This window comes from Populus trichocarpa, chromosome 7, assembly GCF_000002775.5.
Source record: "Populus trichocarpa isolate Nisqually-1 chromosome 7, P.trichocarpa_v4.1, whole genome shotgun sequence".
In the NCBI taxonomy this organism is placed as follows: domain Eukaryota; kingdom Viridiplantae; phylum Streptophyta; class Magnoliopsida; order Malpighiales; family Salicaceae; genus Populus; species Populus trichocarpa.
Window position 1 is genome coordinate 8646829 of NC_037291.2, and position 51534 is coordinate 8698362.

Here is a 51534-nt window from a genome sequence, read left to right on the forward strand (position 1 = left end):
TTCTTGAAAAAGATATGTCATTGGTTAAAGAAGAAGAAAATAGATTGGATTGGTGAATCATGTATTTTGATGGGGCAATAAATGTACGTGGGAATGGAGTTGATGCAGTAATAATCTCTTATAATAAGAAGCAGCACTCGATTTTGGTTAAGCTGCAATCTAAGTACACCAATAATATAACTAAGTATAAGGCTTGCATCCTCGGTTTGGAAGCTACATTAGAGCTAAATATGAGAAAGATAGATGCATGTAGGGACTCAATGTTGATTATCTGCTAGGTGAAAGGAGATTAGCGAACCACTGAAGAAAAACTAAGACCCTATCAAGAATACCTGTCTAAACTGGCTGAAGAGATAAAGTTTACCCATCTAGAAAGAGAAGGGAACTAGTTTTCTAACATTTTTCCACACTAGCTACCATGGCTAGAATTGACTTCGAGCATAGGGTACAATCAGTACACATTGAAATTATAAATTTCTCATCTCACTATTGCTTAGTTAAAGGAGAGGAAGATAAAAACCATTGGTATAACGATATCTATTTTGTGCAGAACTAGGAATATCTTGTAGGAGCATCCAAAATGGATAGGAAAACCTTGAGAAAGTTGATTATGGATTTCTACTTAGACGGGGAGGTCTTATATAAAAGATAATTCGACGAAACCTTACTGAGGTGTTTAAATGAGGTTAAGGCTAGAAATGCATTATAAGAAGTTATTGAAGATGGGACCTTATTGAGCATATGATGGTGAGAAAGATACAAAGAGCTGGTTATTTCTAGATGACATTAGAAAGAGACTGCATCAACTATGTCAGGAAATGTCATAATTGTTAGGTGTATAGTGATAAGATTAATGTACCTCTAGCTTTATTGTTTAATCTAACATCTTCATAGTCATTCGCGATGTGAGAAATTGATGTGATTGGACATTTCAATCCAAAAACCGATAATGGGTATAGGTTTATCCTTGTGGCTATCAACTACTTTACAAAATAGGTAGAAGATAATTCATATCTAATGTAACATAGAAAGTGGTGAAGAGGTTTATATAAAGGGACTTGATCTGCCAATCTGGTTTGTCAAGAAAGATAGGGACTGATAATGTTCAAAACTTCAAAGGCAAGATGATAAAAGAGCTTTGTGCCAAATAAAAAATCAAACATTTCAATTCCTCACCATAAAAACAAAAAATGAATGGTGTTGTAGAAGCTTCCAACAAGAATGTCAAGAAGATGATAGTCACCTATAAAGTTTATCATGAGATATTATTGTTTGCCCTTCACCAATATCGCACTACAGTCAAAACTTTAATAGGAGCTACCCCATTTTCTTTGGTATATAGGATAGAGGCGGTGATGCCTTTAGAAGTGGAAGTCCCATCGTTTGAGGGTATTGATAGATTCTGAGATAGAAGAGGCCGAGTGGGCCAAAATGAGATATGAAGAGCTAAACTTGATCAGTAAGAAGAGGATACTACGATTTATTATCACCAACTCTACCAGAAAAGAATGGTTAAGGTATTTAACAAGAAAGTTTGACCTCGAGTGTTCCAGGAAAGAGATCTGGTACTGAAGAAAATAGTGCCCTTACTAGGAGAAGACTAGATTAAATAAGCACCAAACTATAAGGGTCCTTACATAATGAAGAAAGGTTTCTTAGAAGGGGCTCTAATGTTGTTTAAAATGGATGGAGAAGATCTAGTTAGACCTATGAATTCTGATCATGTAAAGAAATATTATGTATGATGTGCTCAATTTCTTCCAAATTAATAAATTAAAGTTTGGCCATAAATTCTTGGTGTAAATAACCTTTCTTTAAAAATGGCATGATCTTAAAGCATTTGAAATACTTTTTTTGAAAATCTAGAATGAACTAGCTTTATGCATGATTATGATGAATGAAAGCTTTGTGTATGATTATGATGAATGAATCATATTATGCTTGAAATAAGATTTAAGCAATTCTTAATTGGGAGGTGACCAAACTAAATAATCCAATACTAACTATGAGATAAAACCCATCTTTAAATGGCATTTTAAATTATATGGATAAATGGTTAGTAGTGACTCTATAATCACTAGCAAATTCTTTTGAAAAAAGAAAAAATGTATCAATCTTAATAATGCATGTTTAAAATGAGGAAATGTCATCTTTGTTATCCCTTCACATTCTAAAAATATATCACTTATGGTTTTCATTTGAGCCTGAATAAATTTTCTTTGTAAAAACCATAACTATTATCACACCCTACACTAGGGGCAAATAAAAACCCCAAAGATCAAGAGTCGATTCTGACTAGAATCACACCCTATATTGGGGAAAGAAAGGAATGTGTAAGTAAAAAAAAGTAAACTGCCAAAATACTTCCATGGATCTATAAAAGTTAAAACCCAATAGTAAGTGGCATCATCATAAAAATAAATAAATAAATAAATAAAGTAAGAAGAGAAAGCAAAAATAAAGAAGAGAAATAAGTGAAATAAAAGAAAAGAAAAGAAAAGAAAAGAAAAAGAAATGATGATTTTATGATGCTCCCCAACTAAATAGCATAAAAAAAGTAAAGATCCTAAAGCAAGACTCTTCGTCGAGAAAGAGAGTCTTTTTAAATGAAGTTTGTGAGACTACTTCATAAAAGAAAAGAGGCTGGAGAAAAAGTGACCCTAAATCTTTAAACCCTTAAACACCTTTTGAGCTTTAAAATGTCCATCTATTTCATAGCCCATAGTTAAAGCCTGTATTATGTGTCTTTAAAAGTCCTTTCTAATCAAGCACACACAACTTGGATTGATAAACGACGATCTTACCTTTCACGCAAAGTGATAAAATGAGTAGCAACCCGTTATTATTCATGAAAGGAAAATGAAAATTCTAACACAAGGTAAGCTATGATTCTATATAGATTTTCAAGTAAATTCTTGAAACCTCTTTGAAAACTGGAACAGAAGGTCACCTATAGTAAAAGTCTAACCTAAGATAACAAAAACAGAAGGTCACCTATAGTAAAAGTCTAACCTAAGATAACAAACACTTTAAAATTGATAAAACCTTTAAAAGAATTGCTTGAAACATAGTTTTGATGCATACAATGAAAGTTTCATTTTTCATGAACAAAACCAAGTCTTTTAAAGATTTATTCTTTGAAAAAGGATTTTTTTGCTGGGAAAATACTAAAAAGCCCTTAAAATGAAAAGGCAATTAAAGGGTTGACAAAAGTATAATAGAAAGCAATGCTAAATCACATATTCAGTTGAGCAAGCAAAGGCCCCATAAGAAACAAAGTTGGAGACTGCTTCCCAGGAATGAAGTGGGTAAGAGATGCAGTATAGGAAACAGATTCTAGCTCAAGGATATAAATTCGAGCAAATAAACAAGCTTACACTAGAAAGAGGAGTTAATAGGACAAAAAGGGACCTATGTTTCCAAACTAGGTAATGATGTATGCATTTAACCTTAAAGCATTGCACAATGTTTTATTTTACAGAAAAATCCTCAGAATCAGACTCAAATGAATCAAATATTGATAAATAAATAAAAGAATCATTGAGCTGAGAAATCAAGAGAAGGGGAAGTAACCCTACAATCATAAAAGAAACTAGCCTTACAATCAAAGTTTTTCAGACTAAATCAAAACAGTTAAGGTGCCTTTGTATAGTTTTAATTAAAAGGAATTGCTGAGAAGTAGGATTTTAGGTTAACTGAGCTAAAAACAAGAGTTGTTGAGATGACAAGACTCCACCAGAAAAATAGTTGCACATGAGAATAGCTATGAGAATACAGTTCTCCTAATAGATGTAAAACCAAGGTTCTAGTTGAATGAAATCGTTGAGATGCAGGATATCAGGTCAACTAAGTTAAAAAAAAAAAGGTCATTGAAATGACAGGACTCTAAAAAAATATTGTTGCACAAGAGAATAGTTGTGAGAATATGATTCTCCTAATAGTTGTAGAACCAAATTTCTAGTTGAAGGGAATTACAGAGATACAAGATGTCTCAAGTCAACTAAACTAAAAAAACAAGGGTCATTGAGATGACAGGCTTTCTCTACTCTTCCTCATTGTCAATCCTTTTTCTTTCTGATCCTTCTTTATTTTTTTTATGGCTGCTCTATTTTTGGATTTATAGGAGTCATAGATTCAATCATTCTAAAAAGCCCGTTATTTCTCCAGATGATGTAATTTTGGTTGAATGATGATTCAAACTTGCTTTCTTTATCCTTCTTTACCATAAAAAGTCTTCATCAATTTCTTTACCATAAAAAGTCTTCATCAATTTTGACTAATAAATTTGATCTTTTCCAATGACGACTGATTCCTGAATGGTCCAACGAAATTGGTAAACCCAAGGTTCTTAGTACATATTGTATCCCATCAAGTCGTCTTGTTACTAATTCAAGAGCATAACCAATGTAACATGTGATTTCAGTCAAAGGGACCCATATTTTACAACCACAAGTCATTATGCAAGATGAATTGTTCATCCAAGGTGTTTTCCACTTAAAGTTTCTTTGTGGTAATGCTGCATATTTCTCCATCCATGCTTTCTCATCCAGATTATTCCAAGTTTCATCCATAACAATTTTTAGAAGTTGGAGATCAAACCACCAGAAGTTGTTGAAAATGTCCCTCAGTTTTTCGATATGATTGATAATTTATAGATACAACAATGGAACACAACATCTCATGACGACTTGTGCATGCTTTCTACAATGATCAAATGATAACTAGGTTTTAGCTAAAATTACAGTGGAATAATTAATTTTAATGTGCTCATACTCCACAAATGCATATGTAACTTTCAGACTAATGACTCCAACTTTGGATAGAAACAAACTGATCCCAAATATAGAAATGCCATTATCTTGTATCTTTAATTTCCTTTTTTTTCTCTTCCATGTTTTTCTTCATTCTAGTTTCAATTATTTTTCATCTGAATCCCTCATCAGCTACCCCACACTAGCTGACTTTTACCAAGCATAAAAGTCTGGTTATCTCTGAAGCACTATCCTCAAACTTCTGCCTGAAGTAGATCTTATAGTTGTCATTTAGAAAATATAAGATCCTATTATACTCTTCCAATATGGGTGTCATAGTTTCTGATGGTAAAAAAACCTATAATTAAGATCCTAAAAATTCAGTAATGCTCTTATAGTTGATGTTTGTACTAAGAGCTTCATCAACTGTGCAAGCCTCTCGTATTCTCTTTAAAAAAGGGCCTCATCTACATATTCCATAATGGGTAATAACTTCTCCATGCTATTCACATTATGATTTATCTTTGTAATGTGTGGCAATCCATTAGTGTTGATTATTGGATAATTTCCCTCAGTTAAATGTGCCAGCTCAGATTCTTGCCCAAATTCTTGAAAAGATGAGTATTTAATGGAAGTCATGATTCTCAGTTCAAAGTCCTACAATACAAGGAATATATGGTCATACTTGATGCAAATATTTATAAATGGCATATACAATCGAAGGATAGGTTCTATTCGTTAAGTGAGCATGGGTAGGTTTTCTACCTGGTCTCAAAGTGTCTCAGATCTGCCTAGTAATGGCCCTTGTAAGAATAGTATGGGAGCGTTGCAAGGAATGATTAAGTCGTGTATGCCTATCATTACCAAGCAAGCACTCAGATTTGAGTTGGAAGTTTCACGAGTCTTGAACCCTGACTGATAGTCACAGGGCAAACCATTAATTCTCCACCTATCCTAGAAGCTTGTGTGTACTCTAAAAAATTTAAAGCATGTGATGCATGAAAGCATTAATCCATATTCGAAATAAAAATGCATGAGCAAAATGTGCAAAAATTAAAACATATAAGTAAAATTTAAAGAAAATACATGTTAAAAATAAATACACAAACCAAATAATTAAAACACAACAAACAGACAAACAACAAAGCTTAGTTCACGTGTGTGGTGTCACGACGATCATTCTCTTGGAACGGCATCTTCTGGTATGGGTGGACAGAACAAGAAATTCTTTTCCTTTATCAGCTAAAAAGGTTTGAAGTCGCCGCTTAGTATTCTAGTTACTTGGAACCCTAACTAATCTTTATAATCTAGTTAAGGTGACTGATTGCGTATAAGAAGATAATATCACCCCTAATACACCCTACCTAAAGTAAGTTGCATTGTTTATTTGTTTGATTACTAAAGCAGTATCGTATTTTTCTAACCATTGATTTGTTTATTAGTAAAACAAAGATCCATCCTAGTAGGGTGGACCATGGCTTCATAAGTCAAGCCTGACTATTCTAAAGCCTAAACATATTTTTTTAATACCGAGAATACGCACATATAAGTTCATAATCCTTGGTATTGAAAATAAACATATTGCTTTTTTAAAAAAAAAATGTAGGTCAAGTTCTCATAGATTTAATAAATTTTTTATTAAATCAAAAAATACATACAAAGATAAAATCGACTTATGAAGCCATGGTCCACCCTGTATTTTATATATATATGCAAATAAAAATATTTAATGTATTTTTTAGAAGACATATTTTTGTTGTTTTTTAATAATAAAATAAGAATAATAGAAAATCAAGTTTATTTAACACCGGAAAAAGACCTCACATGTAGGTCATAATCTCAGAGATTAAATATAAGAGGTGAAAATGTGAGGGACCAAAAACAAAAGCAAAATGGTCCTTTGAAAAAATCAAAAATTAAATTAAAAAATATACGGCTTTGTTTGGCAAAACAAGAAAAATTCAGTAAAAAAAATTGTCAAAAACTCGTTAGGGTATGTTTACCAAACACACCCTAGGAAACAAAAAATGTATTTTTCCCTTTGTAAAAAAAAATGACAAGCCAAACATTGCCCTAAGCTTGAAATGGGCTCATCCCAACCACATGGGTTGGACCTCCTAGCTCGGCCTAGGCCCAAGAACAAGGTCCAAGAAAAGAAACTCAGAAACAAATATCAAATGAGAAATTTCATTTGAAATAGCCAAGAACACAAAGAACACCTCTGATGAACCTAGAAACATGGAAAAAAAATAATATACTAGATTTCGATAAACAAAAGCATAAAAAGATGCAACATCAAGATCTAGTGTATAATCCATCCATCAAATAGCAATGATAAGCTCTGATCTTCACCAAAATGACCTGACAGTGAAGAACCCTAACCTAGACATTCAAGGGTTCTAAAGATTGACTGATCCAAGACAAGTTAAAAAAAAAAGAAAGAAAGAAAAGATGGCACATAATGATCAATCATGAGTTATAGCTTTGATTGAAGCTTATCAGAAAGGCTAAAATGTCAAAACATAAGAAAGCTTAAATTTAGGTTTCAGAACACCAAGATCGTGAACCCAGAAATTCAAAGAAAACCTAGAAAACCCCTAGCAAAGGCATAAACCCAAAAACTAACTAAAACCTATCAAACCTATTTCAAATATGCTTATACTAACTTGCTAGAACTTCAAAACTAAAAGAAAACATGTAAAAGAAACAAAACAAGAATTCATCTACATCTTCAACAAAAACCAGTAATGCATTTTTGAAATTCTTGAACACTGTTACATTAGTTTTGGCTTTTTTTTTCATCATCTTTATCATATACAACAACCTAGCTAAACTCAGCATTATGTCAAAAAAAAATTAAGAGCAAAGTCTAGGCAAATCAAACATCAATGCATTCAATAAAAAAAACAAATGATCAATATAAACTTCAAAACATAAAAAATGACATTCAAACATACTAGTTACATGTTCTTAACAATAAAAGAACATCAAATTATATATTCAAAAACATTTTGAACTTAATTTTATGAACAAATGCATATCAAATCTTTAAAAAAAAAAATGCTAAACATAGGTTCTAAACTAAAATGAAATCAATAGAATCAATAACAAACAAATAAAGATCTTGACATGGAAGACATTAAAGGAGAGGTGAGCCCATTGGGCTACACCATCTCACCAAAGTTTAGGTATATTTTTTGAAGTAATATAGCTCCTTTTTTTTTTGGGTTTTGTTGTTTCTTTCCCCTTATTCTTGGCTTTTAATCTTTAGCTTGCATAAACTTCTTCTTTTCTCATTTCTTCCTTCAAATTTCCACACAATTTGCTTCATATTTAATATCTATTTACTCACTAATTCCTTTCTATTTTATCTCTACTTTCCTTTCTATTTTCTCTCTTTCATTTTCTTCTCTCTTTTCTTCTCAAGAGCATTTACCTTTTTATAAGCAAACCAAAATTAGAAGTTGTAAAACCATGGTGATTTCACACGAGATGGGTGGTTTATAGAAGATTCTTCCTCATCCTTTCCTCTAAACTCCCTAGAAAAGTGCATTATGGTTCTTTTGTCTTTTTATGATCTCAAATATATCAAGAGAAGGCAACCACAAAGTCTACTCAAATATGAATTTTCTTCTTCAATCATTGCTGACTGAGTGAGCTACTTTAGCTACTTTAGCGAGATCATCGTGACAAATAGGATATATTTGTGCCATAAGTAAACATGAATCATGTAAAGGGGATGCATATTTACCTTTAGGAACAAACCTCATCTGATTTTCAGTTCTAGAACTCCTCATTCATTTATTGAAAGATTGGTCCTTAATTAGCATGCATCTAACAACGCGGGGGAGGCTGACTAGGAATAAGATGTTGTCAATAACATTGAAGCAAATGAGATGTAAAAGTTTGATGGGAGTAATTACTCCTTATAAAAAAGATGTTTCTTAGTCGAGTGGTGGAAATTGGAGTCCCTAAAGTGGTCTGAGATGCCACATTCATTCGCATATAAATAGCATCTCAATCAGCTTTTGTCTATTAAAAAAGATGATAAACAGGGATATAACCATATGTCATTTAGTCTCTTCATTAAAAAAAGCAACACACTGTTTGTTTAAACCTTAGAAATTAAGGTTTTTAATTAAGGTTTTGAAAAACTTCAATTTGGTCCTTGTCTTTCTAATTTCAGCATATGTATCCTCAATTGACCTTGAAACTCTTTAATTATTACAATTGCACCCCGGTAAACCTTGATTTAAATCCTTTAACTTGAGTGTCTTTTAAAATTTAGTCCTTGGTTTCAAGATTGTGTAACTTGACCCCTATCAACCAACAAACTTTCAATTTATTTTAAATTGATCCCTAATTTGATTAGTTTCAGTCCCCGAATTCACACGCCTCTTGCACTTTGGTCCTTGATCTTGACATTATTCTATTTAACCCTCAATCAGCCTTTGATCTTCAACGTTTTTTCAATTGAACCCCTGATTACACCAATTTAGTCTTTCAAAGTTTTAATTGTGTCCCTAATCTTCCAGTCTTTGTGAAAATAATCGGAATTACGCCTCTAAACTTTATTTTTCTTCAATTAAGTCCTTGATTGAATTCACAAAACCGATTAGAAATTTAATTAAGTCCTTAAACTTAATTACTTCTTCCAATTTTTTGCCTGTTTGACTTTTAAACTTAATTTTCCTTCAATTAAGTTATTAAATAAGTCAATTAAACCTATTGAAATTTAATTAGATCTTTAAACTTAATTAATTCTTTCAATTTTAGATTTTAACCTCCACTTTTTTTTTTAAGTCTTTCTTCAACCTATCTTGTTAAAATATCCCAATCTAATTGTTCTTTTGGTATTTTGGTATGTTCCAACTTAAAACTGATCTTCTAATGTCTCGAAAGTATTTTTGGATTTTAAATTTCTGATTTTTTCGGATTTCTTTGAGTAAAAAATATGTATTTTTATAAAACAATATTGGGGGATCCAAAATTGGGTTGTAATAGGTATCATGGTCAGCTTGGTGGCATTTCATAAATAATAATGTGTACTATTTTTTGTTAAATGAAGGATACATGAAATCGGATGTGAATACAAATATGTACACAAACTAAGATTTTAATAAAAAAAAAACGATGACATGGAAAATGTATGCTAGCTTTTTTAGGTTTACTCAAATACATATATTTTATAGCATTATTACTATATTTCTAGGCCTTGCTCTACTGTGGGCCAGGTAAAAAATTCTCAACATAAAAAAAAATGTTAAGGAAAAAAAACCCAAGTTACTAGTTTAATTGATAATTTAAAAAATATTATTAAAAAATGCTGCAATAATAAATAAACAGACAACAAAAAATGACAATAGAAAAAAGGTTATAAGAACCTGATTTTGGGCCAACTCGGATTATGAAACAACTCAATGATGAAAGGCAAGATTAAAAATAAATTAAAAAAGATGAAAAAAATCCAATTAACTCGGGATAACTCAAAAACTTTGTGACCATAGATATATGATTGGAATAATTTTAAAGAAAAATGAACATGAAAAAAATGAAGCTCAATCTCTAGAAAATAAAATTTTGAAGAATGAAAACTAAGGAAAAAATACTTTAAAAAGGTAAAAGGTAAAAAACAATCAATCTGAGCCCATGCAGGTCAAAATGCAAAATCTCTGACCTAGTTATAATACTAGTATGAACGAGTTCAAAAGAAAATTGAATAATATCATGAAACACAATCATCGAATAATTTAATGTTGAAGGATAGAAAAAGATTTAATTTAGAAAAGCAATGGGGAAAAATATGAGTCAACTCGGGTTAACCCGCAAGTCCCACGACCAAGAAAATCATGAAATCCTTGAACCTGGTATAATCAATAAGCTTAATTCCCAACTAATTTAATTTTTAAAGATGAAATTGTGAAAAAATATCACCTTAAAAAACTCGCCAAATAAAAAAAGATATCAATAAAAAAAAATTGAGATTCAATTTGATAGGAAAAAAAACCTATGGAGAATGAAATTGTAAAAAAATAATAACTTGGATACCCTAATAGAAAATAAATAAAAAAAGTATGAGAATCAATTTACAATAAATCAAATGTTAAATGATAAAATGAAAATAATTTAATTTTAAAAAATTACCAAAAAAATTAATTCATATAAATCTTTAAAATCAATGAATCTGATTCTAAAACTAAGATTAACTATATAACAACGAAAAAAAGAGTCTTAGTTAAGGCCCGTTTGTTTGCTGGAAAGTAGTTTCTTTTTGGAATGTGAATTTCGAAAAAGTAAATTCTAGGAAAATAAATTATTTTTCGATGTTTGGTAGTGTAATGGAAAATAAGTTGGAAAACACTTTTCAGTGTTTGGTTATGTCATGGAAAATGAGCTGGAAAATAACTTATTAATGTTTTTTTTTTTCAAGTTTATTAAAATAATAAGGAACAAATCTTACAAATTAAAAAGTTGAATGAGAATGAAATTGAAAAAAGAATAATTTCATAAATTATCTCAAATAAAATAAATAATAATCAAAATAATAGAGATCAAATCTAAAAAATAAAAAAATTGAAAGATGAAGAAATTAAAATAATAATAATTAACATTTCATAAATTATTTCAAATAAAATAAGTAACAATCAAAAGAATGATGACCAAATTTGATAGATAAAAAATTTCAATTAAAAAATGATAAGGGAAAAGCAAATAACAATTATAAAAATGAGGACCAAAATTAATATAAAAATGAAATTCTAATGGATGAAATTGAAAAATAAATATTCAAAACAAAATATATATAGCAATCAAAAGTTTGAGGATCAAATTTGATATAATCAGCAATTAGTATGACATTTCTAAATTTTTCAAAAACTTTCGAAAAGTGTTTTTCGCCCAAAATAAAAGGAAAACACTTTTCTGAAAACCAAACTAAATTTTTTTTTTACTGGAAAGTATTTTCTGTTGACCAACTTTTCTAATGGCAAACAAACATTTAAAAATTTAAAAAATAATTTTTTAAAAACAACTTGTGAGAAAACAAATTCGTTTTTAATTAACAGATATAATTTAAAACCCCATAGTTCTAATTCTTTGTTCGTGTACGGACTAGCATCACTGAAATGTGTAGCCTACCTCAAAACCAGTAACCAACCAACCATAACCATAATAATAATAATAAACTCTGCCCCACCAAGAGAATATCACAAGACAAGGCATGATGATGATCCGTACCTTTTCTACACAAAAGCGAACAAAATCACTACCTCATACCAATAGGCTTGCATTGATTTCTACCAGGTCTAGTGTACATTTATAATAACTTGCGCGAAGGATTTCTAATCTGCAATGTGCCTATAAGTTTCTAATCCTTTCGATTCTTATCACTCTTGTTTTCCCCTTCTGACGCCGAGCTTATGTAGAAGTTCATGTATATCCTTTGTCAGCTATAAATGGGCATTCTGCTGAAGTGTGAGTGCACAGGCAGATCCAATGCATTGCTGTGGCAGGTGAGTGGATATAGCATCGCTGATCACAGAAAGAAGAGACTGCTATTTGGAGAAATAAGAAGAAATAAGCACATGAGAGGGAGGGTAGGTGGGCAAGCTTCAAGGCCGTGATGATAGAATTAATTCCTCATTTATTGCCAGTTAGGTGTATTAATGAATTGGTCTAATAAATGCCATAATTAGCCTCAGGCAGTACCATAAATCTCATCATTTGACAAAGTGTGTGGGTGCATACTGTCATTTTTCCCTTTTCACATCCCTATCCCTTTTTATTATCCACCGAGAGTCGGTACCGGAATTTGAGTTCGTGCCCTAACCATATAATTAATTAGATGGCTAAATTCTGGACCACACGAAATTAATTATGCGTGGTGGATACAAGTCACAATCTTAGATTAATGATCAGATTGCTCTTAATTGTAACTAAACCCTAGTGATTTTCACCTCTTAATTGTTTTTTTTGTTTTTTTGTTTTTTTTTGATAATCTGAGGTGTCCGAGCCAGTTTACACGCACCATGATTAATTCTCGAGCCCACTAAACACTCTGCAAGCCCAGTTGGAAGGTAAGACACCACGGGAATGACAGGCATGCACAAAAAACATTGAACCCGGATACAAAAAAAAGAAACAAGATCCTTTCCCCACTAAGCCACGACCTGAAATGGCACCTCTTAATTATTCTTAGTTGGATAGATTGCTCTATTTAAGAGTCTTCATTTTTTTTTTTAATTTTTTTTTCTACAAAGATAAATTATCAATCCTCGATAATCACGTGTAAATTTCATAATCTGAAGGCAACATTTGCCTATAGAAATTAAATTCCTTTTCCATACCTGGATTGATATGCTTAGGTAAAATATATTTCTTTTTTTTTTAGGTAAAATATATTTCTTAATTAATTAGCTGCTGTTTTTATTTTATTTTTTTATCTATGAAACAAGTTGCAAGAAACACAACATAAACAGTAGACATTATTATTATATGAAATTCTACGCCCTTAGCCCCTTGCTGGGGTCAGAGTTCCTTAATTGCAAGGGAGTGACTGGTGATGTTCAGCGTCTATTTATGGACATACAATTCTAGGTGTGTGCATTATTTATCTGACATAAATCCGATAAATCATTTCCATAACAAAAACAAAAATATCAAGAGTTAAAATTCTATCAGTAAATTGCATTGAATTTAACGATGAATTTATAGGTGCGTGCATTATTTAACTGATATAAATCCAATAAATTATTACCATAAAACTAACAAATACAAATGAAAACATCACGGCCAAAATTCTATCAGACATTGCAGTGAATTTATCAATGAACTAGTTCTTCTTTATATCTCTTGGTATACACCGACGACAACTTTCATCAATGTATACCGAAGAAATTACAATAGAAGAATAAAAAATTAAAAAAAAAGATACAATAATGTGTTATTTTTATAGACAGTATTACTGATAAAAATAAACTTTTTGGTAATATTTATTTGTAAATTTGTCGTTAATATTAAATAATGACCTGGCGAGCGACCCCACCTCCTCCTCCTTCATTTCTTCTTCTTCCTTTATTTTTCTCTGCAAAAAACAGCAGACAACCCCCTTCATTTTATAACAAATCCAACTCTCATCCCCACAAAATATGGTCACCCTAACATTCACTTTGTCAGCATCTTTCTAGTTCTATTTTTTTTTATTCCTCACATCAAGTAAGCAAAATTATCCATTTTTTGTTTGAACTCATTTTTAAAATGTTAATTTTTATTGCATATTTTTATAGTATATGTAGTTTGTCTATGTATTTACTTGTTTTATAGTTTTTTCCCATAAAATTTTGTTTTATGAATGTATGATTTGTACATGTTAAGGTTTGTTTGAGATAAAAAAAATTGTATATTTTGTAATTTGATGAAATTGATTTTGATTTTGTGACTTAGGTGTTTTGTAATGAAATAAATAATTGTTTATTTAATGGATATGTTTTATATTTTGTCAATTTTATTATTGAGTTGGAAATTTTAGTAAATATTGAGGAATTTGAATTTGTTTAGATATTTGATACTAATTTAAGAGTAGTATTAAAATAGATTTAATAAGTTTGAGTTAAACCAATGTTAACTAATTTATTTAGTTCACATAATTGATTAATACATGTTGTCATCAATATTCTATATAGGTTTGATATATATAAGTAATGGATGATCGTTCTTGGATGTATCGAGTTTCACCTGAAGGATTGTATATGATGGATTATTATAATGGGATCGAGGGTTTTATTAGTTGCACACTATCTAGTATGAGAAATATTAGTGGGGGTGACATTAGATGTCCATGTAAGAGATGTAAAAATAAAAAAGTTTCTCGATCCAGATGTTGTAACAATGCATTTTTTACAAAAAGATTTCATGGAGAAATACTTGTGTTGGTTTTCTTATGAGACCATGGTATTGGGTCAACTTCTAGTTTTAGCAATGTGCATGGAGTTGTAAATGACAATAGTAATCCTTATAGGAATATAGTTATAGATGCGATGAGAATAAATCAGGGTTATGCAGGTGAATGTTCAATCATAGATTAAGAATCAGATGCAGACGTAACCAAGTTTTTTAATCTTTTGAAAGACTATAACGAACTATTATGGGATGTGTGCACAAATCATAGTAAATTATTGGTTGTTGCACAAGTGTTCACCTCAAGTCAGATTATAAGTTGAGTGATGTTGGTTACGATAGAATCATCGAATGAGTGAGAAGTATTTTACCTGAAGGTAATAGGCTGAAAAGGAGCTTTTATATTGCTAAGTTTATGATGAAACCCTTTGGCCTAGAATACTAGAAAATTGACATGTGTCCAGACTTTTGCATGTTGTACTACCTTAAAAATAAAGATTTGACCGAGTACAGAACCTGTGGGTATGCTCGTTATATACCCAAAACTGGCAGGGGAAGGGTTGTTGTCACACATAGAAAACTTAGATACTTTTTAATCACTCTTAGAATGTAAAGGTTATTCATGTCTTCAAAGACTGTTGAGCACATGATATGGCATCATTCACATGATGTGGTGCATGGAGTCATGGTTCACCCTTCTAATGGTGAAGTCTGTAAATTTTTTAATAGAGTGAATCATTAGTTTTCAATGGAACTAAGAAACTTATATCTTGAGTTATGTACAAATAGATTCAATCCATTCAGATCATTTGTTGCTCTTTATTTTTGTTGGTCGGTGATACTCATGGCTTACAACTTGTCATTGGGGATGTGTATGAGGCTGGAGTTCTTCTTCCTTTTCTTAAAACAATTGTCATTGTGTTTTTATCTTTGATGTTTTTATTGTGTTTTTATTAAATATATTGAGGAGTGTATGTGCTTGTTGATAGCAATGAACGGGGAGGAAAAAAAAAGATAGAAAAAAGTGGAAGAATACTAAAATTAATATGGAAATAAATTGAGCAATGTTGTTTAAAAGCTTGAGCAAAACTATATATGTAAGGCAATAAGCCAGGCATTATAAATCTGTGAAGAGATTCTGAATCATAGTACTAGAAGAATCTTTAAAAGCAAATAGGTATAGAAATTACAGGTTTGAGAAAAATTTCATTTGTAAGGCACTAAGAAAAGCTTAAGTAAAATGAATAGAAAGGTAGTAGGTGTACGTGATGGGATAGCTTATGCCAGCTAGATATTTCAAGTTTAAGTGCAGAAGTTAAGAACGCAATATGTATTATAACAAAAAAAAAACGCAATATATATCAAATGCTATTTTGCATAGATTCCAACAATTTTAGGTTTAATGAATCACAATGACTCGTGTGCAGTTATCACGGACGTGTTTAAGTTTGAAGTGAAATGAGGGTGGGAAATGTTTTCTCTCAATATAGTGGAAGAATACAAAATATTGATTTGTTATTTGAGAAGTTAATAAAGCATTATAGTAAGAATTATATGTCCGGGTAGTTAAGAAGATGGAAGTTTGATTGCATAGGTTGTAATTTATTTTTGGTTAAAATGGTGATTTATATTGTTGTGAAATTAATTATACAAATAATTTGTAGGTAGAAAACACATGTTAATTTTGGTCAAATCACTAGTTTATATAATTTTTAAAAGTTTTACAAATTAACCAAATTGTTAGCAAAAATAAAACCTTAGTTGATTCCTCATATTTTTATGAGGTTTCTTTTTTTATTTTTAAATCGACAGCAACAAGGAATTGTCATAAATAAAATTAACTGATTTGTGACTATATATCATTGATGCGTATTTACAGGTCGTTCAATTGTGGGTGGTTTCTTCTATAGAAGAGGTGCTGCTGATTTTTTTTTTTAAAGGAATGTTATTACCTTTTTCAATCCTTTAATTTGTGTATATGCTAAGAGGAAAGTCAGTAGTGCATCGTACAGACAAGATTGTTGCTGGTTCTTCAGCAGCACTTCTGACAGCCATGAGTCATTAGGTGACAACCATGAACAGGCAGATGAGGCACAAGTAGCCTCTCTCTTTTTATAGAAACTCACATGCGAAATGATGACCGTCAGAAAGGGATGCAACAACTCATGGATAATCGAGCTCAGAAGTTCATAGTATGTTAGATTTCAACAGTTTCTTTTTTTATGTTATTATTTTTTTGAATTAGCTGACTTTTTTTTCTTCCAGGAAACATATAACACTTGGTTACAGGAGAGATACAAAGGCAATCATTCGACTCATCCATAACTTGATCTAGATTTGTGGTTGGAGGTAGGATTGTCTGGTGAACCCAATAAAAATAAAGTTTACGGTATCTCAAACACTACAGTCGAGGAGTTACAGACGACCCAAAGTGTTTCAGCCGTTGGATGCTCGCAATCAACTCCAAGCACTCAATTTCCAGAGTTCCACGTGATTTTAAACAACAAGTTGTATCTCAGAGACCTATCATGTTGCTCAGACAGAACGACTTAGTGTTGAGACTATCGAGCTCCAGAGATTATACATGGAGTTGAAATCACACTTAGGTGATATATGTGGTCCACCTTATCACCCCCAGTCCTGGCAAAGATCCGCCTCCTCCTCCTCCCCCTCCCCTCTCTTTTGTATTTAAACTGATGAATTTTTAAATTTGTAATATGTATTTGATTTTTTATTTTAATTTAATTTTTTTAATTTAAATCTATATAAATATTTGATTTTTTATTTTCTTTTAAATTTTTTCTACTATGTTTATTAGATTTTAAAAAAAGATTTATATTTTAACAACTTACTAATGGACTTATCAATGGAAAAAGTATGTCAAAAAATTCTAGAGAGTTGGAAAATAATTATAGGAAATGTCACTGACACTATTTAATCACCGACAAGTTAATTCCATTGGTAATATGAAAATAAATCACCGATGGAATTATAAACGGTTTTTTTTATCGGTGATATGCCATCTTTACCGATGGAAATGCCAACGAAATAACGCCGGTAAATATTTTTTGTTTAGTGTGTTTTTTTCGCCCATAAATTCATCGGTGATTATAATACAGACAGAATGGACGGCGAAAGAGAAATCATTTACGATAAGTTTTCTAACGGACAGTAATCGTTCATGATTTCATTGGTATAATTAGAAATCAATATTTAAATATTGAGAGAATATTTCAGCATAATTTTGGTAGTTAATTAATTGCTTTAAACATGAAACACGCATAAGTTTTAATGTTCAAGGAATTTGTGTGAAAGGCCATCGGAGATGAAACAGTTGAAATGTCTACAAATATTAAAAGACAAATAAAAGAAACAACACGTGGTTACACATGAGCCATTTAGTTCCTAAAAAAATAAAATAAGCCGCCTTCACTCTTGGCATATATATGGAAGGGTTGAAGATGAAATATTTTTTCTACCATTTGATATGCCTAATAAAACCATAAAATCTTCTTTACATAACATTAATTCCTATTCTTTTCAGGCCCCCTTCAAATTCCATCTATCATTCACAAAAATCATAAATTAACATCCAGTTAATCGATCTCAGGCCTTTTATCACTAATTTTGACAACAATAATCTCAAATTGATATGTTGAGATCGATCCTAGGCTTCTTCACCATTGGCATGGGAACAGCTGAATTGCATCTAGGACATTTTGGATTGTTTTTCATTATCAACACGTACGATAAGCAACCGGGACATCCTGCCGCAGCTGGGGATGGTGCTCCTAGCTTCTCATCATTTCCCCCCTCTTGAATTTCTCTTATACAGGATGATGATGATGAATACGGAGGTGACATTGATGATTTCCATAGCGATGCGGATCGCTTCCTTCCTAGTTCTCTCTCAGCTCTTTCGAGTGCCGATTTTACACTATCTAGAGTGCAAACACTACGGTAACTGCTTGACGATGGTGATGCGACTAACTTCAGTTCCAAGTTACCTTCATCAAAAAGGTTTAATGTCGTCTTGGAGGGCGAAGGCGGGAAATTTAAATCTTGAAGCTTCGCCACTGTTTGATTGGTTTGGTGCCTGTAATCTGAGGATGATGAGGGTGAATTTGAGGGGTTGCATCTTTGCAAGTAAACCTTTCCTGACTGCAACCAATAAAATAAAAGATTAATAAGAAAGAAAATTGATTTTTTTACTGGCCATGACATTAATGATGGATTTAATTCTGAAGTTGAAGTATATCAGAAATTAAATAGATGATCGGAATTTATTGAAGAGAAGGTGGAGGAAATAACTTACAAGTTGCTAAGCATTGAAGAGCATTTAATGGCACTATAGCATTTGATTATTACTTATGTTGAAAGGATGCGTAGAACTTTAAACCCTTTATCAAAAAAAAAGAGAAAGAAAGAAAAGAAAAGGGAGCAATCTAATGTTTGATTACTCCTAGAAATAAATAAAACTGTTTGATTGCTGGAAAAGTTGGGGAATTAAATTGCTCAGAAAAACTTAAAGAAAGCCTCTGTCTGCATATATAGTTCCCATGAAAGCCAAAAGCTGGCACTAAAAGAAAATCAATTGATTGGACTCTCATTTCCCATTCCTCCAGTTTCTCGGAAATCAATCAGAGGATATCAAACAAAGCAGAGAAATTCAAATTAGATAAATCACTAAACATTTAAGTGCAGCCATGTAATAAAAAGATGTATTTGCATAAATGGAAGGAAATTGTTGAACCCTTAGGATTTCTACCTTCAAAGAAAACAGGGAAAAGAAATAAGAATCATAACAAGTAAATGTCATGAAACACATATATAAAATCTCTTTTTGTACATTAAAAAAACTCTGTTTTTCCTAGGAATATATAACCAGATACTCTCAAGAAGTTAAACAAACCCAAAAAAGTATATCTCATGAACCTTGAAAAGATTATGATGATCATCATAGGATCTTGAAACCCTTTGATGTTCTTTTCCTTGCTATTTTCTCAAGAAACAAACAGAACCCAGATAAGAACACCAATTTACCTTCAAGTCCAACCGTTTTTCCCAGCCACTTGGCACTTGCAAATCAAGGTCCAATTCTAGAGATTCAGTCTCTAAAGTAGCACCACCAAGCAAGTCCCTGGTGATCAAAGCTGTTGATTTTGCTCCACCGGGTTCACTCCCGGCATTCCTGTCATCCTTGTATCCACTAAAAAGCCTTACCAGAGAACTCACCTCAGCTGCCATATTCACCAGAAAAAAAAGGCTCTTCTTCTTCAACAACAATTAGAGAGAGGGGGGGAGAGTGGGGTTGCTTTGTATTAAATAGAGATTCATTTATCAATAATATATACGTATATATATATGAGAGGGGAGGGGGAATATGTTATAAAAATTTAGAAAAGTTGGTATTAACTAGTAGTGTTTTTTTTTTTTTTCTTTTCTTACCACTTCTATGTTGAAAGAATTTTGAATATTATAATTCTACTTCATTAATTAATTGTTTTTTCTATTGTGTTGCTTAATGATTTAATTATGGCATGCGGATGAAGTTGGGGAGAAGTAATAAAAAAAGGAAGGCGTCTATGTAAATGGAAGCATTTAATGCTTTGATATCCAGTCGACATTTTTGGCTCATAATTTTGGATATTTAGATGCATCCCCTTCAATTCTAAGAATTATCTATTTAACCTTTTTTTTCTTATATTTTTGTTGATCATCCCAAGCCCCTCCTTCAGTCGTGTAGACAGCTTGAACCCCAGTTTTACCTTTTTTTCTATAATGAAAATAGGTTTCATTAAGCTTCAGAATACAGGTTTAGAAATAAACTATTTATAATTCAAGATAAAATAAAAGAGTAATATATATTTCATATCTTACTCATTAAATAAATAACTATATATATAAAAAAAACAACTTGTTTAGATCGGTTCATGTTAATGATTACCATATTCAAGTTAAATTATCATCCTTAATAATACTTAAAATAAAAATAAAAAAGAAAATTGACTATTGTTGTGTAAAGAAAATTAAGCAATAGTAACTAAGTAAACTAGTCCTCCAGCAGGCTGCTGGTTTTTCTAATAATATCATGTTATCAAATTATAAGATGCCACGTCAAGTTGTTTTTTTTTATGCCAGGATGTGTAGATAGAATAATCACACGACCACAAGAAATATTACAATTTCACCCTGATACATTAATTGAAGAAATCTACATTACAACATACTCTAAATTAACAGTGAATCACTATTCCCCACACATAAATTAAAATACTGTGGATTACAACAGTAATTCACAGTATTCCCCCCTCCCTTTTTTTTTCAAAATTATTTTTTTTAAAATTATTTTTTTTCAACTTTCCTACTTTTTCTTTTTTTTTCATTTTTTTTTTTTCCAAACTCATTTTTGTTGATTTTACTTTTTAAATATTGATCTGATTAAAATTTTTGCTTTGTAATTTTTTTCTTTAAAATACCGTGGATTGTTGCGATGTTTTTCCACATAATTTTTCTATTTTATTTCTTTATTTTTCAAAATTATATTTGTCGATTTTTTTTTAGTATGGAGCTGATTGAGAATTTAGTTTTGTAATTTTTTTTTCTTTTAAACATTGTTGATTGCTACAGTGTTTCTCCGCATGGTTTTTTTATGATTTTTTCCGAAATTATCTTTTTTTATTTTATTTTTTAATATTGAGCTAGTTAAAAATTACGGTTACAATATGTGAGGAAAGCACTGTAACTTTCCTCGAAAATTACTGTTGCTTGCTACAATGTTTTTTCCCACATGGTTTTTTTCTGTTTTTGTTATGTTTTTTCCTAAAATTATCTTTGTCAATTTTATTGTTTAAATATTAAGCTGGTTAAGAATTGCAATTACAAGTAAATACAAGTTTTTCCTCACAAAACACTATAGATTGATACAGTTTTTCCTCACACGGTTTTTTTCCAGTTTCTTTTGTGTTTTCTTTTTTTGTGATATTTTTTTCCAAAATTATCTTCATCGATTTTTTTTTTTTAATATTGAGTTGGTTAGAATTTAACTTTGTAATAAAGCTTAATCATGTGGGGAAAGCATTGTAGCTTTGCTCATAAAACATTGTGGATTACTACAGTATCTCTCTGCATGGTTTTTTTTGTTATAATTTTTTTCAAATTATCTTTTTCAATTTTATTTTTTTAATATTGAGTTGTTTGTGAATTACAATTACAAGTCATTACAAATAAGGCTAAATCATGTGAGGAAGCATTGTAGCTTTCATCACGAAACACTGTGAATTGCTACAGTGTTTCCAACATGATTGTTTTTCCTTTGTTTGCTGTTTGTTTTGTTTTTTTTTTTCTAAAATTGTCTCTGTCGATTTTTTTTTTAATATTGAGCTGATTAAGAATTTATCTTTGTAATTTTTTTTCTTTAAAACACTGTGAATTGTTGTAGTGTTTTCCCATGTGATTTTTTTATGATTTTTTTCAATATTATCTTTGTCGATTTTTTTTTTAATATGGAGTTGGTTAAGAATTACAATTACAATAAAGCTAAATAATATAAGGAAAGCGTTGTAGTTTTTCTCACAAAACACTGTGGATTGCTACAATATTTCTCTAAATGGTTTTTTATTTTATTTTATTGGGAAAAGCGCTATAGTTTTCCTCACAAAACATTGTCAATTGCTACAACGTTTTTTCTCATGGGTTTTTTTCCTACCAAAATTATCTTTGTTGGTTTTTTTTTTAATATTAAGTTGGTAGAGAATTTAGCTTTGTAATTTTTTTTTCTTTTTATTAACTGAAAAGTTAAATCATGTGGCGAAAGCACTGTATCTTTTCTCACAAAACACTATAGATTGCTACAAATCATTTTGATCACTCTCTAAGTTTTTGATCACCAACACAACTTTTTTTTCCATCATGAAATATTTGCTCCATCATTCCTTTAATTTCTATTACTTATCTAGCATTGATTCACAATTATAACATTATCAAGTGCATTTGTTTTATAAGCCCGCGACAGCGCGCGAACATGTCATCTCATCAAACCTATATCATGATCAAAACTTGTATAATTGTGAAAATGATGGTAATTAAACACATATATGCCACTTGATAAAAATATTAGTTGCCAAACTTGAACCTCAAATCCACAGATTGAATATGCCATTTCTTTTCTATATTAATTTAGTCTGATAATAAATTCATAGCTTTGGTTCTAGACTCTATTTTACGTGCTTGAGTTTAGAATTTGATGGTGTTACAACCGCAAGAATCAGAATCTACTTAGACTCTATTTTACCTTAGTGTTTGAAAGTGTGGTAGCGATTGTTTTTCAAAGTGTTTTTCACTTAAAAATAAATCAAAATAATGTTTTTTTTTTCATTTTAAAAAAAAATTATTTTTGACATTATCATATCAAAATGATCCAAAATCATTAAAAAAATTAAGTAAACAAAATAAATTTTAAAATTTTGTGTAACGTCGTTTGGAACATAGTTTCAAATGGCCTCTAAGTGTGTGTTTGAAATTGTGGTGTAAAGTGTTTTTTACAATAGTTTTTTCGCTTGAAAATACATTAAAATGAATTTTTTTAAGATTTATTTTTTATTTTTAACATCAGCACATCAAAATCATTAGAAAATATTTAAAAAAGCATTAATTTGATGTTTTTTCAAGCCAAAGGCACTAAAAAACAAAAGCAGAAACTCTCACAAACACACCCTAAAATTAAGCTAGATGATCGAGAAAGAAAGGCTCCATGTTCGAACATTGATTGATCTTAGCGTATTACCTACCAATTCATTTCTTATATGATAACGTATAGTGATTCAAGCATATTTGTTTTAAAAAAAATATTGAAATAAAAACATATTAGATTGATATGAGTTTAACTTTTCGAATCTACAATCTTGATCATTAGACCATGGTAAACCCATAAAAAACAAAATTGAAGCAAATTATGAAACCTAATTCTCAATCAATCAAATATTGTTAGGATGAACTTAAACAAATAAAAAAAATCTAAAACATAGCCTGATTTATCCTGTCAAACCTGCGACTCGGGTCATAAGATTAGGATAATCTCATTGAAAGTAAATAAAAAGAAATTATGAAACTCTATTCTTAACTCAATGTTGAGGGTAAAATTGAAAAAGAAAATAAATTAAAAAAAACACAAAAATAAACAACCCAAGTTAATTTGTCAAACTCATTGTCTAGTTCATAAGACTAGGATAATGTCATAGAAATCAAACAAAAAAAAAACAACACAAGTCAACCTTTTAACCTACCAAACCTGCGACTTAAGTCGTGAGATTAGGATAATGCCATAGAAAAAAAAACTAAAAACAAATTATGAAGCAAAATTCTTAATCAACCAAATGTTCAAAGATGAAATTGAAAAAAAAAAATCAATTTAAAAAAAGGCTACAAAATTGACTTGAGATAGCCTACCAAACTCGTGACTTGAGTAATGAGATCAAGATAACCTTATAGAAAATAAACTAAAATAAATTAGAAAGCTCGATTCCTAATCAATAAAATGATATAAGATGAAATTGAAAAAAAAACTCAATTAAAAAATGAAAAAAGAAAAAACTAAGTTAACTTGATTAACTTGCCAAACCCGTTGAATTAGATCATGAGACTCAGATAACCTTATAGAAAGCAAATTAAAAAAAATCAAGAAGTTCAATCTCCAACAAATCAAATGTTAAAAGAAGAAATTGAAATTGAAAAAAAAAAGATTAACCCGTCAAATGATTAGTACATAAAAGTGCATTCTCATTAAGGTTTTATATCATCATATTGCACTTAAAATATCATTAAATTCTCTGACTTGAGCATGTTTTATAATAACAAGTCTGATAATATAAGATAACTTTAATATATGGTGAATGCTCATTTTAAATGAAGACATATCTCACAATTCAAATGATTGATTGATGTGATTAACTATTGAAAGTGAAAGGACAAAGAAATGGCTAAACTTAGAGAAGAGATGATGGTTCAATTCAAACACGAACACCATTCGGTTATTGGGTAATAACTGGAGCTGTAAACCTTGGATTTATGTCTGGTTTATCTTGATGAAAAAGCTATGACACAGGCCTAAAACATTCATGAAAGGTCCAAGACTTAATTCCGTCGTTTTAGAGTTCAAATCTTAACATCAAAAGAGAAGTCGGAATCTGTCCTGCAGCCCAAATACTATTCAATGTTCACTCCATAGCTAGAGTTCTAGAAGTCTAAATGAGCTCATTCATTTCTTGGTGGAAAGCTTAGACAGATTCCTACAACTTTCATGAAGACCACTTTGCCAACTTCTTATTGTAGCAATGTCATTTCATCCAGACAACAAATCCATACCAAAACCACTAAGTCAATAGTTAATTACCAAATGAATAATACTTTTTAGCCTATAAAAAAAGGCATTTGCCATACATTTAGGCATCTTGGTTTTAGAATCAAGATTTTGCTCTTACTTTGTTTTTTTGTAATGTTCAAGTTTTATTTCATGTTATATTTTTAGTAAAAAAACTGAAAAGCCCAATAGTGCGAGCCTACTTGACCCATGAGCCTAGGCTTGTTAATGTTTTTTATTTGTTTTAGGGGCAAACTATATATCGTCCGCCTCACCTCATTAAAAGAAAAACAGGCAACACGTCATTTATTTTCACAGATTTTAGCCACATTTGGTGGCTAAAAATTATGCAGCCACCCTCCAAGGGTTAAAAAAAAAACCATTTTGTTCCAATTTTTCCACCAAAAATACCCTAGGAACTTGAAAACCTACTTTTGGTATTAAATCACCATTTAATTCGGCTTAAAAACAAAAACTAAACCCAAATTAAAATAAGATTTAGAAAGTTGATCTACTCTTTTTAGAAAAGATAAATGGAAAAGAAAATAGAAATAAAAATCTCCTAATTAAATAGAGTCCATTGACATCAAGAATGACAAGTTTTATAATTGAAAAATTAGCGTTTGTCAACTTTCTCTCTTTCGTCATAATATAATGACTCTCTCTCTCTCTCTCTCTTCTCTCTCAAACTTAGAGACTCAGATGAAAGATGTTTTTTCTTTAAAAAACTTTTAAGTATTTCACTAATATAATCTCAATCTTCTAATTTTCAATCCTTTTAAGACAATAAAATTGTATCATTGTTTTAACTCAAGCATAAAAAAAATAGCGATTGAAGGGTGAAAAGCCAGAATTTACGCCTTTAAAAAAAATAAAAGGCATTTTATTTTCCCTTTTCTTCAATTTCAGTACTTTCATTTTTAATTTCATGTAAATGACTAAATTAAATACCTTTTCATGAAATCAAGTACCAATTCGTCTGAGATCTCAGTAATAATATAAAAAGAAAGTAAAAACAAATTATCAATTTTAAATTCTAATCAACACAATAATAAATGATGAAATTAAAAAAAAATTAATAACAAAATATAAAAATCATAAAACACTATTATAATGCATGCATAGTGAATTATCTAACAATCCACATTAATTTCTTTAATATAATTATAATATATTATGCCTCTGTTTTGCGTTTTTGCAAAGAGGCGGGCCTATTCAATAAATTTAAACTCAACCAACTCTAGTCTTTTTTTGGTGTGATTTGCAAATATCTTTATTTAAAATTAATGGAATTCAATTCTTTACTAAATGCCAAACATTAGAATTGGTCAGAACTTAGAACTTAGGAGTAGAAAGAGATTATTTCAATCTTTTTTCTTTTCAATGAAAATCTATTATTTTCTTCTGCGATTAATTTTATGAATTGGTGGAATGAACACCTTTATCGTCAGTTTTAAAAAATCAACCGGACACCTTCAATTTGTGGGTAGACATGGTCCTTCATCCACTTTGATGTTTTACACATGGTGGACAACCAATGAACTTAAATTTTATTTTATTTTATTTTATTCAAGGAAACCCTATCTTCTGGAAAGCGTACATTGTGGGTTCAGGTGAGTAAGTAAAACTCCGGCTGTCTCAGGCTCTTATAAAAGATGCACGTCCTGACTCGAACTCGAGATCTGCTGTACAGATTTCAAGTCCTTTACCATACGCTACGCCGCTTGGAGACTGCAAATTGAAAGTGTGACTAACAGGGGTAAATTTACGAATTTCAAAGCACGAAGGTATACTTACACCTCGCTATGAATTTTCTCGAATGGAAACTTCTTTCAGCTTCTTAGGGAAACATGTGAAATGGGCTGGAAATCTGCATTTACTCGCTTACCAGGGGGAAAAAAACAATCATTCTGAAAACAAAACAAAAATTACTACCATGGAAAGGAAGGTGTAAGTATTATTTAGTCTAAGGATACATTTATTCTTGTCTTCATATTATAATGTTTCTATGCAGAGAAAGGTGTAAGCATTTAAGAGATACACGAAGTCTTTTAAGACAACATTAATTGTTGTGAAAACCCTTAAGATGATGACCAAGTCATGATGCTACTCGAGCATATCAGAATGTCATATATATATATATATATATTAGGGTTCCCCTTTCCAGCCGTTAGACTTCCTTTCACGTCGCGCTCTCTCTCTCACACACACTCTTCTCCAGCCAGTAACAGACCCCGACAGCAACATTAGCAGCTTTAACAACCCGTCCTTCTTTATCTATACAGCAGCTCGTCCTTCAAAAAATATTTTTTATTATCTTAATTGGATTAGGATTTAATTAAAACTTTTAATTATACTATTTTAGAAAAATAAATTTTCTAAAATAAAGAAAGTTTTTCTAGCCAAAAGAAGTTTTTATTTAATTCATCTTAAAATAGTTTGGGATGTTAATAAGAATTTTAATATGATTAATTTTCTTATTAAATCTTGAAAATGGTTTTTCAAGGAAAATATATTAAATAAAATTTTGTAGAGTTTGGGGAATTATAAAATTGAGTTTAACTTAATATTTTTAAATGCTAGGAATATTATTATAAAATTTCAATAAAGTAAATAAATAGAATTAAAGCATGTAATATTTTTTTATGCATATTAATGTTTTTTTTATGCATGATGGATGATTAAAAGACCAATGTAATTGAGTTTTTTCTGGTTAAATGATTGTAATATCAAATGGGGTTTATGTGCCCTACTTTTTCTTTATTTTTCTTCTATGATGTAAAATTATTTTCTCATCTAATTCTCCTTGAATGTAACTCAAGGTTTATTATTTATTTTTTTAAAATTTATTTAATTTAAAAATATAGAAATTTAGATAGAAATTTTTTTTATAATCCAATATGAAGAAAGAATGGTGGAAAGGAATACAATCATGGTGCTCACAAGACATATAAAGACGTGTAACAACTATATAGGATTTGACATTAAGGAAATTAGTTTAGATATATCTATAATCATCTAATTAGAATGATATGTTAAGGGTGTGTGTGTAATTGTCATGCATCTTATATCAATCATGCCATGGGATGAGACCTATTTAATATAATGAATCTCTTTTTAATATATTAAGTACATATTAAGATAGTGATTTGTTACCTTCTAATTTTATATGCATAAAATCAAAGTTTCATTAATGGATAATTTGTTAAGCCACTTAAGGTTATCATAAATTTAATATATTTAATGCTATAAAAATGGGTTCCTACTTAATTAAACTTATATGAATTGTGTTGCATCCGATACGATGTTTGGGACCTTCTAAATTAATGGGGAAAAAAAAACAAAATGGAATAGCCGCCTAGTAACTAAAGAAAGCTAGGAATCTTAAAATAAGCTTTGGTTTCTTAGATCTAGGTAAAGCATTGGTTGTTCATAAAAGAAGATAGATATCAATCTTATCGTATCCTTTCAAATAAAAGGTTATCATAACTATGTGTTTTATCCTAAATTTATTTTACACATGCCATTAATCGTCTAAATTTAATTTTAATCATATTATATGATTTATTTTATTTTAAAAAGACATCGTTCCTAAACAATCAAAGACTCATCAATAAGTTTGATGTTAATTACTAAAAGTAGGAGATTTTGTTGATCTTTGTCTTTTTATCAAAAACAATTTCATGTTAATACCTAAATATAGGAGATCTCATCAATGTTGACCTTTTTAACAAAAAAGAATGAATTTAATCATTAAAAATAAAAGATTTCATCGATTTTGGTCTTTTAATAAATAAATATGACGTTAATTCCAAATAGGAGATTTCATAAATTTTTTATTCTTTTATGAGAAATCTTGATATTAATCCTATATAATAGGAAATTTCATCAATTTTGGTTTTCCAAGAGAAATTTTAAAGTTAACCCAAAAAATAGGATATTTTATCAATTTTGTTTTTTCAAATGAAAAGTTTGACATTAATCCCTAAAAATAGATGTGAGCAAAAAAACCAAAAAATCAAGAAAACCGGAAAAACAAATAACCTAAAAAACCAAACCGTGAAAAAAACCGATTAAACCGAAATCGACTGGTTCGGTTTCGGTTTTATAAGCCTGAAACTGAAAATATTGAACTAAACCGAACCCAAACCAGGAAAAAACCGAGTCAAACTAGTTTTTTCCAAAATAACTGAACCGAACCGAACCGAAACCGGTCGGTTTGAACCGGTTTTGTTACTTTTTTTATAAAAATCATACCGAACCGAAAATGATCACCCTTACCTAAAAATATGAGATTCTGTGGATTTTGATTTTTCAACTGAAAATTTTATTGTTAATCTTAAAAATAGCAGATTTCATCGATTTTGGTTTTTCAAAGGATAATCTTGACGTTAATCATTAAAAAAGGAGATTTTGCTGATTTTAGTTTTTTAATGGAAAAATTGATGTTAATCCCTATAAATTAGAGATTTAATTGATTTTGACTTTTATATGAAATGGGTGTTGGACTCGTATGGATGGTAAAAATTAGGTTTTGTACCTACTCTTTTAAATGTCCAAAATGGGCTCGAAGGGCACCACTCATACTCATTGAGCCTTTATGGGGTCCACTCGTAACAATAGGGATAATATATCATAATGAGAAAAAAATATATCGAAAACATGTTTACAGATAAAGATGATAAAAAAACATGATAGTTTTTTATATTGAAAATCATATGTTGTCACTGTAGGAGGAACCCTATTAGTAGGATAATTGTTTACTGTATGATGGAAAAGTGAATCCAGAGGGTGATGTGTTATCATTATTTATCTCATTTCATAGAGGGACTCCGGACTCCTATCTAAAACACCACTCCCACAATGTGCAAGGATCAAAATCGATAACGGCCAATAAAGGATGACAACTCTGCCAGACACCATAACTCTTGGGGTTAAGTTGTTCATGTACATCATAAGTATCATTTATGATTTATACTTTTGTGTTTATATGGTTGATTTCTTGATATTTTTTTTTGTTTTTTTAAATGATTGACTTATATGATATGTTTGCTTATGTGTAAATTATTGGAGTATATATTATTATATACCTACAGGTGACCTTTTATATTATTCTTTATATCTAGGATTGGATATGGAACCATACCCTCTACATACTTATACTATATATTTTCATATGTTGACTCTTTTTAGGGAGGAAGTAGTGGCTTCCCAATGAGCGTGTTCCTAGACTAAAGCTCATAACACCTTGAACCTCTTAGAAGCTAGCAAGTTTGAGATAGTTACATCGATGGGCTTCACCCTGGTCCATATCTACTTCTCTTGTCTAGTCTTAGTAGTTAATAACTACTCGAAACTTACCCTAACCATTTAAATAAGTTAGATCTAAAATTTAAGGGTTTTCTACTTATGTTAGGGTATAGAGGGTAGACTAAATGTAATTGAAATCCTGACTAAATTAATTGGTCATTATGTTTCAAGATGGGTGATCATGAAGTTTAGTTCTATGAGGCATCCGAATATTGGGTTTTATCTAAGTCGCTCTAGAAACAAGAGGGTGATTACTTAAGAGAAGGGTTTCAAGGTAATCTACTATATTTAAATCATGTTCAGTTGATCATTAACACGACTACTAAATCAATAAAAAATTTGAAAGTGATTGCATCCATAACTGGAGAATAAGTTTCCTCATAATCAATGTTAAGTCTTTGTGAGAAATCTTGTACAACAAATTATGCCTTAATTAAACTTATCGAAGAACAACTGTTACAGGCTTGCATTTTTTCACATTGACCAATCATTTTTATGTCAATATTCTTTGAGAGTTTGTGATTCACTTTTATCATCACTTCTAGTGATGCCAAAAGCAACCTTAAATGCAACTATGTTATTTATGATAATTTTCTTTCGATTCAAAATCTCTCATGTGTGAACATAGTTTATGGATATCTCATTATTTTCCATATGAACTACAAGTCCAAATACTTCATATTTTGCAAGTAAGTTTAACTGTCTATGGATTGTATTTTTTCATATTGACCAATCATTTCTATGTCAACATTCTTTGACAGTTTGTGGTTCAATTTTATCATCACTTCTAGTGATGTCAAAAGCAACCTTAAATGCAAATATGTTATTTATAACAATTTTCTTTCTATTCAAAATCTCTCATGTGTGAACATAATTTATGGAGATCTCATTATTTTCCAAGTACCTAGATCTCTTTAAAAGATGTCTCTTCAAGAGGTCCCTCTTCAATAGAATCAATATTAGGAAATGATTTTGACACAATATTTATCGTCTGTTTTATGGATGATGAATCTTTAAGAGTACCATCATCTATTTGTTGTAATTTTTGTTTTCTATGATTTTTGTCCTTAGCACCAACAAGTCTTCCGCACTTCAAATGTGGTATAGATTCATTTACTATCATGTTGCCTCTTTTTTTTTTTTTTACTTCAGGGATTTCAATTCTAGATGGTGCATTTGCAATTAGAATATGAGATTTAAGTACTTTTTCGTTGTCGGTGAAAACATCCGGTAATCGATTTGCAATATTTTATAAATGAATTATCTTTTGAACTTCAAGTTCACATTGATTTGTCCTTGGATCAAAATGAGATAACTTTGGATTATTCCAAGTAATTTCTTGTCATGCTTCAGCACTAACTTTTCTTTCTCTAATGATGGGAAAATATTCTCATCAAAATGGTAGTCTTCAAAACTAGCTTTAAAAACATAATTAGTTCAAGGTTCAAGGAATCTAATAATAAATGGAGAATCAAAACTAACATAAATTCTTATTCTACGTTGTGGACCCATTTTTGTCCTTTGTGGGGGAGGCACTATGTGCACATATACTGCATAACCAAAAGTTTGTAGATGAAATATATTTGGTGGTATACAAAAAACAAGTTGCAAAAGAGAATATTTATTGTAAGCACTTGGTCTAATTCTAAGCAATTATGCAGCATGTAATATAGCATGTCCCCAAATAAATGTAGACAATTTTGATTTCATAAGTAATGGTCTAGTAATTAATTAAAGGTGCTTTATAAATAATTTTGCTAGACCATTTTAAGCATGTATATGAGTAACAGGATGTTCAACATCAATTCCAATAGAAGTGCAAAAATTATCAAATGCTTCAGAAGTAAACTCACTGACATTGTCCAATCGAATTTTTTTTTATTGGATAATTAGGAAATTACACCCATAGTATGATAATATGTGCTATTAATATAGCAAATGCAACATTTTGACTAGAAAGTAAACAAACATGTGACCATTTACTTGATGCATCAATTAATATAATAAAATAACTACAATATATATCTCCTTGAATTCTTTTATGAAAAAATAGTGATTCTATAACAACCTTTGATGAAGATGGTTTGGTAATTAATTTACCTTGAGAACATGCAATGCATGAATTTTTACTTGGTAAAAGAATCTCCAGGTTCTTTAAAGGATACCCATGTGAACTTTTAATAATTCATCACATCATTATTGATCCTGGATGTCCAATTCGATCATGCCAAAGCATAAATATTTTTGGGTCGAAACACTTCTGGTGTACATAACATTTGTTTTAATAGATTTCATGATCGTGTAATAAATTCTAGAAAAGAAAGTAGGTAATTTTTCAAGTACAAGCTTCTGACTTGAAATACATGAAATAATATAAAGATATTCTTTTTTTTTTCTTCATCTATTGTTTCAATATGATAACCATTAGCACATATATCTTTAAAACAAAGTAAATTTCTCATGTACTAAGGTGAATATAATGCATCTTTGATGCTCAATTTTATGTTAATTGGTAACAAAATATTAGCTCTTTCCGAGCCTTTAATCATGTCCACTAGACCTGATATTGTATTGACATTAGCTTTGGTTAATGTCAATATTCAAAGTATTTATTTTCCTTGATAATTGTGTGCATTGTTGCACTATCTGCCAGACATAAATCTTCATCATGAAAAGTCATGCCTCTATTCAAAATATAATTAAAGTTTATTATTTAACTGAAATAAAATTGACATTTTTTATTGAAAATACAATAAGATAAATATCCTACTATAAATAAAAATATTAATCATCCCCAAGGATTCTAACACTAAATATGCCATCTGTTTTATTTGGGTTTTTAAAGAGACCAGAAATATTAAGATAAATATTATGACCTTTAAAATTATCTTTATGAATAAAATTAGTTTCAATTGCATTTTGTTTTAGAGAGGCTTGATATAAATCAATAAGATGTTTTAGCGTTTGACAAGTGTGAGACCAATGATCATGCATACCAAACCTATGATACTTCTTTTTAGGTTTATGCAAATTCTTGCCCTTTTCTTGTTTGAGTTCATTGTGTCTTTATTTTTGGTGGTATGATGGGTTGCCTTTTAAAGGACTATTGCTTCTCTTTTTCCATTTATTTTTTCCATATCTATAATCTCAGTTCTTTCTTGTATTTTGGACGAAAGTTCCATTCACTTCAGGGAATGATTTAGAACATGTGGGATATGATTGATGATTTTTCATCTAAAACTCATCATTTTGTTCAATCACAAGAAGACATGAAAATAATTTCAAATACCTCTTAAAATTACATTCTTTATATTGTTGCTGCAGGACGATATTTGAGGCATGAAAAGTAGAGAATGTTTTCTCTAACATTTGGTTTTCTGTGATATTTTCACCATATAATTTCATCTGTGAGGTAGTTTTAAAAAGAGTAGAATTATATTCATTAATCGATTTAAAATCTTGCAACCTTAGATGCAACAAATCATAATGAGTTTGAGGGAGTATAGTAAACTTTTGGTTGCCATATCTTTCCTTTAAAATTTTCCACATAACAAAAGGATCTTTTACCGTGAGATATTCAACTTTTAATCCTTCATGAAAATGGTGGCAAATGAAAATCATTGCTTTTGTGTGATCCTGCAAATATACGTTATTTTCTTCTTTGATGGTCTCTCCAAGATTCATAACTTCTAGATGAATCTCAGCGTCAAAGATCCATGACAAAAATTTATTCATAGATATATCAAGAGCAGTAAATTCATGTTTCATCAGATTCAACATTATTTATAAAAAAGAAACAACTTATTAAATAAAATCATGAATATAAAAGAAAAAAAACCAATCTTTTAAGACTACTATTCAGTTCTTTAGAAATACTTGTTCTTCATGAACTATATTTAATTTATTTAATTCTTTAGAAACTTACAATACTAATTCTTTAGGAACTTTAAATCTTGATGAATAAAAAGGAAAGAAAATTTATCAAAATAAGTTACAAAGCCAAATATATTCCATAAAGTATGAACAATAATGAAAAGAGAAAAAATATTGAAATTAATACAAGCCACGTAACATAAGAGTTCGTGTGTGCCAAGATTTCAATATAAATTAAATAAAGTGATTGTGCTCATAACGTGTTCAAAAAAATAAAGAACTAGTAAAAACATATATATTCAGAATAAAACTTAAAAGAGAAGTTCATACATTTTCTTGTATATTTTTCTCAATGCTTAGAATACAAGACAAATAGTTTATTTATAGAAGAAGAAAACTCAAGTGTTATAGAAAACCAAAAGACAAAACCCAAAAGTTATGAAATCTAAGAGATTCCAATGGACATTCAATATATATAATTATAAATTCTATAACAAGTTAGATAATTTTATAATTGAGAGTTTTTTACAGGGATGTTTTAGAAATAAAAAATAAAAAAATATTATCTCTATAAACATGTCTTTTCTGTACCTCCTGTTTTTAAAATATATAAATTCACTCTAAAATTATTATAAAAATAAATTTATTTTTATATCTTTATCTTTATCTTTTCAATCAAATATTTTTTTATCTCTATAATTTTCAATCTTTATGTACTAAAATACTATCCAAACCATAGTTTTGAAACCCGACTCGGTAGTTGACCCGGTCTAATGATTGGGCACGGGTCAGATGGGTTGACCCGGGTCAACCCTTAAAAATCAAATAAAAAAATTGCTTTTAGACTCGTGTCAGCATTTAGTTGTTTCTTTGAAGAACTCTTTTTAGGCATACTGAAAGTTTGGTACCACTTGTTTAACTAGAATCCAAGAAAAACAAGAGCACCAAGCATCAAACACCCAATTCAATTGCCAACAAAATATACACTAATAATTCACAGATTACTTGTGTTTTAAAAGAACTACTGATATAAGTCAGCTAACTGGAGAATAGCAGAGGAGCAAACAAATAACAGCTAAATACAATGGAACATCTAGCTTAAAATCAGTAAGCTAAATTCACATATTTTCAGCTTCAAAATGCAACAAATAGTTCAAAATTGAGAATTTCTTCGAATGCCATTTTCTTCATTATTTAGTAGCAGAAAAAAAATGAAGATTTTCAATTGAAACTCAGGAGCTTGTTTGATTTTTCATTGTTTACCACCAAAAAAAGGGTGTAAATTTATTTTTACAAATGTTTAATTATTTTTTAAAAAAATGTCAAATTAATCAAATTCGTTCTCAATAGCAAGAGAGAATAATTTTTCTGAGCTGAATTCATCATTCGCATGAAAATAAATTCGGTTTTGCTACGTTTCCCGGAAAGCAAGCACAAACAAGTTGGGAATTTTTATTTTTATTTTAGGTTTTTTAGCATGAAAATCAAATAGAAAGTAGTAATTAAGAAAGAAATAAGAGAGTTAAAAGATATGAGAGAAGAACTAACCTCTGGTAGCAATCAGTAGAAGGAGAATAGATTGGAGACGGACAGTCAGGGAGGCAAAGAGACAAGGACTAAAACTCTTTAGTTAACGGGGAGATTAAAGAATCAAACAAGATTAATAATGTCCTACCACGTAAGGCTGCCGATAAGGGTAGAGCCCATTGACGGAGAGGACGCCATGTTTGGGATGGAGGCGTACTATAGGCACAGGAGCTATGCGATGAAAATTATTTTTTTTTAATTAAGTTTTTTCTTTATCTATAATTTTGCATCGTTCATTTTCATCGATTAGATTTCGCCGGGTCAACTTCCCGATGAGTTTTTATTTAGATCTGGACTAATCTCAAGCTCAGGTAAGCTAAATTCCAGATTAACCCACTAGATCATCGGGTTTCAAAACTATGATGCGAATAATACCATTGCAAAAATGAAAAGGAGGCAGGTTCAAATTAATTTCTTAAAATAAATAAATAAAAATTAAACATATCTGGGAACTTCTGTTTCCAACACAATTGAGGAATAGTTGTGGGGTCCACCAATATAAAATCTGACCTCCAATATTCCACAAAAAAAAAAAAAAAAAAAGCATCACCAAAATTTTAGCCCATTGTTTTCTTCAATCTATCAATTTTTCTTTTTCTAACGAAGAAAATCGAGAAGAGAAAGCAGAGAAAGATGCAGATCATTGTCGGTAAAAACACTCTTGAGGTTGATAGCAGTGACACCATTGACAGCGTCAAAGCCAAGATTCAGGTAGACTTCTTCTTCTTATCTTTTTTTTGGGCTCTAGTTTTAATTGATTCCTTTGTGTTTCTTGTTCATAGTCTTTTTTTTTTTTTTTATATGGGTCCTTTTGTTTTAATATATAGTATTATAATTTGTTTCCTGGGAAAAACTATATTTGGTCGTGGGTTTGGTTTGTCTCTCCATATAGAGAAAAGGAGGGTTTTTTTACTTGCAATAGTCATCGTATATTTGAATGTTGTTGATTGAGGAATTCGTAGCAAAGAGTGTCTCAAATTAGTTAGGTTGTAATGGAAATTAGCTTTGGGAAAGCCTGTAACATTGAAGTTCAGCTCAGAATTTTCAATAGGAATGAACTATTACGAGTTTACTCATGATTTTCTTGTCATGACTTGACATGAATCTTTGATTATTTTTTTGTTTGGTTTTTGGAGCTCTTTTTCTCTATCGAAATGGTTTCCCTGTGAGATTTGGATATTTAGGTTTATATTTTTATTTTTTTTCGGGAGTTGATGAATTTGTGCTTAACTATTGGTGATGTGTATGGTTCAGGACAAGGAAGGCATCCCTCCAGACCAGCTGAGGTTGTTTTTCGCTGGTAAGCGATTGGAAGATGGCCGGACTCTTGCTGATTATAACATTCAGAAGGGTTCAACACTTCACTTGAATTTGAGGCTTAGAGGAGGAACTATGATCAAAGTCAAGACTCTCACTGGAAAAGAAATTGAGATTGACATTGAACCTACTGATACAATTGACCGTATAAAGGAACGTGTTGAGGAGAAGGAAGGAATTCCTCCTGTGCAACAAAGGTAACTATTGTGATCTCATTCTGTTTTTATCTGGACAGCCAAGCTTAAAGGAGGGATGCTCTTGCATAAGTACTTTGAACATGTTTTAAATAATTGGCAGTTCGTTATCTGTTTGTCTATTATCTATCTTGTTGCATGTATTTATTTTAAGAGATGCTATATAGTATGACTGCATTATCTTGGTTCATACTGTAAGATTCCACTACATTCTTTTGCTACCCTAAACCATCCACAACTATTTTGTTTTTTGAAATGTGGTCACTGCATTTATCTAAATAGCGAATACAACCCTGGCAAACCTGACTTAATATCACTGTCTGTAATCAATATCCTAGGCGGAGCCTTGTTAGTTTGCTTCAGTAATTGTATCATCCAGTTTCACTTCATGGCCCTTGTTGCTTTCTTACACTTGAATGATGACATGGTCCACTATTATATCATTCCTTCCATTGAGACTCTGGTTGCAGGCTTATTTATGCTGGGAAGCAGCTTGGCGACGACAAGACTGCTCGTGACTACAATATTGAGGGGGGCTCTGTTCTTCATCTTGTGCTTGCTCTCAGGGGCGGTAGTTTTTAGACTGTGCTAATATCATTAGGAAAATCTACGTGCTGAGACTTGTCTGCGACGTGTGGATAAACATGAGGATATGACATGAATTGTTCAGTGAATTTTATGGACTGTGACTTTATTTGCACGCTGTTTTGTTTGCTGTCTACTATTACATGCTTAGGCTAATACATAATCTCCTGAATCTTTTTGAACTAGTGGGCATGCTTACGCTTCTGATCATATTTTATTGGAAATTAGGGAAGAAAAGGTCCGGTCTTCAGTGGAAAAGATGAGGGAATTGTTCAAGGTTTTGGTCTTCAAGGACGAAGTGATTATGAGTGGGACATAAAAGCAGCTTTGTTGAGCCTACTTAGAAATGAAATCATTTATTCAATTCTGGAGCTTTAAACAACATAAATAAATTCTACAACCATTTAAAGTTAAGAGTTTTCTGTAGATACGCAGACTTGTTTTTTTCGAGAATGAAGGCAGGTTGGGTATATGTAATGACTGTTATTAGTTAAAACCAATAGCTGTTTGGCATGGCACTGGTTACCTAGCCCTTGCTTCGTCGCAAAATGCGAAGAAAAAAAAAAAAAGACAATTGTTGTTGACATGTTTAAAAAATAAAATTTAAAGTGTATTAATTTTATACATCAATAAATATTAATACTATTACAATAAATGTTAATAAAAAAGAAAAGACAACTGAGCTATTAAATTATTTATTTATTTATTTATTTATATGACAATATCTTTTTTATATATAAAAAAACAATCATTTAAATTTTATTGAAGCAAAATAATTTGCTAGTATAACCTCTTCTCTTATTAATATTTATTACCTCTAAAAAAACATTCCTTTTGTTGTTCGGCCATTTATTCAATAACTATTAAAAGCAAATGTCACTAACATAAAAAAATCTTGGACGGAATAAAATAAATATAAAAAATGTATTTGTCCAATTAATTTTTTTTATCTCAACCATGTGAGTCAACCTGGAAGTCCGTTTCTTACTTGGCACGAGTTTTAAATTAAATTATATAGGAATTGTGAACTTCCTTACAAAAATAATAAAGTTTTGAATTAAAATATTTGACCGCCAGACTAGAAGGATAAAAGAAGAACTTTAACAAAACCCCAAGCAAAATTTAGCTAAAAAGTAGAGGGGTCAATTTATTTTAATAAAAAGGTTATTTTTTTTTCTTATTCAATTTTGATCCCCTAACTTTCAATCTTGCGCAAACAATAATAATGCAAATAGATTTCAAACAAATCAAGAATCAACTGAATGACATATCGTTTCGTCGAGGCTATGAAATTCCTATAGAAAATGAAAAAGAATAAATTATAAAGACTAATTTTTAATAAATATAACGTTAAAGAACCAAAGAAAATAAAATAAAACTCAAAATAATTGAAGGACCGGAAAAAAAAAAAAAAAGAGAGGATTGTTAATATAAATAATGTTTTACGAGGACAGTCACAAGAAATTCAATATCTCTTTTAAGTTTTTGTTAACTTGTAATCTCAGGGTACGTAGAATGGTGTTGTAGTTCAATAGGGAGCCCATATAATGCAGATCGCTATTTGACTAGATTTACTAGTTCCATGTTTGCTCTTGTTCAGAAGCTTCACAGGGAACTATCTAGGTAATGGTTCAGTGGTAAGAGTTTGGGACCAAGAGGTTTGCTCCTTCTGTGGTCTCAGGTTCGAGCCCTGTGGTTGCTCATATGATGGCCACTGGAGGTTTACATGGTCGTTAACTTCAGGGCCCGTGGGATTAGTCGAGGTGCGCGCAAGCTGGCCCGGACACCCACGTTAAACTAAAAAAAAGAAGTTTCACAGGGGATTGTAACATATAAGCTGAGGCAAGAAATGATGACTTAAATCCTTGAAGGTGACGCATGAGCTTTTAATCTAAAACATGGAATTAAAGAGATTGTAGATTTGTGAGCTATTTATTGTATGTGTGCTCATACAAAGCTGTTATAAAACCAGCTTACTTGTGTTAAAAGGTAAAGAAAATCTACATTCCAGGCTCGCTCCTAAGCTCAATACAAGAACCCACAACGCTTTTTGGGTGTCAGTAGCTACATTTACACCATTTCAGAATCCTATCATGGCATAGTTCATACGTCCCTAACATAAGTCTTAATGGAATAAAAGAAGCTTTTCCCGTTTACATTAAAAGGTCCTAAAATGGCTCTAACTTTTAACTTTTAATGTAGCTTTATTACTATGGATTAAAATAATAAAATTATAATTTTGTCTCTATAAACATAATACAATTCCCCAAGCAAATGGGAGTGTAATAGTTTTTTTATTATTATTTACATAATAAAACCACTAATATACACTTTGGAGTAGAGGTACTTTCAATTTTTTCATTTTAGCTGCATAGCGAAATGACCATAATGCCATTAAATTAGAAATGCTTTTGCCTTGTATTTTTTTATATATATAATTATCGAGTTTGACTATGAGCAATTTAATATTTTATCATATATAATATATTATTTATTTTGAAAAAATCGATTGTGTGTAGGTGCTCTTGTGTTATCTGAATGACTTGTACAGTGCTATTCGACAACCAAACTTGAGCTTCCATGACAATGTTTTAATCCTCGTAGCATCGCCTCTATTTCTAGACGGCATGTGTGATAGATATATATCAAGTTTTTTGCCGGTGGTCATTTTTTCTCCCTCCTTGTTTCCTCACTCCTCCATGGTTTAAGAGCTTTTCCTTTCGCATTTTGAAAGCAGCCTTTTGATTTTTGTTTTTTTTTAAATTTGATTGAAATTCTTCTTATTGCTATTCCTTTTATTTTAAATAACCCATAAAATTTGAATTTTCTTTCAATTTAACCCTCATTAGGTTTTTTCACTTTTTGGATTTGGTTCCGATATATATTTTTATTGCGAATGTGTTTTTAACCAATCTTTTAATTAAATTATCTTTTCAATGACATCCCTTAATATTTTACATCATTTTCTTAATTGATTTTTTTTAATCCCTCAATCTTTTAGTTTATTTTATTTTGTATTATATTTGGTCTTTATTCTTTTGATTGCAATTTGTTTTTTTAATGTTTTTTTATTAGAACTTTCTTTTTTCTTTTCATCCCTCAATATTTTATTGATCAGAATTTTGTTAATTTTTTAGGTCACGGGTTTGAAAGATTTGACCGGGTTGGCTTAGATCTTTTTTTTTTAATTTTCTTTTTACAATGGAATTTTTTTATTTCATCATTTTATGAGTTATACTGATTTCATATGCAAGGTAACGAGTTTCACTTGTTAATCCAGTTTGACCAGATCCAATATATTTTTTAATTTGTTATTTTTGTTGTTTTTGTCTATTTTTTTATCATATCATCAAATTAATCAAGATTTAACCTGAATTTTGTTTTTTTTTATTTCTTTAAAAATATTATCATCGTATAAATATCTTTTTTTTGGGGGTGGGGGGAATGGGGGAACGCTATAGAGTGTAGGTGGACTGGTCTTGATTTCGCTCTTTTACATACACTTGTGTTGAAATTGGTAGGTTCCCGTAGATAAGCTAAGTGTGGCTTTTTTATTTTAAGGTTTGCGGCTCTTTCCATTAAGATAAAAAGATTATTCTTCAAATGTTAATTCAAAATTTAGCCCAATCTCTTTCTTTCAATATTTAGCCTCATGGGTTAATTACTTTGTATGGTCGATAGTTATAAAACTTTATCTGATACAATATCTAGATTACAAGTTAAACAGGTTAATTCAGGTTAAATGTTTTTTATAAGAGAAGATTTCTTTTAACAAATATTAATTTTTTTAAAATTAAAACAAAATTTTTCTATAAAAAAAATCATTGAATAGGTCTCACTTGATTTTATCATGTCATCTGAGTTTAATTTAATTGAATCAACTCTCTAATTAGTTCAAAAGCAAATTTGATTCGAGCCAGGCTAGATCTAGTTCAAAGGATAACCTAGTCGATCCATTGGGGTGAGTTGAGTTTGGTAACTATTGTCATATTTTGCTGAAATGTGTGGGAATCAATTAATGTTGAAAACGAGAAATAAAAATAATAGAGTCGCCACCTAGTAATTTAAAAAAACTAGAAATTCTAAAAAACAGACATTAGTTCTAGATATTTAGGTATTGTGTTAGTTATGTTTAAGGGAAGGGGAATATCACTCTTACCATATCCTTTCAAATGAAATGTTATCTTTATTATGTTTTTCTAAATTTATTTATGCTATTATGTTTGAGCTTATTCATGAAAAAAAAACTTGACATTAAGCCTTAAAAATATGCAATTTCATTGATTTATGACAATTCTGACATTAATCCCTAAAACTATAAGATTTCATCGGTTTAGAAAAAAATTATGATGTTAATATCTAAAAATAAAAGAATTGGCTATTTTAGAAAAATTATGATGTTAAACCCTAAAGATAGACAATTTTGTCAATTTAGAAGAAAAAAAACAAGTGTGCCTTTAATCCCTAAAGATAGCTAATTTAAAAACCTTTAACGTTAATCCCTAAAAATAGATGATTTTGTTGGTTTAGAAAAGCTTTGATGTTAATCCCTAAAATAAATGATTTCATTGATTTAGAAAAAAATGGACAGTAATCCTTAAAAATAGGTGATGTCATTGGTTTATAAAATTCTTGAAGTTAATCCCCAAAAAAGAAGATTTCATTGGTTTATAATAGAATCATGGGAGATGTTTTGGTATTTTCACATTGACTTTTGAATACTTAAATCAGAAAATTGGAAACATGTGTTGATCACGCACCAGCACATGGGTGGCGTCTACGCCATTTAACGACGCTACCCGATGGACAAATCTAGCCTTCCACCATCTTCCTGGATGTGCAACCATAATCTTTTCCACATAGAGTGGTGTGTGGCGAAGGATGGTGGTTAGATGGTCACCAACAGTTATTTTTTGTTTTCTCCTATTCTTTTCTCTCTCCTAACAACTAAAGTACACCATTATCCTTTTTATTTTTAGTTTGTTAATTTCAATCCTCATTCTTTTCATTTCTGATTTTTTTTTTAGAAGTTTTTTTTTGTTTTTGCAATTTAGTCCTTTAATTACACTTACTAATATGTTTTAATTTTAGTTTTAGTCATCACTCTTTTAATTTATGATTTTGTTCTTATTACTTTTATAGCTTCATTCCTCGTTCTTTTAATTTCTTCTTTCATTTTTATTTCTTTTAAAGAAGTTTTTTGTTTTTCAATTTAGTCCTTCAATTACAATTTATTATTTGTTTTGTTTTTAATTTCAATTCTCATTCTTTTAATTTCTTTTTTTCTTCTTATTCCTTTTATAGAAGTTGTTTTGTTCAATTTAGTCATTTAATTACAATTTCTCAAATGTTTTATTTTTTTCATTTCAGTCCTTATTTTTTTAAATTTTAATTTTTTTTCCTTGGCCCTTTTGTTGATGTTTTTTTTTCTTTCAATTTCATCCTTCAATCAAAGTTTTTTTTACCAGTTTAACTCTCATTCTTTTGATTTTTCAATTTAATTTAACCCTCCACTTGGAAATTTTTATTTGCCCTCTAATTAAATTTTTTTCAACCTCAATTTTTTTTTAATTTCTCTTTTGGTTATTGTTAAAAAAAAAATTATGTTTATTTATATAAATGGTTATCGATTTGTTTAATTAGATGCTTGCATAAATTTTTTGATTTACACTTTGAATTTTTTTTAATGTAAAAAAATACACTAAAGCAGCTTGTATACCCGATTTATTTTGAAAAAAAAATTATAACTCGAGACGAAGCGTGGATTAAATAGCTAGTTTATCCATAAAAGTCATCAAGATTTTACCCGTGCAGCATGATGTTATTTTTTCCAACATCATAGACAACAACAATAATAAATTAAAACATGGCAAACACAAAACCAGCTTGATAACATAATGCTTAATATGAAACCTTTGTTCAAGATTTCGTTGAGATTGAACATGGTCTTCCTTTTAACCAATACCGAGAAGACATGTCATGGAATGACTGATGTCATTTCATTTGAAATTAAGTCTAGCTAAGGCATGGGTTAGCAAACACTTAATTTGCAATAAAATGAGGACAAAAATGTTTCTTTCATGTATTAGAAAATAAAATGTCTCGATCGTGTGTGTACGTGGGACATATTGACCAATTTTTGCTATTAATAAAAAGTCACTATTTTCCACCAAGAACATAGAGGTCAAATATCAGCTCAAGGGGCATGCCACATGGCTCCAAACACATGTATATAAGCAGCACGTCATGCATATGTTATACAATAATAATAATAATTCACGATTTTTCTGTCTCATGAGATCTTGGACTTGTCTAGGTTGGTAGTCATGAAAAGTCTTCAATGGTTAGTGAGGCTACTTACCAGGAGAAAGATGTCAAGATTAGGTACCAAATGGCAAAAGGACTTGTTAATGTTAGTTTCCCTAACAAAAGACTTAGCTTAATTAATAATGTTTATTGTAAATTGTTTCAAATGGTTAGTCTTGTTTTGCTAGACTTTAAGCAGGTTGGTTCGCTCGCATGGGCCAGGGGTTTGGCATATAATTTATTAGTGAAAGCGTCGATATTCTTGTCATATTCAAAGGGCACAAAACTCAGCTGGTGACCTAAATCCTAAGACCACTTGCTCTTGATCTCGATCTCAGAGGACTAATCTTCACAACACTCCACTTGCTGTTTTATAATTAATGGAGTAATTAACTGGATTATGAAACAGAACTAATGTTTTGTGTAATAACATCCTATGAATCATTGTTGTTTTTCTAAAAAGTTTTCACTAATCAAACCTTAATTATATTGTTTTATTCTTATTCGAATAAGATACATCGACATTTATTATTAATTATCTTACACTATTATTATTTCGTCTTGTCTCCTTTGTATTATTATTTAATTTATCGTAGAATATATACCAAACGCTTTTTAATGTGGCTATTTTACAATAAAAATCTAGGATGTTCTTAATATTTATTCAAGGGCTTATATATATATAGAAAAATTGGTGAATTACCTCTGTAACGGGCCAATATTTTCAATCAAGAATATTATATTATATATGATGATGCTATAAATGAAAGGAGCTGTCATGTATAATGTCATGAGCTGTTAATTAATTATATTAATTGCTAGAGAAAAGTGAAAGCTTAATCTCCAATTAGATTTGGTCTCTACATGTATAAATACAATGAATAATAAAAAGACGTTTACTTCTTGTATTGTAGAGAGAAATTCTTCAAATGAATTATATTTTTCTTACAAGATTTGATGGCTAGTGCCTCGATGTCATGTGAGTACTAATGTGAACCATGCAAAGTCTTTTTTTTTTTTCTTCTAATTAACCAATAGAATTTCCTATAAGTGGATGATAATTACTTTTCTAACTTATTCGGAAGTCCTTATCAAGTTATTTCATTATTTAGCAATTAATTATTTACTTTATTATAAACAAAAAGTTTTTATTACATAGTTCGGTTTTGTATGAATCACATGTATTTTATTAAATTGAAAAGGTGAATTTCGTCTCACCAAAACATTAATTTAATTTAGTAAAGTCACATGACTGTTAAATAAAAAGAATGAAAGAGAAAGAAAAGTATATATCATGTATTCCTGCTTGTATTGTGATAAAGGGTGTGGCTTGATCAATGCAATATATAATTCTGAAATCAAGTTAGAAAATGAAGAGGAACATGGGCACAATACAATACTTTTCTTCTTAGAGCATGTACCCTCTAACTTAGAATCATTACCTAAATCTCATCTATGTTTAGCTCATATGCATCAAAACTCCACACACACGCGCATTAAATATTTTTCTAAATTAATTTTATTTTTTTTATTTTTTATTATGTATTATTTTTTCTATTTAAAAGGAATAGCTTTTTTCTATTTTATTTTTTCTATTCATTATTACTAGAGTTTTCTAGTTTTCTCTATATAAAATATTGTAATAGCTTTTCGATAAATGAAAAAATAAATGAATAAAATTAAGTACTTGCGAGTTGCGAGTTACGAGTTTTGACTTGTAATAAATATCGTTATCCTTCATTCATGTCTACATCAATTAGTATTAGAGTACTCTAATAATTCATGGTACATAGTTAGATGTTGTGTGTGTATGAATAAACATGTCTAAAAAGGATTGTAGAATAGGATAAGCTTAAGTAAAAGGAGCTGAGGAGGTTCCTTCTTGATAGAAAAAAAATACATCTAAGAATTAGTATAATATTTTCATCTATGTCAATTATTGTTATTGACAATCTTAATAATGAGATCCACGATGATGATGAACTAAGAAAAGATGATCAACACAAAGATATTACATATCCATAATAGGATGATCCACATATAAAATGATATTTACAGTGGATAAAAGTTTCTAAATGAGATCTAAACTCGAGAATAAGTTTCTTCGCTTCCGGTGAGACTGATATATAAGGTTTTATAAGAAAATAAATATCATTATTAGTTTTTTTTATTTTTTTATTTTTATTTTTCTATTCTATATTACTATAATTTTCTATTAAAAAAATTGAAAAAACAGGAAGAAAAAAAAAAGGTGACAGATATAGGATTACCAGCTAGGTATATATATTCTATAATTAAATCACCTTGAATTGGCAAAAAATCATGTGACAAAACTTACCAAAGATGATTCCTGGATGACACTATGTTGTTAAAAAAAATAAAATCATATGGCCCAACATGGAAAGAAAAGTTGAAAAATATATAGTTGAGAAAATTCTTATCTGTGGATAATACTTTATTTTGTTAAATTGAATTTGAATTAGTTGAAAAATAAAAAAAAATAAAAAAACATAAATATCTTGTGTACAGAATTAATGATATAGTTGACGATACAGCCATATGGATGGCTAGGATTATTTACCCATTTGGTCAACCATGGGGCCTCCCATATTGAATTATGTTCTCACTGGGAGTAAATTCTATTCCGAAAATGGTGAAGTATAGAGGAGTGAGGTTACTGGAGTGGGATAGTCTGCATTAATACAGGACAACGCATAGTAACTAAATGTTTGAATTATAGATATTTAGTGATCTTTTTGGATCTCCTTTTATTTATTGCCCCAAATAACATCCTATTTCATGGCATCATGATCCTGTGGGCTCTAGGTCATCTCTACATGTTCATGTCCCCAGGGTATAATATTATTCCGCTATATAAAGAGAGAAGAGGTGATGGCAAAGAGTCTCCAATCCATCGATTCTTCTTCATATAGCTATCAAACTTGAGGGGGAGAGAGAGAGAGAGAGAGAGAGAGAGATCATGGGAAAAGGGAGAGCACCATGTTGTGATAAGAGTCAAGTGAAGAGAGGACCATGGAGTCCTGCTGAGGACTTGAGGCTTATAGCTTTTATTCAGAAACATGGGCATGAAAACTGGAGGGCTCTTCCTAAACAAGCTGGTCAGAAATCTCCTCTCTCTCTCTCTTCTTCATCATGGAGAATATTCATCATGCATTCTTAAATATCGTTCTCATTGTTTATCTTACATGATCATTCCCTTTTGCTGAACAAACAAATTGATTTCTCATGCATTCAACAACATTCCCTTTTCATTATTCATTAGCAAGGGGGGAGGGAAGGACTCTCCAAGAACAAGTATTTGGCTGTTCCTTGCCTTAAAGAGTTGAAAAAGAAACATTTCCTAGCTTGCACTGATTATTTTTATCAACGGGATCAGAGTTTCTTTACACTGATTGCTTCTCTAAATCCAGAATTCAAATATTTTTCTCCACAAACACTTGTTAGCCCTCGGTTTTTTTTTAAGTGAAATCAATTTATATATACATAAATAAAAAGAGCTTGGAGTTTTTTTTTTTTTTTTTTTAGTTTTTCAAGAAAAGGGAGAGGTGGATACCAGTTGAGTTCTAGGATTATTGACTTCAATCCAACAGTTAAAGCAATAGTTTTGTCTTGTCTTCACTCCTTTTTTTTTATTATTATTATTATTATCATTACTATTCTCTTCGATTTTTTCCTCTTCTTTTTAGGTAGATGCATGTATGTCCACTTGCACTTGGCATGAAATGAGAGGCATTTGCCGTTTTATTGTTTGTTGACTGATGGCTATGTTAATGTAGTAATCAGGCAATAATAGGAAGGCAACTTTGAAACGCTTATTCAAATCATTTAGTATGCATATATATATACACAACATCATTTTCATTGCCAGCCTACAATATTTTATACTATATGAATCCTTCTACCATTTAATCTGTCATTAATTGCCAAGTACTCCAATGGATTGGGTTATATGGAAGATCACCAACATTACAACCTCGATACCAATATCTTTAATATCATTCTAGATTCAGAAAATCACCTCTAGATTGCACCTATATACATGTTTTGAGAAATTTTTAATTAAGAAGAACTTGAAGAAAATGTTTAAGAAAAGCCTACCATCGAACCATGTTTTCCAAGGCACTTTTGTGTAGAGATTTTAGTAAAACATGGAAGATTTGGCACGGATATTTCGATTGGAGGGGAATAAATCCATAATGAAATTATGTATAGAAACAAATATTTATCAGTTATAATTTTCCGCTACTTTTACCTCTATATATCTATGTCTAAAACCAGACTCATTTGTTTGTAGTGAGATTTATTTGTTTTTGTAGCAATGGTGGTGTCTGCGTTAGCAAAATCTTTTGTAGTCTCATCACACTTTATATTTCATATCTTGCCTAGTTGGGATATTCCCAATTTAGATTCAAGGCCACGCAGCAATTGATGGTCACATCAATATACTAGAGGTTGCTAAGATTTCCCATTTTGTTGACGAAGATGCAAGATACTCTTGTTTAAAAAAAATTATAATAAGATAATCTTGTTAATTAATCCAATTCAGCCTAAAGGAAATCGGAAACAAATGCTCACCTCGTTGAAAGAGTTACAAAAGTTGAATAAGTAGCTAAAGGTAGAGCCTAAATGCCCAATCTAACACGCAGCTTGGACTTTGTTTCCTTTTACTATTTCATGTAAACACGTAGAAAAAAGTAGAGGACTAGAAGGGAGGGAAGATTTCAACCTCAAGGTGGTTGAACCAGGGAGAAATTGATGATGTCGTTGTGAAGCCAAGAATTATAGCATTGAATAATTTTGTACTTCATTTTTTTTTTTTTAAGTAAAAAAAAATCTTGCCGTTTTGTAGGGTTGCTGCGATGCGGAAAAAGTTGTCGATTGAGATGGATTAATTACCTGAGACCTGACGTTAAGCGTGGTAACTTCAGCGAAGTGGAAGAAGACACCATAATTAAGCTACATCAAACTTTGGGAAACAAGTAAACTACTTCTCCACATGACACTAAATAAATATTGACGGGCGTTTTACGTTTAATACCTTAATTAGTATTGTATTTGTAATAACAAATTATAATCTTGCAGGTGGTCAAAGATTGCATCTCATTTGCCTGGAAGAACAGACAATGAGATTAAGAATGTGTGGAATACTCACTTAAAGAAAAAACTGGCATGCAAAGATGATGGTGAACATTCTGAAGGAGATGAGTCAAAGGGATCCTCCTCAACTTCCTCGTCCTCCTCTTCATCTAGTACGATCATGTCAAGTGGAAAAAGAGCTTTGGAAATGGAACTTGATGAACAAAAAAATCAAGGGTTCTCAACGCAGAAGCCTCGCATCCTAGAGAACGAAGAGGACTCGTCACCAAGGGGAGTGTCTAATAATCAGTTTAAACCAGCCATGAAACCAAACGAATTATCAAGTTCCTCTTTTTCTAGTAACAATTCCAGCATCACCAACTCTAGTCAAGCTGATGTTTCCGAGCCAGATGGTGAAAAAACGGGTTCGTTTTTTAACTTTAGAGGACGTTATAATGTTCGCAATTCACTGGAGGAGGTAAACAAACCAGAAGAAATCGTGACCGAAATCCCATTCGAGTCGGATTACGATTTTTGGAACATGTTGGACAGCTTAAGTTCCTTCCAGACCAGTGGAATTCAGCTGCAAAATGTTGAAGCTGGCCAGAGCTCAAGATTTGGAGATGCATATAATATGGGAGAAGTTGAAAATAAGAAGTGGCTCCGTTACTTGGAGAATGAGCTTGGTCTCGATGCAACCAAAGATGAAAACCAGAATTTATCGAAGAATGCTGCGGAGAGTACAATAGTCCCTGAGAATTTTCAGCATGACATGCCACTCAAGCCAGCGGAAGTCCATCCAGGGACAGTTGAAAATTTTCATTTGTGGCCTTCTTTATGAAAACAAAGGGAAAAAAAAAACTGTCATGTGAACCTATAAGTAGGTTAATTTAGGTCTTTGAAAACAGCAGCAGTAGTTTGTAGAAATTATAAGTACGTGAAACTAGTGACTTCTCTTTCAATACACAAGTTTTTGGTATTACTGACATATAGTCATTGGTATAACGGTAGTTTACTGGCTTAAAACTGTAGCTTTGGCATCGCCAAAATTGTTGCTACTTGTGACTTTTATAATTATGACTGTAAAAAGTGTACTGGGTATCGTTAAAAATGCTTCTTCTTCTTCTTCTTTTCTTTTTTTCCAGCGAGCATTGTACTATTTTTATGCTATGATAAAAAAAAAAATGCTTTTATTCTCTCCTTGGTAAGGCCCAGAGAAATCTTAAAAACCAGTTTACCAAACAGGGCCTTAAATTAGGTGATATTTGATAGAATGATAGAGACATTCTTCAGAGTTTATGGAAGTGCCATGTATATTAATTGAATTATTTTGTTTGAACATCCATCTCAGTGGGTAGGTAAAATCTCTTACTCACCCACTATTAAGAATTCGTGAGACATTTGATGGCTGTGTGTCCCCACGCCTTGAAAAATGGCGGGGAGGATAAGACATGGATCCACCAACAGCAAGTCCCATGTTTGACCTCGAAGTAGATTTTGCTGACAAAAACAGAATGAAATTGGAAATGACACAAGTCGCAAAGCAAGCAGCCTGATCAACAAGAAAATATCAACACAAGAAAATCTGTGCTTTGAGTCTGCTGTGGAATATGAAGGAGCGCACAGTAAGTAGCTCGTGTGCCGCCTGGACAGACATGAATGCTCTTGAGGAAATCTCAAATTAGTTACTGAAATATAGAAATAAATTGCAAGAAATATTGATAGTTTTGATTCAATATTAACAAAGTTGATGAGAGACTAAGATATATCGATTGTCACGGTCAATACACGGCGGGATGCGTCGACATCAACATCACAAGAAAATATAAACCTCTTGGAATCAGCACGTTAACCTCCAAATGACTGAGAGAAGTCTCCTTGTTAACAAAAATTAGTATTGAGAAGGACAGTTCACTGTAGGAAGGAAAAAGTCAAATAAAAGGACAGAGAACTAACAGATACTGGTCACTGCTAAAATATTCTCTCATTACATTTCTGCGGCGTCGCCATGAGGCGGCATAATGACATTTCTTAGATCAATGCTAGCCCCATGTCCGTGCTCCTTACTTAGTCCGACTTGGTTTTTTTTATCAACACAAAAAGAATTAGGAAAAGTAGCAAGATTTTCTTGAGAAATTAAATTTCCCATCATCAATTGTCTATATAATTAAGTGATCGCTATCAAATGTTTCTTTGTGGGGGTTGGTAATCTTTTCTACATGTTAAGACAAGATTTTCTTGTGTTCCCACAGCTTGGAAGAAT

The 51534-nt window shown here is 30.6% G+C and overlaps 3 protein-coding genes across 5 annotated transcripts; 2 read left to right on the forward strand and 1 right to left on the reverse strand.

Moving 5' to 3' along the window:
- Window positions 1-18100: 18100 nt before the first annotated feature.
- On the reverse strand, window positions 18101-19973 carry LOC7462565 (uncharacterized). The gene is made up of 2 exons (XM_002310059.4): window positions 19689-19973; window positions 18101-18806 (listed from the first exon to the last, which is right to left on the reverse strand). The coding sequence occupies exons 1-2, from the start codon at window positions 19890-19892 to the stop codon at window positions 18288-18290; spliced, it is 723 nt and encodes a 240-aa protein (XP_002310095.3). The 5' UTR covers window positions 19893-19973; the 3' UTR covers window positions 18101-18287.
- A 16325-nt stretch (window positions 19974-36298) lies between these two features.
- Window positions 36299-38381, forward strand: LOC7462564 (ubiquitin-NEDD8-like protein RUB2). 3 transcript variants are annotated; one of them, XM_024605120.2, is made up of 3 exons: window positions 36299-36483; window positions 37027-37286; window positions 38097-38381. In XM_024605120.2, exons 1-3 carry the CDS (start codon window positions 36406-36408, stop codon window positions 38185-38187), a joined length of 429 nt encoding a protein of 142 aa, XP_024460888.1. In that variant the 5' UTR covers window positions 36299-36405; the 3' UTR covers window positions 38188-38381. The 3 variants fall into 3 exon arrangements, with proteins under 3 accessions (XP_024460888.1, XP_024460889.1, XP_002310680.1); XM_024605121.2 differs by lacking the exon at window positions 38097-38381 and adding an exon at window positions 37741-38053; XM_002310644.4 differs by lacking the exon at window positions 38097-38381 and adding an exon at window positions 37754-38053 and having other exon boundaries at window positions 36306-36483.
- An 8505-nt stretch (window positions 38382-46886) lies between these two features.
- On the forward strand, window positions 46887-50399 carry LOC7462563 (transcription factor MYB58). The gene is made up of 3 exons (XM_002310643.4): window positions 46887-47293; window positions 49045-49174; window positions 49278-50399. Exons 1-3 carry the CDS (start codon window positions 47155-47157, stop codon window positions 50110-50112), a joined length of 1104 nt encoding a protein of 367 aa, XP_002310679.1. The 5' UTR covers window positions 46887-47154; the 3' UTR covers window positions 50113-50399.
- Window positions 50400-51534: the final 1135 nt, after the last annotated feature.

Excerpts from the sequence above, each read along its gene's own strand:
- LOC7462563 (XM_002310643.4), top strand. The coding sequence starts at position 47,155 with ATGGGAAAAGGGAGAGCACCATGTTGTGATAAGAGTCAAGTGAAGAGA. Across the intron at positions 47,294-49,044 it reads GGCTCTTCCTAAACAAGCTG|GGTTGCTGCGATGCGGAAAA; the intron begins GTCAGAAATCTC and ends GCCGTTTTGTAG. Across the intron at positions 49,175-49,277 it reads CATCAAACTTTGGGAAACAA|GTGGTCAAAGATTGCATCTC; the intron begins GTAAACTACTTC and ends ATAATCTTGCAG.
- LOC7462565 (XM_002310059.4), bottom strand. The coding sequence starts at position 19,892 with ATGGCAGCTGAGGTGAGTTCTCTGGTAAGGCTTTTTAGTGGATACAAG. Across the intron at positions 18,807-19,688 it reads AAAAACGGTTGGACTTGAAG|TCAGGAAAGGTTTACTTGCA; the intron begins GTAAATTGGTGT and ends TATTGGTTGCAG.
- LOC7462564 (XM_002310644.4), top strand. The coding sequence starts at position 36,406 with ATGCAGATCATTGTCGGTAAAAACACTCTTGAGGTTGATAGCAGTGAC. Across the intron at positions 36,484-37,026 it reads GCGTCAAAGCCAAGATTCAG|GACAAGGAAGGCATCCCTCC; the intron begins GTAGACTTCTTC and ends TGTATGGTTCAG. Across the intron at positions 37,287-37,753 it reads ATTCCTCCTGTGCAACAAAG|GCTTATTTATGCTGGGAAGC; the intron begins GTAACTATTGTG and ends CTCTGGTTGCAG.